General features: G+C 34.0%; 1 protein-coding gene across 1 annotated transcript; it reads right to left on the bottom strand.

The window, feature by feature from the left end:
• Positions 1–472: 472 nt before the first annotated feature.
• Positions 473–28,103, bottom strand: LOC124369518. Its single transcript, XM_046827538.1, has 7 exons — positions 27,683–28,103; positions 25,956–26,180; positions 23,829–23,950; positions 20,799–20,924; positions 10,407–10,594; positions 10,087–10,187; positions 473–2,410 (listed from the first exon to the last, which is right to left on the bottom strand). The coding sequence occupies exons 1-6, from the start codon at positions 28,101–28,103 to the stop codon at positions 10,106–10,108; spliced, it is 1,164 nt and encodes a 387-aa protein (XP_046683494.1). The 3' UTR covers positions 473–2,410; positions 10,087–10,105.
• Positions 28,104–61,160: the final 33,057 nt, after the last annotated feature.

The following is a 61,160-nucleotide window of genomic DNA, read 5'->3' as shown; positions in this document are numbered from 1 at the left end:
ACTTTTTAATTAAGTTAAAATAATTATAATATTAATATTCACACTAGAAATAATCTACAAGTACAAGGCTAGGTGACTCAAATTTTAATTAATTTCAAATTAAAATATAATGACTAAAACCAAAATTTCTGCAGATATAAGATTAGACAACTCAAAATCCAGACTTCATTCATGTGTAACAGATACTATACAGATGCAGATGTCTCGTTTATTCAGTAACAACACAGCTTTCAGGTCACTGATTTTTCAGAATAATTTATGGTAAATGCGGGTCCGGTCAATTTGTACCTTTCAACAAACATACGGGTGGTGTACCAGGCATTTGGCTGAATGTCCGCTTAGCCAACCTGACTCTGCTATATATACTTTTTTTAAAACTGCCAATGCATTGGAACTCTGAACAGGGCTTATTCAGTTTTTTAATTCAGCTGTAACCCACTCATCCTTTTAAGGGAGTATGAAAATAATTCTATCGGTTTGTACAATTATTTTTATTTTCAAATAACATGCATGTAATACAAGCTTATTAATGACTATACATTGTGACTATACTATGACTATAAATTACTATACAGTTGATAAAGATCTAACCACATGTTAAAAAGTACAATTTCATACAATTACACAACAAAAATGGCTGACTGACTACAGTCTTAGTGAAGGGGCTCCAGTGAAAAGTGTATAATATGTGGTAATTATCCAACAAACATTACTATATTTGTGCACACAACGTACCTGGAACAACTGTAAGTCCACTCACATAAATTTCCAAGAAGGTTGATTTTTTTAGGAAAATATAACAACACAAGTAACTGACTCAATTTCAAGAGCTATGCATTATTATTATGCATATTTTTAGAACACAACAATACCATAAATTTGACTATATTAAGCAAGAGTTTCTTCATTTGAAATTAAAAAACTAATTAATTGTTAAGCCAATTACTCCAATATAAAAATATGAAGTCACTCTTGCCAGATGTACAACACTTGAACAGGCCAACTCAACAACAGTGACCTACTTCCATCTCAGTAGCAATGTGTGTCACACTGGAGCACTGACCTGGAGCTGCTGACTGTGCATCTGACAACAGCACCAACACTCTGCTTTCCTTTATTTACATCTGACTCCCACCACCTATCTAGCTTAGGCTGCTTGGGTTTCACCTTATGACAAGGAATTAGATTACTCCTCAAAATCAAACAAAATTTACACTTCTGTTATTAACAACAGCCTGCTATTATCTTACAACAGGAAACAGCCAAACCTAGCACAAAAAACTGAATTTATTCTTTTACATCTAAACTTAGACACAACAATTTCTTCTTAAATAACTACTGGAACCAGCCAAACCAGGATATAAAAAACTTAACCTCTTTAATACTACCACAACAATCTCTGTCTTTTATTTTTTAAATAATGACCACGGAAATAGGTAAGAGTTTCTCACCTGGTGATATGGTCTTTGCCAAGATTAGGGGCTATCCTCACTGGCCAGCCATTATTAATAGTATTGACAGCAATGGTAAAACTACCAAGTACAATATTAAATTCTTTGGAACCAGTGAAAGTGGGCTTGTAAAGGACACAAATATATGCTCTTACCTGGAAAATCTTGAGACATATGGGCAGAAAAAAACAGACAACTTTAAGAATAAAGCATTTAATCAAGCAATGGACGAGGCAAAAAACAACATGGCACTAATCATTCAAAACAGGGATGATCAACAAGCCTTTGAACACAATGAAGTGCTATTTATGAATAACTCTAGGCATGAGCTAGAAAGAAGTCTATTGGAAAATACTCCCCAGACAGAGGAAGACACCCTAATTCTAGCAGCAAAGGTGGGATCAGCTCTACTAGAAGAAAATGAAGTCCTCAAAAGTAAAAATTGTACGCTTTCAGCTAAAATTATGAACCTACAATCAAAAATTGAAGACCTGGAAAGAGGAGAAGAGCAATATCTAGCAAAAATCAAACTTCTCCATCAAAGAATTTCTGACACTGAAAATCAAAGAAGCAAAGAAAAGAACTATTATTTTGATATAAAACATATCTTTGAGGAACACGATGAGAAACAAGCTCAAAAAATCAAGGAACAAGAAATGAAAATTGAGAAATAGGAGAAAGGAACTTCTTACTCTACATCATAAGCTATGTAATGAAACTAAAGTAGTCCATCAAGAAATAATAACAAAAAAGTATAAGACTTCTGAAACTCAAAGAATGTTAACATTTGAGAAGTCCAGTCTAATGAGATTATGCTGAAGCTTAAAGGAAAACAATATTAAGCTTTATTTATATTTTTAAATGTTATAATAAGTCTTCACAGCGATAGAGCACAGTACATCTACGAGCACCAGTCCAGCAGGTGTTGAGGGAGTACTTGAGAACACCATCTGTTGTACCTGAAATTGCAACAAGATTGCTTAAATCGCTTATTGCTCATACCAGGAAACGGATATTAACCTATGGTGCAACACCTTCCAACTATGATTGAAATAACAATAAGTTAAATTTACTAACTATAAATATTCAGTCATTAAGAATTAAACTTGGTTAGCTGGAAATAATTATAGATCACAATAATATTGACGTAGTTTTTACTGATGAACATTGGTTAAAAGAAAAGCAAATTTGTTTATATGTATCAGAAAGGTACACTGTAGCATCTAGCTTTTGTAGAAAGCCTCTCCTTGCTCATGGAGGCACATCTATAGTAATAAAAAGTACCTAAAATATGACCTGATAAATGCATCAAAGCATTACCCTAATTATTTTTGTGAAGTCTTGGCAATTTTACTTTTAGAATATAACTTAGTTATTTTAAATGTTTATAGAAATCCTACATCTTATTTTAGTATTTTTATAAATATTATAGAAAATGTAATATTAGAAATAATAACCAGACTACCTCAGACATATTTTGCATTGTGTGGCAATTTAAATGTTGACATATTGAAACCTAACAAGCTTGAGGTAATTTACTTCCGTAATATCCTTGGATCAATAAATTTATATTGGGTGAGTCATCAACCAACAAGAAATTCTTCCTGCCTTGATAATGTGTATAAACACATTAATAGGGAATTTTACATCTGCATACTTGATCAGGATTTAATATCAGACCGTGCTCGTGTTTGGTTACATTTAGTTTGGAAAAATATATTGAGTAAAGATTAAATAAAAGTTTTGTGTAATGAAAGGTTATCAATCCTTTAAAATAATGTGTAAGAAAATCTTTGAAATAATTTTGAATGGACTAAATTTTATGAGCTTGATGAAGCTGATGTAGTGTTTAGTCTATTTCAAGATATTCTGTTGCCATTTTTTAATCACCATTGTGTCAGGGAAAAATCAATAACAGCAAAAATAAATCTAAACATAAATGTTTAAAAAAAGTGTTTTAAACCTGAGCTAAAAAACAAAGAGAAGCCATTTACTGATTTTATATGATAAATGGAAGTTAAGCTCAAACAGATAAAGATAGATTTAAGGAATTTAAAAAATGTTACAGGAAAACCATTAGTGAAGCGAAAATAGCTGCTAACAATTTTCTCATAATTAATGCTTAAAACAAAAGTAAATTAGCAAGGAATGTAATAAAACAAGAGTCTGGTGTAAATAGTTTTCAAAACAATTTAAAAAATGTACCACTCTCTCCTGATAGGAATAATAGCTCAAATACCTCTGTACTTAATGTTGATTGCATGGATCTGTTGAAAAATTACAATTTTTCAGAAGAATTGCCTCTGGTATGTAAATGGTATATGATTGATGCTAGTGGGATCATGATTATAGTTGGTTAACTAAGTAATTCTCAGAGTGAAGATATATATGAATTTCTGGCATCATAGAACCTTTAACATCCTTAACAAACTTAATGCTAGAACAGGGATACTTTCCAGACTGTCTGAAGTCAGCAAAGGTCGCCCATAGTTTTGAAAATTGAAGCAGGAGCTCACCCAAAAACTACTATCCTATTGCAATTGTTCCAATTTTTAGTAAATTTGTAGAATCTTGTTTGCTAAATCAGTTATTTGATTACTGCATCTCTATAAAACTATAAGTGTATAAGTAGAAATCTTTTCATAGCATTATTCATTACTCTATCCATAGATTATATGATCTAAACCATCAAAGGCTGTATTCCTATCAAGGAAAATCCTTGACTATGAAAAATGTGTCAATGCAGTAATGCAGGAACATCCTGAGACCGCGTTTTCTCATAAGTAATGAGTCATTCTTTATATAATGAAGCAGTCAAGACAAGAAATGTTTTTTCTACAATTTCAAAGACAACTGAGACAAGTGGTCTGTATCATTGTGGTTGATAACAAATGGATAACTTCACTTTTTCTACCATATTTATGAAACAGGACCTTAGAGAATTTTAATTTTGATGGAAATATTCCTGTGAGAAAGACTTGTTGATCAGCAAAAAAGAAAGGCAGATTTGACTTTTGCCGAATTTGAGCACGTTTTTACTTTTAACATGTTTTTATAGACAGAATTTTATATGCAGGTTAGTTAAACTACAATTCAGAAAGACAGTTATTCAACCTAACCTAACTAAATTGTAATTTTTAGGGAATATTTCTAATTAAAGGAAACAAAAAGAATAAAAAATTTAGTGTAACCAAATTGTCTTTGTGCGACCTCTCAGTTGTTAACAATTTTGACACCTGTTCTAACAGAAAGGAGTTGAAACACACAGCATCCATTGAATTATCTGAATTCCTACAGATTTTGGAATTCTTGTGACATGCAAGGAATTCTTTTGATGCAAAAGAAGTACATATTTTACTCAGAGATGTTTCTTCCATTGTTAGATATAGATCATTGACACACAATTGTTATTAGTGGGAATCTCTTGGAATGTTTCATTCAGTGGTGAAAGTACATGACTGAAACATGCCTTTGAAAAAAATAAACACAAGGAATATATGCCTCTGTCTATTTTTACTGCAGATACTGTATTTCACACAAGAGCTCTTGGCAATTTTTTCTAAACTGAAACATTTCACTTTACTGTATTAGGAAACTTGTTAAGCTTATAAACAGTATTATCTCCCTAAAGTCAACAAATGTTAAACCGAATACTTAGATGTTAGTTATGACACTTTGGCATTCATACAATTTTGGTCTATTGTTTATGTGTTTGAAATAAAAATTACTTTTTATCAATTTGATATTTTATTTTTATACTATACAAATTATTACCTAAAAAAATAATTAAAGAGAATGTATAGGCTCTTTTGGAATTATTAACTTATCTTTGTAAAAACAAAAAATAAAAAGTATTACAGAAAAACGTATTTAAAACATTTGGTTTGTATAATGTAAAAAAGCTGTAACATAGCGCAAAATAAATACAACCTGGAGACAGTTGGTGCGATTTGTAATGATACCTCAAAGGGCTAAGTCTTCTCCATCTTTTACCAAACACATTCAGTTTGTTTTAAACTTTTAAATGCATGGTTAAGCAAATAAAAAGAGAAAAATTCTGTTTATGTACTCTAAGTTATGTGTCTTAAGTTGAGTGTTTACATTAGACATGATAACAAACACTTCATCCCATAGTCTCTATAAAATCTTTAACTTAAACAGAGATGGAACCATGGCTTTTTGCTCTAACTCTTTGATAAACATATTGGCTAAAAGAGACCTTAATCTCTGCATCTTGTCATCAAACTCAAAGTAATTGCATTGGGCGCAAAGCACCAGTACTTTTTTGACTACTTGGACATGAAGTTTGGTCTTCTTTGTAATTGTAATTTAATTGTTTTAAGTTTTTGGAATTGATACATTACTAATGAGACTGTAAACATCATAGCAGTTTACCCATTTGCATACCTTGACAACAGTTTAACCATTGCAACATGCATTAAAAGTGCCTTGGCTCTTTTGGCAAGTACTTATTGCAAATGTGCAGATATGGGAAGGTGTAGCTCTTGTAGCTTTACAGCCGAAAAGTGGTTTACCTTATCTTGTGTAATTTCTGTCTTTTATAACATTTAACTACAAGTCTGTGAAAATACTTTAACACATTCAATGTGGATGCTTCATAAGTGCATCATCTAGGTTCCTCGCCATATGCTGATGACTCGTAAGTGCGGCATTGCATGCACACCTATGTATGGCTAAATCATCGGTGCTATGTTTAGTTTGATAAGGTTAATGGTTTTAATGTCAGTGCTATAGACAATAAACAATAGATAATAATTCTTTATTTACATCATTCATTGAGAACAATAAATGTGTCACCAAAACCACTACAAATATTCAAAAGTCTTTCTCCAGTTTTCAAATTCGTCCACTGTGTAGGAAGGGCGCTGTTGTAGCCATGCTATGATGTTTCTTCTCAACTTCTTCTCGCAGTGGGTGTTTTTCACTTCTTCCGGCATGATGTTGAGGAATTTTGCTCCCAGATATGTCGGTTGTTTTTCATAGAGTGTAGATGATGGATCGGAAGCACTATGCCATTGGCTCTTCTAGTGTTATAATTGTGTATATCAGTTCCTCTCTGCAGGTTTTGCTTTTTAGCATGTAAGGTAGTTTCTAGGATGAAAAGGATCACTACAGTTAACACCCTTAGTTCTTTAAAGGCTGTGTGGCATGATTCTTTGTGTCCAAGACCAGCTACAATGCGAACTGCCTTTGTTTGCAGAACTAGAACCCTCTTTGTGTTTGTTCTAGAAGAATTACCCCACACCGCTATCCCATATCAGACATGTGCCTCAAACAGAGCAAAGTACGCCGCTTTTGTAGTGTCATCACTAGATATGTGTCTCAGCCGTCGTAGCACATACAGAGCTGAGCTGAGTTTACAGCACAACTTGTCTAGGTGGTCAGACCAGGTAAGATTATTATCTATCACTACTCCACAAGTATATTACTTGTGACACTTGCATCACATCTGGCAGTCCTGCAACTTCCTCTCTTTTCTTCCCAATGATAAGCTGTTGACTTTTTTTCTCATTCAGTACCAGGCTGTTAGCATGATAATAATGTTGTGCCATTCCCAAGGCAACAAAAGATTGTATTTCCAGATCAGTGGCCTTTTTGTTATTGAGCAACAGTGCGGTATCGTCAGCATACATGATTGTATTGCAGTAGTCTTTGAGGTAGCGAGGAAGGTCACTTGTAAAGATTATGTACAGGACAGGCCCCAGAACCGAGCTCTGCGGAACTCCTGATTTAATTATGGCTTGTTTGGATACAGTTTCCACAAAGACATCTGATTTGAGGCTTTTGACCTCTACCGCTTGGGATCTATTAGTCAAGTAGCTTTCAAACTATTTTCCTGGAGTACCCCATACTCCCATGTTCTTTAGTTTTTTTAAGAAGCAGGTCACGAATGATACAGTCAAAAGCCTTACTGTAATCGAGGAAGACTGTTATGGTTGTGTCTCCTTCTTCAATGGATTTTATGAGGCTTTCTATAATGGTTATGATGGCTGTATTTGTTGATTTGCTCGCCATAAAGCCAAGCTGTTTTTCTGTCAGTAGCTGATGTTGTGAAAGATGCTGCTGTAGTCTTGCCAAAACAATTTTTTCTATTACTTTTGAGAAGGTAGAGAGGAGTGATATTAGTCTATAGTTTTGTGTCTCAGTTGAGTCACCTTTTTTACATTTTGGATACACTTTGGCAGTTTTATGCTTGTTTGGAAATTTTCCCTGCGCAAATGACTTGTTAATAATATTTGTCAGAGGATGTATCACCTCAGTTTCACAGTGCTTGATGACCTTAGATGGAACATCATCGAAGCCACTTGAGTTTTTTTATTTGAGTGACGATAGTTTTGCTTACTTCACAAGGAGTTGTTGGCCAGAGTACTAGATCTTCTCGTATATTATATCTGACCTCTTCAATTGTTACCTTACAATTGGGTATCTGGGTTATAGCATAAAAATTGCCCTTCATTTCTTATTTAGTTTGTTTCGTAGTTTTAAACATGAGGGATTAGATTTGATTTTCGTAATCCCAATTTCCTAACTCTCAGTGAAATAGATAGGTATGCAAACTATTAATCAGATTCCGATGAGTACAGTAGTGGTGACAGTTACAAACCTAGTGATATTGAGTCCAGTGACAGTGATATCAGTAATGACCAGGGTGATAACCTTAATAAGTCAGTAAGTATAAGTAATGTTTCATTCTGTCTAGGTGAAAATGACTTTCCTGATCCTAGTGGACTTCAAACCTTGGCAAATGCCACACCTCCCTACCCCACCAACCCAACTGGAAACACAACGTGGGAGAAATAACCCGCGTTCAATTACAGTGGGATGAAGTACCTCAGATAAAAACATTTTTGTTTAACCAACCGACAGGATTGAAAGTTCAACTGCGTTGGCAACAATCCATTGGATTATTTTCAACTTATTATTGACTATTGCTTCTTACATGCCATTATTGGGGAGACTAATTTGTATGTAGTTGACGTCTTTTTGAACGGAAATCTAAAACCTAAATCAGGAATTAATCATTGGAAAGACATTATATTGCCTGAATTTAAGACTTTCCTTGGCTTTTTATTTCACATTGGTATCATGAAGCTGCCACAGCTCTAACAGTAGTGGATGAAATATGAATGGTTTCATACCTGTTTCGGCAAATATATGTCGAGGGACAGGTTTTTTGTTATATTGAGATGTTTTCACCTAGCATCTTAAGGCCTAGATGACCAATTGAAAAAAATTACACCAGCCACGGATTATTTCAACAACAAAATGTTGTATTTATGCCCCTTGCAAAGAGGTATCTTTAGATAAATCCATGGTTTTATGGAGGGGTCAGTTAGTGTTCAAACAGTACATCAAAAACAAGAGACATAAATATGGCATAGAGATGTATGTTCTCTGCAAACCGAATGGCCTGATGATGAAGTTTGCCGTATATGCTGGTGCTCTGGACATAGTTTCTTGTGAAGGGCACTCAAAGAAAGTAGTACTTTATTTTATGGATGAATGGCTTAACAAAGGGCACTCAATATATAGGGATAACTTTTACAATAGTATCGAATTGACAAAAGCTCTTATTGTAAAAACACAACAGGAGCTACATAACAGGAACTCTTCGAATGGACAGAGTTAATGTTTCGTAAAGAATTAATAAAAAAAAAACCTAAAGAGAGAGGTGAGACAGTAGTATAGTATCAGAATGGAATAATGGTAGGAAAATGGAGAGACAAAAGGAATGTTTTGTACATTAGTAGCCAATTTTAAAATGTTATGGAAGAAGTGACTACTAAGAGAGGAATTGAAATGGTTAAGCCTCTACCTGCAACTGAATACAACACTTATATGAGTGGTATTGATTCTTTGGTATAAGAAGCTCCTAGTACACATTTTGCAAATGGACATACTGAATGATTTTTTACTGTACAACAAGCATAATGGTGACAAGAAAATGACAATGTTAGACTTTAGAGTTGCTGTGATCAAGTCTTCTTGCATCTGAACCTAGCGATGAAAATAATGACGATGAAGTTGTGCAAAAAAAGCATGTACCTACAAAACTAGCTTTATAACCTAATGAAAAAAGTGGTAGAAAACAATGTCAAATTTGCTACAAAAATTGCAAGAGGAAAGACAAAACATTTTTCTGTGAGGATTGTCCAGAAAAACCAGCTCTGTGCCTCGAAAGATGTTTTGAGGAATATCATAACAACTGAAAACTTTTTCTGTAAATGGTGTATATACTTTTAGAAAGAACATTGAAAATTACTCTAATCATGCAGCCTGAAAAGCATTATTCTTTTTGCCAAAGTGGTAAACTAATTTTGAACTTATATTTTAGCTTTTTACAAGAATAAAACTGTTTTGCATAGTAAAGCTTCGATTTTTTTGTATTCAAAAAAAGGTAAAATTGATATAACTGTGTTGTTTTCCTTAAAAATAGCCTCAAGCACTTACTCAAATAAAAATTAAAAAACGTACTTCAGCACACAGCATGGTGCATTAAAGATAGGTCAGCATTGAACGTGTTAATACATTTAAATCCAATGTTGTTAAAACTTGACTTGTAAGAATGTAATAATCTATTATTAGTAAGACAATATAAAACTGTAAAGAATACCTTGGTCCACTTAGTGCATTTAATATGGAAAAGAATCCAAGTACTGTTGCACCTCAGTTTTGTTGGCGACTTTGGAGAAATTAGGAACAAGCTTGGCCTTACTGAAACAAAAACATCATGAACAAGTCTACTTTTATACTATCAATCATTGAGTTGTATAAATAAATATCCAATCAACAGTAAAACAAGTGAAAAATGGTACATGCTAATATGGACATTCATGGATGAATATAAATATAACTTAAATTTAGAGGCACTATATCAGAATTTATTATGTATTAATGATAATAAATATTTTATACTACACATATTTAACTTACACTTCAATTGCTTCATCTTTTGTAAGTAATTCGACAAAACAGGATAACAATTGTAGAAGACTAAACCATTTTTCTTGTAGAATATAGTACGAACTTGCATACAAAATGTTTTTCTTCAGAGTTTTTAAATTGTCTTCCTCCTTCTCAGGTTTGGAAAAGACAACATGGGCTATTCCTTCAGCCATCATCTGAAAAAGATTCCATTTTCTTATACAGTACATTATTATTGTAAGCTTAAAAAGTACTATATTGAATAAGCTCTATTTCAAGATTTAAAATTCACAATATAAATCCAAAGATTTCAACTTTTAGACAATTATATACAAATTATCCTTTGAAGAAGTATATACATTAGATATTGTATTGTTTACTCATTCTTTCACAAATTATTCTGAAGCCTAACACAATCATCAATAAAAAAAACTCTCTCTAATGCTTACAGAAACAACTATATGGAGGTTGAAGAAATTTGAATAAATACAGAACTGTTTTTGTTACATTTAAAAATTAACTTTTACTATCACAAATTTAATTTTAAACAGTTAGTAATTTTCAGTTTTAATCAAATAGATGTTAGATTTAAACAGCTGTTCAAAAATCAGTTAGAATTATGCAATGCAGTAACAGTAAATATTTTATAGTGACAGGAATTTTTTCTCTCCATCATTTGTCCACCATTTTGCTTCAACAAAAACTGAAGTTGCAATTTAACAGAACATCCTTAGTAGTTTCATTAAGAAGTGTGCAAAGTTTTAAAATAATCAGTGAAAGAATTAACATGCAGAGAACATCAGATACATTTCTTTTAGTTGGGCACTCTGAACATTTATCTAGCTCGTATTTCTTGAAGAAAAAATATTAAAATATTATAATTTAAACAAGAATATTTGAGGTTTCTGACAAAAGAGGAAGAATTCTTTAATTAAACATTATGTACAAATATACGAAATAGAATGTGAAATACGTTTAAACCATGAAAAAGATACTTTCCAAATTGTAAAAAGAGAGATATAAGAGAAAAAACCTAAAAGAACATAAATAATGTTCCTATAAAACCTTACCACTTGGCAACAGCCACATTACAACGTATCAGCAACTATGCCTATCTTAAAGACCTGAAGGACTCGGAACTGCATATGTGTGAAAAGTTGGCTACAAGGTATAATAGCTATAGCACATTTCAGGTTGGAGTGCCGTTTGACATTAGTGAAGAACTGCTACATCATAATCTATGACCTGTATGGTGCATTATTGGAAAACATAAGCTGCCTTGAAATAATTTTGGGTATAAAGTACTCAATAGTTATTTTTTAGGTAAAACCCTCTGAACAATAACTTTGTTCAAGAACCAAGTACGCCTTAGAAGTCAACGGGCTTCATCTGTAGTCCAAAGTATAACAAGCTATGAATTGTACATTGGAACGTACAGGGTTTTATTGGAAAGATAGATGAAGTAATTATTTTGTATAATGAAATTAAAAGCAGATGTGCTTTGTATATGTGAACGTTAAGCAGCAGTGAATTGGAAGAAGGATAGTTCCTTATTTACAGATGCTGATAACTTTATTCCTAAGCATGAAACACAGAATTTTTGAATGGTATCTCTGCAGCTTTCCCCTGGCTGAAGACCTGCCATGGATCGAAGAACGTGAGAACAACGTTACTCGTTTCAAGTTCTCCTGCTTTGCCCCTCCCCACAATAAGTATCTTTATCATATCTAAGGTAAGACTCAAAGAGAGCGTGGTAGTTTGTTCTTGTCGTTTCGGCCATGCTGATGGCTCGTATACGCTTCAAGGCAAAAACTGCAAAGCTCAGTTTCATGCAAAGTGAGTCAATATGACAGCTCCAAGACAGTTTGTCATCAAGGATCACACCCAAGTGCTTTGTTGAACAAAAGAGTTGAATGTTAGGAGGATCAGTGACTTCATCTTTAAGCCTTCCCATAATTAGCTGTGTAGTTTTGTCTTCATTAAAGACCAGATCATTGCTGATGCAGTAGTCTTGCGTCAAGCTCACTGCAATGAAGTTGCTCACCTCCAGTGCTTCTGATATTTTACTACTAGACAGGAGCATGGCATCATCCGCAAACATGATGGTCCTGCTATACTGGCTAATGTAGTTAGGAAGATCAGCTGTAAACAAAACAAATAGCACTGATTCCAACACTGAGCCCTGAGGGACTCCTCTCTTGACAATTAGTTGTCTCGATCTGGTCAAAGTTGTGATACCAATAATGTGCCCTTTAACTCCACATGCTGCATCGACTGCTTAGACGTTCGAGTTTGTTTAGAATCATATTGTGTTCGAGACAGTCGAATGTCTTGCTCAGGTCGAGGGATGTACTGATGATTGTTTTTCCAGCAACCAGATCATAAGTTATGCACTCAATGATCTCTCCAAGAGCTTGTCGAGCAGCCCGGAATTAAGCCATGCTATCCTTCAAGACTAATATAATTTTTCTGAAGATGTGCTCCTAAATCTACTTAAAACAACCCTCTTCAAGACTTTTGAGAATGTGGGAAACAATGAGATCGGTCTGTAATTCTTCATTTTATCTTTTTATGGAGGGGGTACACTTTTGAGATTTTCATTTTAGATGGAAACACCCCTTGTGCCAGAGACTTTTTAATCACATTGGTCAACGGAATCAGCAGTTCTTCCTCGCCAAGTTTCATGATCCTTGAAGAGATGTCAACCATACCAGCTGAAGAAGATGATTTAGTTGGTCTGATGATCGCCTGAACTGCATTTATTGAGGTTGGAGCAAATATCCTAAGATGATCTTCAATGGTAAAAGTATTATTAGTGGTTGTATACGTTTTTGGGGGATTTTTTCCTTCAAGGTTTCTTTGGCCACATTGATGAAGTAGTTGTTGCTTCTGCTTTGAAGAACAAACATTACAGCCAAAACAAAAAGCAGCTATGATAAGCTAAAGAATTCATCTTTATTCATTAAGACCATTCCATTGTTTAAAACAGGTATGAGAACAGATTAATAAGAATTATAGACCTGTCACGTTAATTTCAGTTATTGCAAAAGTGTATCAATTCATAATTAATAGACAAGTTATTAAATATTTTTAAAATAATGTACTGTTATCAGACAGTCAATTTGGTTTTAGACCTCAGGAAGGAACAATAAAGGCTGTTGTAAAATTTATGAAATATTGAGCTATATTTTTTTTTGTGTGAGCAAGAATGTGATTGATTTACAGAAAAATCTGTATAAATTGTAGTTTTTGTTAAGACACTGCTGATTGCTTGGCAACTGCCGCAGGAGCGACCTTGACGCTAGTATTACGTTCAGGCTTTACAATAATTTGTAATGTAAAAGAAATACGCAAAAAATCAAGTCTGAGAGCCCAGTTTGCTTATGGAGCCAGGAGTAGTTGTAAGTTGATTTAGTTAATAACTGATGGATGATTATTTAGTAACGTTAAAATAAATTAAACCAATAAAATTAAAATCTTGATTTTTAGCGTATTTTTTTACATTAAAAATTTGACGGACCACTATTTTGTACTGGATAGAGATAGAGATCTCTGATGAAACGAATTATTCTTATTTGAAATGCTCTCTCCTGGTTGAATTACCACAACGAGCCTCACGCGCTCCCAGTCTGATTGGATTGGGCCATTCTGTTGTGAAAGGACATGATTGTGTTTTTATTATTGTAACAACTCTATTCTACAAAAACTATTATATATTATACATAATTATTGTAAATGTTATTAAATTCTCTATACTGTAATCACAGTTTTTGGAATCCTAAGTGCCATTTGTTTAGTTTTTTTTTTTTTCACAAAACTTAGTCTAAGAGTATTGTGTGTTTTAAACACTGTTCTAATGTTGCATTTTCTACCTACTCTTCTAATTTTCTCCAATAATCCCAGCATATAAGATATTGAAGTGAACACAAATTTATCAATATTCTGGTTGACTGACTCAGGAATGGTTCATCTGGTTCATTTACAATTGCTTATTATACTGTAGATTGAGGGTATCCATTTGCATCTAAGATCTGATTCAACTTTCTTAAATTCCTCTTTTAGTCAAATAACGAGCAGGCCACTCATTTTTTGGCAGATTTTTGATGGTTTAACTGTTAATTTAAATATTTTCCTGTGCGTGTTTTCTTTAAAAAAACCATAGTCTTAAGAACATCCCTATCTCTTAATACACATACATCAGAAAAAGAAAGCTTGTTTTGAACTTCCACTGTGAAGCAGATGGAAGGATAAATACTATTAATATGATTCAAAAACTCATTGAATTTAGTTTCTCCATGAGGAAAAACAAAAAGGTATCATCCACATACCTCCACCAAAACTTCGGTTTAAACTGTGCTAAAGCCAATGCTTTTTACTCAAATTACTCCATAAATATATTGGCGAAAATAGGAGACAGTTAAGAACCCTTTGCCATGCCTTTATCTTTACCCTCTAGCTCAAAATAATTGCATAGAGTGCATAATTCTAACAGTTCCATAATTACTGGCACAGCAAGTTTAGTCCTTTCACTTAATGTTTTGTCTTCTTTGAGACGTGATTCAATGATTTCGAGTTTCTGGAACTGGTAATTTTGGGAATAGACTTTCAATGTCACAGCTTACTAGTTTTTCAGTTTCAGTCAACTTAAGGAATTTTGACTTCTCTACAAAATCCCTGGAATTTTTGATAAATGAGTCATTTTTTCCTACCAATGGTTTTAAAATATCCAAAAGGACTTAAGATAATTCCCTGCAAGGTGAATCACGAGAACTGATTATAGGCTGGATAGGGATGGTAGGTTTGGGGATTTTGTAATGGTGAGGAGTTCATTTAGATCTTAATTTATCTGAAAAATGTGCTTCGCGTTTTCTTATGGTGTTCGCTACTTCAAATTAATCAGTTCGGTCTGTGTTTAAAACTATAAAAGATTGTAAGGGTACAGAAAAATTAGAGTACTATCTTTTGTGCAGCTAGAATACACACGCAAAAAGCGTGCAAGAGTCAGGTACCAAAGTGTATGCTGTGTACAGATAGGGCAAACCACCTGACAGGAAGCTTTGATTGTCCGGTCTACTAGGTGAAGATTATGGATACAACCCGCTGAAAATGAGGATCCTCCAACTCAACCATAACCATTGCAAGGCAGCACAGGATCTGCTGGCACAAACAGTAGGAGAATTGAATAAAGACGTGTTGCAATTCTCTCAGAACAGTACTAGGACAAGCAGAATTCGTGAGCCTGGATACCCAATGCTACTGGTCGCTTAGCCATCTGGGTATGTGGACAAATTTTTATCCAGGAAATGCGCAAACATTGAAAGCTGGATTCTCATGGATCAAAGTGGAAGGTAGATATATCTATAATGTTTATGCTCCACCAAGTGCATCTCAGGAAGAATTCAGGTCCTTCTGAATAACCTGGCCGAGGATGCTAGAGGTAAGCATCCAATAATATTTGCTGTTGATTTCAATGCTTGGGCTGTGGAATGGGGTAACCAACAAAAGAGGTGATAGTCTTCTTGACCTTGTCGCCTCTCTGGAGGTTGTTCTTCTCAACAATGGCATAACCCCAATGTTCAATAGGAATGAACGATCCTCCATCATAGACGTAACCTTCGCTAGTGAGGAGCTATCCTCCAGGGTTACATAATGAAGTGTGAGTGATCACTATACCCACAGTGATCACCAGGCCATCGTCTTTGATGTGGTTGGGCAACAGAGATGGAGGATAGAAGTACAGCAAACATTAGCTGGGTGGAATGCCAGGTCCTTTGATCTGACCGATGAAGAAGCAGAAACTGGTCCTCCTTCCGAAAGGGAACAAGCAACAGATGACCAAGACTGCTACAGTAGCAAGTTTGCAAAGGCTCTGGGATGAATCCAGCAAAGGACGATTCTTATTGATTTAACATAATCCTAATCTACATTTCAGGAGAATAAAGCTATGTATAACAATTTAAAATAAGAGTAAATCTTGAACACGTGAAGATTTTATTAAAAATGAGCTTGCAAAATTCTGAAATGGTGACAATTTGACATTTAACATTCCACAGATCTAAGGTTAATATAAAAGTGCATAAGGTGGAGCCAAACATCAAAATATGGAAATTAGTTTATAATCTGTTTATATTAGACACCTACTTGAGACTAACTATTGTTTATTGCAAAGAAAAAAACTTTTAAGTTAGATCAAACTGTAATTTAAATTACTTAATATTTGGTAAGTTTACAAGAAAATGATAAATAATAATAGTACAAAACTTAAAACTGGTAAACATTATAAATGATCAAGAATTGCAATTAAATCCCAGCCATTTAAAGTGTCATTAAAATACTGCCATTTAAATACAGTTGAAGTGACATATGGTTACACAATCACCAAGTGGAGATGCAGAACCTAGCTGGCCACTAGCCGTGGCCCAGCGAGGTGACAAGACAACTACTTAGGATTTCATTTAAGCTGGTTGAGAGATCAGCAAGAGCCATATTTAGTGACCTTACGAGTACAATGGGTTAAATATGATATGTGATTATAATATGGTTCAATTTGTCAATTTGTTACATTTTTATAAGTTTGGTTGATTATTAAATATTCAAAAGGAACAAAGTTGCATACCTCGCAAACATTATTTATCTCTCATTGATGGTATCGACAACCCTCTCCGCCGCAATTGACTTCTTCATTTCATAATTCTTTGCTTATCTGTTTGAATCCGTTTTAGAATTTAAATATGATATATTTTATAAAATTTAATTAATAAAATCATATATTTATCTATTTATTACAGTGCCAAATTTTGATAACTATAAAAGCCTTATTCATAGTTAATTTGGACATTTCTCTTGGATCCTAATGATAAATCCATCACTAATGACGATCATAAAATCAATGTGTTGTTAAATTTTTACTGCAAGTGGGGAATACAAATGTTTACAAACAGATATTTCCTAGCTCGTGTTTTGTGCACAAGGTTTCTTTTTCTGAACAACAAAGAAAAAACAAATAACATGTCATAAGAAATTACAATTTTACTATTATAGTTTGGAGCAAACAAATTTTTAACGTTGCAATAACAACTAATGAAACTCTCATAATGAAGAGTGAGGGAATAAACCTTTCATGTTGAAACATGAAGTCAGCTGAGGTATGGGGAACAAACATACTGCTTCCACTCTTATTGGCAGAGACAAATCCTCTTCAAGGATTGAGCATAAGTACACACTATTGCACTACTAGCGCACACTATTTGCTGTGGGCGGTAACTTTAGTTACCATGCTACGCTGCGCAAGGAGCGGGTAGTAACTATGGTTACCACAGAGCCTTTGTTCTGAAATGAGGTCAGCGTGCGGCCAGCATTCGAGCTATCACAACGCTGTATTTCTCGCTCTTCGGGAGGTACTTTTCCTCATTTTTATGCACTTCGTTTTCACATTAGACGTTTTCATTATTTTTAATGATTTTTTCAAGTTTTTATAGTAGTAAGTGATTATGCAACACAATGGATCTTCCCTCGAGACCAAGTGGTTTACAACAACCAAGTTCTAAGCGTACAACAGAGTCAGTATTGAGTTCAGACGATGAGGATGACAACATGGACGATGTGACCCACCCCAATGGAGCGCTCACAACCGGATTGGAATGAAAGATATTCTTTTTACTAGACAGGAAGGATTTTTAGTTCCTTTGCAGATGACAAATCTCCAATTAGTTTTTTCACACTGCTTGTGGATATAGTTGTCTTAAAAGACATTTTTAAAGCAACCAACAAGTACGCACTTGAGTTTTTGTGGGCCCCATACTGTACCCAGCTCTCGAGTTGGTATGTGGAAAGACCTATCTATCAAAGAGTTGTTGGTTCCTTGATCTTATTTTACACATGGGTATAATACAAATGCCCAGACTCCAAGTATATTGGAAAACGAATAAGTTGTTTTCTTCTTGTTTCCCAAATTTCATGTCACGAGACAGATTTTTGATTATCTTACATTGCTTGAATTTTGAAAACCATCCTGATCCATCTAATCGCTCATCTGAAGTCCAGTTCCTTATTGATTAGGAAGTCTGTGTACTACCCACAACAAAACCTGTGTATTGATGATGGCTTGGTACTTTGGTCTGCTGTATTTCCGTCAATACATAAAAGGAAAACAGCACAAACATGGGATCAAACTATACAGTCTGTGCGATCCCCATGGTTTGATTTTAATGTTCTTTATGTATGATTTTGGTGTCAAGGGACATGTGGCTAACGTTGTACTAAAACTAATGCAAGAAAAAACAAATAGCAGACATAGCCTTTACATGGACAATTATTATAATAATTTTTCTCTCGCCTCCACTCTCTTGAGAAGAAATACATACAGCACAGGTACGCTCAGATTCAATAGAAAGTACATTTCAACGGATGTTAAGTCAGTTAAGTTGAAAAAAGGAGAAACCATTGCACGCTACGCCGAAAGTGTATTGGTAGCTAAATGGAGGGATAAAAGAGTAGTGTCTTACATATCCACAGACCACACTAATGAAATAGTCACTTCAATCAACCGCAACCAACTTGAAACAAAAAAAGCCTCTGCCAATTATGAAATATAATCACTTATGAAGGGAGTTGACCGAAGTGATCAGATGATGGCCTATTGTCCTTGCGAGAGAAAAAACATACTCTGGTACAAGAAGATTTTTATTCACATGTTGCTGATGCTCATGATGAACGCCCACTACCTCTTCAATGAAATGCAAATTTCTTGTAATGAACGAAAAATGCCTTTGTATGATTTACATCTAACAGTAGTTGACCGTCTACTATCGAACTCTCCTGCACCTCCAAGACCATTGAAGCGGAAGAGTGTTTACCACGTTCCTTCCAAGATCGAAGAGAAACAAAAAAGTGGCAAAAAGTTAAAAAATAAAAAATGCAGAGTTTGTAGTGCAAAGGGAATTGTGAAATGAGTGGTATGGCATTGTTTGCAGTGTGATGAACAACCTGATTTGTGTGTGCCTTATTGTTTTGACCAATACCATGAATAATGACAGACAAAAAGGGATTGTGGGGATGATTATGTTTTTTTTTTCGAGTATTGAAAATATAACTTTTTATATTTTTGACCATATATTTGTAAATAATAAACGACTTTTGGGTGGGTTGGTTACGATGTATATACAAATTTGTATCAATATTTTATTTTAGTAAACTTATTTCTTCTTACATTTTTATAAACTTATGTACTACAATATTTTTGTACCATTTCAAGTAAACATTTAAATATATTTTATTATATTATTCACCACATATTTGTAAATAATAACTGAATTTGAAATGAAATGAAAAATGTCTTTATTAGAGGTGAAGTTAGGACTATAAAGTCCTCTCTACCACAACTTTGTAAAAAATGTAACTAACATACATATACATGTATAACTAAAAATAAATCTATTTATTTACCTTATACGTTAAAAGAATCTTAGCTTTAAATACAAAAAACATTTATAATTAATTTAATTTATAGTAATTTGAGTGAGTTAGCGTAGATGTATATGAACTTTTTCACATTTTTATAAACTTTTACATTTATTTTGGTTTACACATTTACGAATAAATATTGTTTATGTTTGTCTAAAACAAATAAAATACAGTTCACTTAGCTACGATGTATTCATTTGGAATATTCCCACTGCCATAATAGGGCATTCCCTAGTGTGAGCGGTAACTAGTTACCAGCTGGCAAGGAAGACTGTCCCCAGGAGCTAGCGGTAACCACAGTTACCACATCCCCAAATACGGTAGAGAGTGATAATTTTTGTGACTGATAAGTAATTTTTATATATTTATATCATATTTCATCCAAAAGTGTATTACAAGATTTTCAGCATATACAGAACTCTATATAAGAATATTTAGCAGTGAACGTATTAAAATGAATAAATTAAAATGAAACATATTATATAGCATACTTTTCATCTGCATGAAATAAGCTGTAACAGTATTAACATAATTGTATAAAACCCAACAACATAACTCTAAGACGACTTCTTAAATTTATAGTAGTACATGGTTGGCTTTACAATGTTATACTTAACTTTTGTTGTTTCTTAGTTAAAAACAAGCATTTAATGGGTTTCATTTCATTAATTTTTAATAATAAGTTTCATTGCAAACCAATTCATAACATAATTACAAAAAATATGTTTATGTAGAACGACATTCATGGTTTTCAAAGTCACGTGGAGACCTTGTATGAACTAAGTTTCAATAATAACAGTTGTAGAAGTTAAATGAATGTACAAAACCTTTGATAATTTGTTTATATCCACCTAAACTACATCCAGATAATCATAATATTACTGCCTAAATTTATAGTCTTTTTATGATACCCTATGTCTTAATCTTGTTCCAACTCACCTTACAAGTATCTTGTCCTTGATGTTTCTTTATATTTGCCATTGTATAAATAATGATAGTAGGTAAATTAATATTCAATGAAAATTTCTCAATTAACTTTCTCAAAATGGCATTGTAGTTCCCATCCTGTAATGAACACAAAAATGTTACCATAGTTTAATATTTCAAGATATTCAATAAAATGTTTCTCTTTGCTTGAATAACAAAAAACAGCGGAGAATATTGAAGGACAATTTACAAACTAAGAGAAAAAGTAAGCTTACTTGAAGAGCACCTTCTCTGCTCCACATTTATTAGCGCTCAAGTTACAATGGAAACAAATAAGCTACTTGACCTCTTACGGCCTGACCTGGATCTATTGCTTCCTGGAAAAGAAGCTCACCTAGGCTATAATTCAGTATCAGAGAAACAAAAATATTTGTCATTCTTTGTCCTCAACAAATATTTTCCTATTGCTGCTTATATATCACAAAAATTTGGTTGTAACAATTCATAGTAAAAGCTAGCGTTTGATTAAAGGTATTGTTTGATTCAATATCAATGTTTACATAAAAATAAATAATAAACTATGACTAAAATCAATCAAGTGAAAGTCAACATTACACAGTTAAAGTGATAACAATGACAATAGTAAACAGACTTACAAATAAGCAAGCTTCTAGTCTAAATTTAAATTGTCCTGTTAACCATACAAGTGGCAATCGCCTTATAGTCAGTTAATTTTATTGTTCCTATAGTGGTATAGCCAGTTTACAATCAATTACTTCATGCCCGGTATGAAGTTTATTTTGGTATACATGTAATCAGAAACAACACGATTCACATACCACTGCATTCACAAAGAGCTGCTGATTTCAGTGATGTTTTTGTTTTTCTACAGCTTGGTAATGGTTTGTCAATGGCAATGGCATTTTGCTGTATGTCAGTGTTCTATTGCATGTAATAATGTTTGCTGGAGTTGTTTGGGGCCAAAATAAGTGGTTTAGTTCTATAATTGTTAGCATACAATATTTTAACTTGTATTTATAAGTTATAGCAATAATTAATTTTCATATCTGTTAAGCTTAAAGACCACGATTAATGATTGTGGGATTTCTCAAAAAATATTCTTTAAGCCAGAAACATTAAAATAAATGTAGTGTTCTTCACATTTTATTACAAATGTACAGAAAATGTTACTGTTTCTTTTTAATTTATTCTGCTTGAAAAAAGTCATATGTACTATAACAAAATCACGCTATAAAGCTGCTAAACGATGACGATTTGATGAGTAATGAAATGGTGAGAAAGTGGGTTAGAATGTTTAATGAAAATCAAACAAATGCCACGAAGAAGCTCGAAGTGGTCGACCTTCTGTTGTCAAAGATGACCTGATGAGAAATATTGTTGAGAAAATCTATGAACACAGACATTTCACAATGACGATGCTTTCAGATGAATTTCCACAAATTTCACGTACTTTTTTCCATGAAATTGTTACAGACTGCTTAGTTTACCACATGATGTGTTCACGATGGGTTCCAAAAATGCTCACTGATATCCTCAAAACCAAACGACTTTGGTATTTCTCACACAGTACAACAACAGGGAGAGAAATTTTAAACCGAATGGTGCTTGTGTTTTATACATGGGTTCTTCATGTCATACCTGGATCTAAACATCAGTTAGTGGAGTGGAGACATACTCAATCTCCGAAAAAACAAGTTAAAACAACAATGTAAGCACAAAAAATTATGTGCACTGTGTTCTTTGATAAGAAAGGGGGTTTTCTTAATAAATTACTTCCCAGAGATGAAACCATTAATACAGCAAGATATTGTGAGACATATAAAACTACGATGTGCAATTCAAAACAACAAGAAATGAATGCTTAGTAAAGGAATTGAGTAAATCCATGACAATACTCGACCCATATAGCTGGCGACACTCATAACAGTGATTTGACAATTTCGTTGGGAGCAGTTCAATTATCTGCTATACAGCACGGACTGGCCACATTCGATTACTACTTGTTCCTGAACATGAAGTGCAAGTTAGGTGCCACTTTCAATCCAACCATAAGGTGAAAAATAAAGGATAATAAAGGAGTCATGGCTACCATCATTAACAGGATGTCCCTATGAAGAAGGTATAGAAAAGCTGCTCACCCTCTATGACAAGTGTTCGGACATTGTCAGAATTTAGGTACAAAAAATAGTTTAAGATATAATCTTTCATGTAAATGTCAATTTGGCTTTAAAAAAATACTTTTTGTGATTTGTTTTTTATTGAAATTAAATAAGACTATTGCCATTCATAAGAATTTATTGAATAAATATGATATAATACATTCTTTTGATAGGTACAACTGATGACTACTCAAAACCCTTTCACTTTACTCATAAACCTTAAGTATCATGTTTGGCATAATATACAAAATCAGAACCGAACAAGAACCAGATGTTGGTAACTTGAAAGCACTCTTTAAGAGGATTTTGTCTTAAGTTATGTTATATGTATTTTTAAACATTCATGTCTAGTGAAGTCTAGTAATTCATGTCTAGTAATTGACACATCTTCATATTTGTTTTAATTATAATAGTAGCTTTATATTATGGATTTCACAGTTAAAAGAGATGATTGAATTATTTTCACAAGTAAAGTATCATCATTATAACCTATAAAAGTACTTATATTTATATTTGGCAAACCTCTTTATACTTTGAGAACTAATAAACATTAGTTGACACTTTAGAAGCAGTGCTTCCTCTGCTTCATTACAACACTTACTATTGATTTAAACCAATACTATTACTTATTGTATTAGTTTTAATACCCATTAATTAGCTTATTATAAATAAAACTTTTATCAAAGGTTCTGATCATGGATACACGTACAACTGTTTAGATAAAAAGACCTGACTATTTATATCCTACATTTCATGATCTGATCCTACTCAACTCCGAATGTTATAAAACTGTTATAGTATGACCTATGTATTTTACCTCTACTTTGTGGATGCCTAAATCATGAACACACATTTTACTTACCTTTAAATACAATGCAAAATAAGGCAGAACAGATGCCACATAGGAAATATTAAAAATCCCTGAAGATATGAGATTACAGTATCTTTTAAGATGATTAGCAGCTACTTGAAATTTCTGTGAATCTAGAACATAAAAATTCTGTGGAGATCAAGTTAGCACTTTCACACCTTACCATACAAAAATTACTTACATAAATTTATTAACTACAGATATAAAACAAAATGCTAAATAATTAGTAAAAATAATTGTTATGCACTTCCATAGCTTCTTACCATAACATAATAAAATTACATACATAATCCTATTTAATATTTCTTTTCATTAAATTGTCAGCTCTTCAGATCGCTTATTACATTGTTACGCTTAGTCCAATAACAAGAAATAATGTGACAATACATGTTATCCTTCAAACATCTTGTATTTGACAATTTTAAAATGTTTGAACCACATGTTGCTTGGGTGGAATAACATTAATTGTAGTCCAAGAAGAGACTTGATGATAAAATCTGCTTACATGAATATAAAAGTCACAGTTTTGGTGATACATAATCCGATTTTCTCTTTGAATAAGCTGTGCCCCACAATGTTTTACTATATTATAATGTTATGTCTAGATTATCACAAATAAAACCTTTGGTAATATGTAATATCTCTTATGTATTACCAGCATTTGCTATTGGCCTCTGGTCAGTCATAGGTGATTGGTAGACGAATGCAGACGTATTGTGACCTGTATTCTGTAGTCAGTTTTAATGATTAGTGTTGGGTATAGTTTTTGTTTGTTTGTTTATTAAGAGCATGTTTTAGAGTTAGTGAAGTTGACATACAACATGGTGGTTGTGATTCCTGACTTAGGCGTGTCACAACGCTTTGATATGATTTGTTTATTTTAACCTAGTTTGTAATTATGTATTAGGTTAGTTATTTACCTGAACAAGATATAATATTAGTTTTTGACAGAGAATCAGTAAAGCGCAGCATGACATGTATTAGCAAAAAAATCTTAACAGAAAGCTGTTGCAGTCAAAGTTAATTTCAGTAAAGAGATCTGAGAACTGTACAGTTTCAAAGAATGTTTCAAATGTGTATTTTATTCTTTTAATAAGATACAAGCTATATAAAGTGGGTATTTGAAGCATAACTTAGAAATATGCTACAAAACATAAATTCAGATGAGATTTTGTTCAATTCAGTGTCAACCTTATTATTGGAACATTCATCACCATCTCATATATTTTTATGTAAAATGGAACAAAAAGTGTTGTATACATTTCTTGTGTTATGAGAATGTTGCCAATTATATGATGGTTAAATTTTGTGTTTATTTTGTTTTGTAGTATATGCCATGAATGGATTTACCTGAATTTAATAGCAAATTTCAATAAAAGAATGACATAAAAAATTTTAGTACAACCATATTATTAATATAGTTTTAAAATGTTGTACAATATTCATAAGAATTAATATGAAAAGCTAAACATAATTTTACTACTTAATAAATATTGTTAAAAAGTGCTGAAGGATTTGATTACTAAATAAATCTTTCATTTTCTAATAATAATCTCTTTAGTTAGTCTCCTCATTTTCAAAACACATTTCAATATATTTTCTCTATGTTAGTTTTAGACATGCCAAAAGTATTAACTTTGTTCTTATATTTACAATAAATGGCTAGCAAATGACTTGTGTTTTTCCACTATGATATAATCTCCAAAATTCAGATCTTTCCAAACCTTTAAAAGATAAGTGAAGTTGCTGAAAAAAGAACATCATATTCTATTTCATCTGAAATACACTAGGGACATGATTATCCTGAGTGCAGTTATCCAAGTTGCGGGTTATCTGAAGTACATTCTAAGGACTAGACTTAGTGCTGTACATGTTATTAGCTTGCCTTCATTTAAGAAATCATTACATTCTAAGACCATAAATAGCGATAGCTGACCTTCGCTGCAGGCGCATACATGTGTGCATGATACTGCTGTTTGTTTTTTACATATCAATACCAAGTGTTTAATGATAATCTGTCTTATCCAAAATTTCAATTATGTGTTATAGACTTGTCCAAACACTTTCGAATAATTGTGTCTCTGGACATGAAACATTAAACTGCCTATTCATATTTACCTGTGTATGTAAAATTATGGGGTACTAAGCAATACAATGTAGAGTTCAACCATCGTTCCGTACGCCCTGATGGTTGAATCTGAAGGCTTAGTACATCTCGAGTTAACCAGTGGGTTGGAAGCTCTAGAAGTTTACACGTTATTGTGAAAATCTGTGAACATACATTTAATATTAGTGTAAAACATAAATAAAACTTGGTTACTACTCCATTGAGGAATTCCTGGACTGGAGGAGAAATGATGAATCAACACCTCTTCAACCGACCTGAATTAATACAAATTTATACTTGTATACCTATGTAATGATACCATTCTAATCTCAAAGATTATGAATATAGCATATTGTCTATTGTCTATTACTATTAGCTGTCTCGGATTTCCGCTATGTTCTCATATATTATTATTTTTACTGTTAATATTTGGGACATAAGTGAGAATTAGGTTATGACATGTCAACACCTAATGTAGCTACGGTGTTAAGGGATGATTCAATTTGAATGTTGAGTTTTGCTCCAGTTCAACTTCCTCTCAGTGTATCGTCTGGAATCTGACTGTTGCGGGGACGGTTAGCAGGCTACCCGAGTGGCAAGATAACCCGTAACAATGTTCACCTTGAAGAGTAGGAACTCAAGAGACGACTCGGTACATCGGGTTAAATAAGTTTATTGAAAATAGTCACTTGGCACAACTCTGTTCACACAACATGTAAAATGAAAACACCTGTATAAAATTACTACTGAGAATAAACTATTAACACTATACTTTGTGGTACTTATGTTTCACAATTCCAACATCCAACTATTCTGCCTACTACCGCGACCGGTTCCTTGCTGTGCAGTCTGCGGAGACTGATCCCAACACCGTGACCGTTCCTCACTGTGCAGTCTGCGGAGACTGATGTCTACTGCTGCGTCTCGCAGGGCTTAAATAACACAACCCATTAAGAGCGATTATCGCTCTGTACATATCATTGTCCAAAGTGCTAATTATCTGTAGATTGCTGTGTGACCAGTGACAATTTGTTAATAATAATGTTGTATATCTATTACTTATCTAACGTCTACTCTTCTCACGCTAACACTATTCAAGTTATTGATACACATTAAATAATACATACAATCATGGCCACATGTTCTTACATACTAATATGATTACAAAATAATGTTACTATACAACACCTCCCCCCTTAAAAAAGAATGAGGTGTCATTCCTATGATACATCGTTCTTTAGTTTGTGGTTTTATTTCTTTTTGATATCTTTATAATATCTTCTAATGGTAGATAATCTAATTCAACCTCGACATCAACTGTTTTGTTTTCTTCAGGTTTTCTAAAACTTATAGGCAAATACTGTTTCTTACTTTTTAGACAAAATGTACAAAGTTTACAACGCCATATCACTAAAATTGCAATTATGAATAAGGCAGAGAGGAATAGAATGTTTTACATAATCCACATCATTGTTCAGCTCATATTTGTGTAAGAGTGAATCCAATTAGTCTAATCAAATGCTCACTGTTTTTATATCATTTAGGGTAGTGGATACAAATCTGACGTGTGCTGTAACGTTCTTTAGTTTTTTGGATATATTTTCATAAGAGCTATCATCTAAAACTACTAAACAATCATTTTTATTAGGAATCCTAATTACGTTACTAACATTACTATCTATTTTACTTTTATATACAATTTTGCTATATATTCTAAATGATGATCCAAACATTTCACTTTTAGTGGGTAGAGTCAGAAGTCCGGTCCCTTGGACATATTCCGTTCCTTCATGCTCCAGGAGACCGTTGGTCCCTGGACACGTAAATGTCATCACCTCTTCTCTTGGTAAGACAAATATCCATCGGTCAGTTCCTGGTATCTCCGTCCATATTGAGGTTGCTACGTAAGATAGACGAGTGTCGCACAACTCTTTGGGCGGTGTAATCTGCCTGAAGTACGCAGATTCACAGGTGTCTTGATCACTGGCAAGGTTGTTTACTACGTTTGGTCCTACACACATCTTAACAGTTTTACCTTTACAATCATTAACTTGGCATCGAGTCATGGAGATATACCTCTGTTCATCCGTTGAGACAGCTATGTAGTCCGTATGTGGCTGGATATACGTGTACAGATGGTTCTTCTCTGCTCCAGGCATTCCAGTTGGCACAGGTAATACTTTATACAGGTTGTAAAGTCTGTCATTGTTTTTCAAGGGGATATTCAAAAAGAATCTTAACACGTGGTTATCGACTAGTCATGCACTCACTCTAATTAAACTATAATACTCATGAATGGTGTGCTAAGTGACAACAAGTGGAAGTGTGGAACCAGTTTTCAATTGCGAGTTAATATCTTTCAAGTACTTAATCAATTCATCAGGTGCAACTAAAAATGAACTCAATTGATTGTTTCTCATTCCATCTATACCTAAGTATAAATCAGTAACTACACTGTCAACATCTTTACATATCAAATCTATTATTTGTAAAGCTCCGATAACTCTGAAATGCAATTTCATCCGTTCGCCTATACTAAATACTTTACGCTTGGTAAGCTCCTGCAACTGTTCTAGATAGTTTTGAGTCTTAATTATTGTATCTTGATTTGTTCTAAAGTCCTTAAAAGTATGTGTTATGTCTGAAATAACATGTCTAACTACTGTAAGCTGGTCTCTTTCTAGCTGGTAAACGCTGTGCTGTTTAAATCCATTGTGGCAATTTTTTCATTGTAGTACTCTGCATCGTCGTTGTCCATGGTTACAAACAAAGTCTTCATTCCAATTCCTATTGTGTTGAACAGTCCTCGTTTTCGTCTGTTTGTCGTCACAGGTTCAGTGCCTATGACTTCGTACAGTCTCTTGATCTTCAGTCCGGTATTCTTCATATTGTCTCTAGTCTGCTGAAAATGTGCTTCCGTCCATCTAGATCCCAAGGAAGCATTCTTTAACGCCATAGTTTCATTCCATATCGCTTCCAGTTGTGTCAGTTTTTCTTCTAAGTGCTCTAAATTTGTGTCAATTGCAATGGTCCAAAATTCTGTGGCTAACAAAAAGGAAAATTCCTTCGAGAAATACAATCCTGGTCGGTCATCTAGTTCTTCAATTCGGTAGCGTTTGGTGCTCCCTCCAGGTAAGGTCAAGAGGAACACTCCCACCACCTGCAATAATAAAACTTGTTTTAGTTCCTGTCTCTGAAGTGTTTTATTCTGTTTATGTGAACTTTATATTCCTGCCTCCCTTTCTTGATAGTTACATTCACATCGCTATTTATCTCTATAATTTTGTAAGGTCCTATCCATGGCATACTTAATTTTTTGCTTCTTCCTCTCTTTACTTGTGGTGAGTGTAACAACACCAAATCATTGACTTCAAAATTCTTTTCTTTCGCCTTCTTATCATACTGAGGGTTACTATTTTCTTTAGACTTCTCTATGTGCTGGTTAGCATTGTGATAAGCTATTTGTAGTCTTCTCTTTATTTCGTTTACGAAGTCATCTTCAGATAGATCAGGTTGAAGTTCCTCTCTCATCCAATCAGTGGGTAATCTCATTTCCCTACCGTGTTGTAAGTAATACGGAGAGTACCTAGTAGTACTATGAGGTGTGCTCCTGTATACCATCATGACATAGCCAAGTATCCCAATCCTTTTGATCCTTTTCTACAAAACATTTTAGATGTGACATAATTGATTGGTGACTTCTCTCTAATATTCCATTAGACTGTGGATGGTAAGCAGTTGTTTGGATTTTTTCTATTTTTAATAGTTTACACGTTTCTTTTAAAACTTCTCTTGTGAAATTTAATCCTAAATCTGTTAAGAGTTTTTCTGGTGTACCGTGCCTGCAAATTACTTCTTCTACGAATAATCTAGCAATGGTTTCGGCTTTCTGATCTGGAATAGCAAATGCTTCTGGATATTTAGTAAAATGATCCTGAAATGTAAGTATGTACTGATTCCCTGCGTGTGTTTTAGTGAGTGGACCGACTCCATCTAGAGCTACTTTCTGAAAAGGTCGTGTAACTGGTGTAGTTAATTGCATTGGAACAGGTGCCTTCTCATCTCTCGTGGCTGTCTTCAGATTACATTTTACACACATCTTTACATAATTCTCGATATCAACATCCATATTCTTCCAATAGTACCTTTCTTTGATTAGCTCTGATTTTCTTTCTATACCTTGGTGACCTCCAAACGGTTTGTCGTGATGCGCCTGCATGATTGCTGTTCGGTTATCCTGGGGGACTATTAGTCTACATCGCCCTCTGTTGTCAACATAATACACATAACATGCTTCGTCTTTCTCGTATGTGTCAAGAGTTCTTTTTATACTCTTTATTTCTTCTTCTTCATCTTCTTTTCAAGAATTTCTTCTGGTGAAGCTCCTATTTTAATTATCTGTACTCTGCTCAGTGCATCAGCATTTCCGTTCGCCTTTCCTGGTCTATGGATTACTTCAAAGTCGTACTCACTCAGTTTAATCGTCCATCTAGTCAATCGACTTCCTGGATCTTTTAAGCTCAATAACCATCTCAGTGGTCGGGGTCGGTAATTACCTTGAAATGTCTTCCCCAGACATATGGTCTAAACTGTTTAATTGCCCAAACAATGGCTAACAATTCTTTCTCTGTGGTGCTATAGTTTTGTTCGGCTTTGTTCAGAGTCCGACTAGCGTAAGATACTGGTCTATCGTCTTTACCTAACGTTCCTTGTGATAGTACGGCTCCGATAGCTTCCTGTGATGCATCTGTTATCAGTAAGAATTCCTTTTCAAAATTTGGATATTGTAATACAGGCTCACTAATTAATTTCTCTTTAATCTTCTGAAAAGCATCATCTTCTTCATTAGTCCATTTAAAGTCGACATTTTCCTTAAATAGGTTATTTAAGGGTTTGGCGGTTTTAGCAAAATTTGGAATAAATCGTCTGTAATATTCTGCAAGCCTTAGAAAGCTTTTTAGTTCTTTAGTGTTTGTTGGGATGGGAAATTTTTTGACTGCCTCTACTTTTGAAGGATCCGGTAGGACACCGTCTCTTGTAATTACATGACCCAAAAATACCGTGCTTTGTTTTAAAAATGCACATTTTTCAGGTTGCAACAACAGCTTGTGTTCCCTTAGTCTTTGGAATACTCGTTTCAAATTGTCTATTTGATTATTCAAATCTTTCCCATAACATACTATATCATCCATATATACAAAGCATGCCTTCCCTATTAGTCCTCTCAGCACTTCATTCATTAATCTCGTGAAACAGGCTGGTGCTCCTTTTAGCCCAAATGGCATTCGGTTATACTCAAAATGTCTCTGAGGTACGCTAAATGCTGTTTTTTCTTTATCACTCTCTTTGGTGATATCCGGATGCTAAATCAAGCGTTGAGAAATAGGTCATTCCCCCTAACTGGTCTAAAATCTCAGTAATGTTGGGTAGTGGATGGGCGTCACCTTTGGTAATTTCATTGAGTCTTCTTAAGTCACAACACATACTAAACTTAGGTGTGCCATCTGTACTTTTCTTGGGTACTAATACTATAGGCGAATTCCAGGGGCTAACACTCTCCCGAATTACTTCATTACTAAACATGTCATCAATATGTTCTTGTATTATTTGTTTTTGAGCTTCTGGTAGTCTATATGGTTTTTGATTACTTGGAGGTTGACTTGGATCTGTAGGAATTTCGTGTTTGATTGTGTCTGTGCATGTCAAATACTGATCAGGATAGCGGAATACATCTTTGAATTCATCGTATAATGCTTTGATAGAATTTCGTTCCTCCTCATTCAATTGTGCAGTGTCTATTAAACATTCGTACTGGCTTACCATTACATTGCTCATATTAATCATCTGATTGTCTACCTCCATTTGCATTGTATTATAATCTATTTTTACTCCTAGTCTTTTTAAAATATCATATCCTAATAAGCCATCTTCGTCTAGTTGGAAACTTTTGGGTACAATATGTATAGGGTGTATTATCTCCTGGTTTCCTATTTTAATGTGACAATCAGCCTGTCCATTTGTTGTTATTGTGGTTCCTATACCGTTTAAAATGAGCTTATCTTCTCTACTGTCTCTAATCCAAACATCATCGTGTAAGCTGGCTAACTTTAGGATTGTTACATCTGATCCACTATCTATTAGCATTTTACATGTTCCGGTCTCACTTTCCTGTATCTCTAACTCAAGGACGCCTTTTCGTTCCCCTTGTACTCTCCCGACTTGTGCGCAAAGGAGTTCCTTCCGGGGCGGGAATTCATCGGAAGGGATGTTCCGTTTCCCTGTTGCTCATTCCGCCTATTTGGTACACTTGTTTGCTGCTCTCGTCTCTGATATGTGTTTTGGTGTGTGTTGGCAAATCGTGGTGTATACTGTTGTTTTGGTGCACGACAATCACGGGCAAAATGTCCTGGTTTACCACAATTGAAACATGTGTTTTGACTGGTCATAGCCTTAACTTGACTTATAGGTCTACTCCTACAATTTGCTGCTTTATGCCCAACTTTGTTGCAATTGAAACATTCAGTGTCACCTGTCATGCTATTCTGTGGTCTTCGTCTCCGATCTAGATCCCTATCCTCTTCTAATTCAAGTTCTAGACTTAAAGCATCCTTTACTGCATAATTGAAAGATGTAGTTTTTCTATTCATCAATATACCCCTTATTGGCTCGTTTACGCCCTTAGTGAAACTCTTGTGCATACGGTGTTCTGTTGAGACTTCCGCAGCTTTAGTTTCAACTCCGCTTCTAGCTAGTGCTATGATTAATTTGTGTCCTAGCTTCTCTATCCTATCTGCATAATCTCTCATCTTTTCCTTATATCCTTGTTTAATGTATATAAGCTGATCCTCAATGTAAGAGTCACTCTGTTGTTTATCTACACGTTCACGCAAGAACTTCTTTAATTCAGTCCAAGTGTCTAACTCATTGCGCCTAACTGCTGCTGCTACGTCTCCCCTAAGTCTAATCTTGGCTATCTCTAGGTATTGCTTTTGCTCACTAGCCTCACAATTGTTTAATACAAATGTTACTGTGTCTACGTATGAATTCAAGTCATCATTCTTACTGTCACCATACAAAGGGGCTAGGCTTCAGTAAGTCCAGTTTTCATTAAGTCCAGGACCTTATATTTTGCCATTTTAATACTGGCTGTTTCGTTAAGTCCAGATTTCATAAAGTCCAGGTCCTCTAAACAAATTTAATATCAAATACGATTTCATTAAGTCCAGTTTTCAATAAGTCCAGGAGTTTAATGTTATTAAAATACAGCAGTGTCAGTAAGTCCAGTGTCACAAAGTTCAGAAGTACAGTCTGTGCCAGAGCAAGTCGCCGGCGACCGTCATGTTGCTATGTTGCAGAGGCAATTCTGAAGGCGTTCCAGCCTCAGCGCAAATTTAATAATTCATGTGGATTGTTATGTAAAGCAGCCTAAAAAGAATTAGTTTGAATTCAAGCTTTAAATATTTATCTTTATTTTATGTATATTTGCAATTGTGTATCTAACTTATAGTTTCAAAATATGATTTTCCATACAAATCATAGAATAAATAGAAAACAATATTTTAATAATTAAACTTTATTCAACCTAACATTAATTGATAAATATAAGTATACATTTGGAATGTTTATTGATCTGTACTATGTATGTCCAATTAAATCACCGTAAATAATAACATTAATAACAAAATGTTGTATTATTTTACTATATGAAAAATCAAATTCTCAATAATGCCAGACATTCAACAAATGTTTTAAAAGTATTAAGTTTAGCAAACACAAATAAAATATATATTTTTGACGTATCATATGTTCCAATGCTAAAATAAAATTATATAACATTTTCCTGTATTCACTATGTTGTGTTTTATTAAGTACAACAGGAAATTAAAATTTAACATTTTGCAAACAACAACTGTCATTTCATTATGAAATTATATTCAGGAGCTATTTAATTAGTTCTCATAACCAATTAAGATAACTGGTCTGTTATGTACTATGCATAAACCAGTGTTGATTATTTACTATTAAACGCTATTACAACAATGTTATTTATCAAAGTTAAAAATTATAAATCTTATATATTTTATATAAATATTAGCTATGATAATGGCAGTAAAGAAAGAACCTGCTATATATTTATTATATATAATCAGCCAAACAATAAACAACAGCTGAGATGTTAACCAGTCGGGCCCCTTTAGCTCAGTAAACTACCTTGCCCCGATCATGAGGTTAAATGACAATTGACTTTTTAGTGGGAAGCCTATCAGTCGTGGGGCTGGACAACTTTCATTTAAAACACTGTCTTTCCGCACGATATATCAGAAACTAACTAACTAACATATATACATTTGTTTATGCATGAAGCTTCAGTAATATATGAGGAACACTGCGTTCGATTGTGGTAAACGTCACTCCATGAGATTTGGGTGACATTTAGCATATATTACATTAGTCTTATGGGTAACCATTGTGATATTGATAACATAGCACAATAAATATATTTGTAAACAAACTTAATTTACCCATTATAGATTTTAACATCCTAATAATATTATATATGCGACAGTGCCTTTGTTTCTTTGTTTTCACGTGTAAACTACTCAACCGATTGTACTGAAACTTTACATAGACATTCCTACGGTTCCTGGAACGAATATGGGCCTATTCTTATTTCGTTAAACCTTCCGGGCTCCACTAAATGGACTTAAAAATAGTGAAAGTTCCAATTCTTGGTCTTTAAAGTTTCGTAATTTTTATTGAATGAGCCTGTCAAATGTAATCAACCTTTTTTGTGTAAACATTATACTAAGGCAGCACACCAATATGTTTATTTAATTTAAGCACTATTTTACCTGTATTTATGTTTCATAATCAAATTTAGCTGACAGTAAACTCCTGTTCTCAGTCCCTTAGGACTGTATATATATTTTTTCATTAACATTTTGTTAATCGGGTAAATAAGGCAAATTCAACTATGGAACCGTAACTACAATAGACTCGAAGTCAGTTGAAATGCTCGGAACCAGAGAGAGTTTTGATCGAAGTAGGCTTCTCAGTCTAAGTAGGTAAATATATTTCCCTCGTCAGGACAACGATGAAAACTCATCTATGGCACTAAAAATACATTAGACCGGAAGTAGATCACAATAGCTGGAAATAAGCGGTTTTTTAAGCAAAGCTGTTTTCGGAGACCAGTGTAAATAATTTCTTGATGAGAGCAACAAGGTAAATTCAGTTGTGGTATCGGAAATATGATGAATTTGAACGAGAAATGAATGCTCCTATACCAACCACACATGATATAAGATTTTGTACCTCTGATCGTCTATCCATAAACACTGAAATTATATGAACCTGATCATATGACTACTTACGTTTGAAACACATTATAGAGGACCATTATATTACATCATGAGTGTTTTGATAAAGTTGGCTTCGGACTTTGATTTTTTTACCCGCGGGTAACAACTTGTATGACGTATTAACACATGTAGACTAATTATTCCAACACATCCCACACCATTTTAAGGTGAGTGGTGACTATACGTGTAGACTTTTATTATTTAAACACTAATATGAAACGCAATAAAATGAAAAGAGCGTGAATGTATCATGTGACAAGTCATGTATATCATTTCGAAAAATATTTCATAATTAGACTTAATTGAAACTTCATTTCTACATAAACAAGAATGAAGTCAACCATTGAATTTGGCTGATAACACTGAGTTCGATAATGGCGAATGTCATTCCATGGGATATGGCCTAGCATTAGCTATTATATTTTTATTGGTATTATAGGCAACCATTGTGGCAATGAAAATATGGCAGAATAAATAAATTTGAGAGTTTTAATCACAAGTCTTTGTTATTTAGTATTTGAGGCCATTAAATGACTTGAGTTGTTCTGCAAAACAGTGTATGTACTGAGAAACGCTTGTAAATAAAGGCATTTTGATTTGATATTGCATTTGTTAAAAATTTAATAAAACATACTAAATAAGTCCAATGTTTCATAAAATATTAACCATAGTTAAATACGTAGGAGGAAAGATCGATATCATAGGCGATCTAAAAGTGCTTTCTTTTTAAATACAACGTGCTCGGGCGTTCACTTCTAAAACCCCTCATGGACCGGAAATTCCATTAGATAGTGAACTTCCGGCGAGTCGCGTAATTGCAGATTCTCGTGGGAACGAAACGATACAGACTCATTTATAGGAAATAAATATTTAGTAATTTTTAAAATATTAAATTAATAAAATTGTATTTATTTTTTGCTATACCAGTGATTATGAAGTAAAATATTATATTGGAGGGCTGTACATTCTTCACAGGACTATTATTTATATCAAAACATAATTCCTGTTATATTTTTTTATATTTTTCTTCAATAGGAAATCTTCTAAAAAATCTGAGTGATTTGTTTGACCCACTGTGTCTCAGAATAAACTACTTTAATTATCTGCAAATAACAATGTGTCAATTAAAACATTGAAAGTAGGTACTGCTGAATTTACTGGAAAATTGACACTACGCGGGATGTCGATGTCGCGTGTGAGCTAACTTCTTCTGTACGGACTTTTTAAGCGCATAAATAAAGAAGATTGTAAAAAAAACAAAATTAAAAGAACAATATGGAAAATGTGTGAATGTATTGTAAGTGAGTGATTTTATCTCTAATTTTAAATGTTTGCATCAGGAAATTTTGCCGAATTGGGTGCAGGGGACAATAAAGTTTTAATTAGGGATCACGAAGAAATATATGAGAAGATAGAATGAGTTCCCAAGTTGCTTATCTGTTTAATCATAATAATACTTTTAGATTTCGACAAATGGGGCAATTTGCCCTTGGGTGCCACCTCTTGCATGTTGTTAACATTAATTTGATTATTTAGATTAGTGTGTGAACTGGCGAGAATATTGTGGTCGAAATTTATATAAATTCTTTGCCCAGGATCTTGCCGGGATGCTGCCTTCTGTTCCTTACTTACTTCCTGAAACTGCTCATCTGTTGTCCCTCCATGTGAAGGAGATCTTCAATCAGTGACCTGGAAGCTAGCAGCTATTCTTCTTGCTGTATCAGCTATTCTTCCTTCATTATTTCCTGAGTATTTCTTAATGTTACTCTTATTTTATGCTTACTTTGTGAAAAGATTTAATGAAAAATCTATAAATAATTATAAAATAATCGAATAAAACAGTATAATTGATAAATGAAAACTTGTCATATTGGTATTGAAATTATTCATATTTTCTATTAAATAACGAAAGGAAAAAGCTATTTAAACTAAGCTTTGTATGTACTAAGAGGTTGTCAGTTACAGCTAACAACCTCATAAGCAATAGAGTAATGTTTCAAAGGGTTATGTTATATTTGTTTTCTGCATCTGCAAGGGGTTTCTGCCCAGTATGTGTACATCAGTCTAGACATCTAACTTATTTTAAAACTATCTGATAACAAACTGGTTTGTATTAGGAATGTTAACCTTTTTAGCTGTTTCACAAAGATTTATTGTCATTCCTGTTTTTGTGGAATACTCTTTCACGCCAACATAATTGTGCAATAAATTTGCTGTAGTGCTTTTATTTTTATATATTAGCGTATGTATATACCTATTTGTAGGATTTTTTTATTTACATTCAGGAAAAAAATTTATTAAATGGTAAACAGCCATAGAGTTAAAGTTTACTGCCGTTTTTTTTTTCATTTAGGCTGTTTAGAGAACATTTTAGAAACCAGTTAATTTAAGATGGGCCGATATCAAGAGCTGATCATATTTTTAAAAAATACACAAAGGCAATTGAATAAAATTATTATGTACCAACTTTGATAGCATCAGCTAGAGTTTTAATTAAAATATAAAAAGCCACCAGTAGCTAATTTTCTGAATGAGTACTGTATTACCAACAGGATTGATATTTGTTACAGGTGAACTGGGTATGGGTGGATGGGCCAGCAGGAACGCATGCTGCATAGAGCTGTGCACAATCAACATGGCAAAAAAAACGGCTGTTAACACGTAAGCAAACAAACATGTTTAACTTTTTCTTTTAGGTTAAATTTGTACTGTTTTATTACTTGTTGATTTTTTAATTGTTTTTGTACAGTTCCTATTTAATTTGATAATACGAAAACCATCTTGCACCAATTGTTTCAGATAATCAACGCACTGCTGTAAACAGTCCTTTTACCTCTAATCATAAAGATCAATAGAATGTAGATTTAAGCAGTATTACATATTAAATATTTAGTATAGAGAAGTAAGAAAATAACATTTATTTCTTACACAATTTATCACAATCAATACGAAAGAGAGGGTTTTAGTTTTGAAATATACTACATCTGTTAACAATGTATTATTTTATTTAGACAATAATAAGGCCAATTAAATTAATAAAACTAAAAATGTGACCAAATAACATGTCTTGTTTTTGGTCTTGTCAAATGAGTGACAGTTTTAAAAGGCTTCAACTTTAGAACTCAATTTATAATATTTGTAAACACTACCTAAAACTGACCAGTGGTATCAAATGAATTTCTGAAGTGAGCAGTATCACTCATGGCATAACTTTTGTTGATATAGATAAAAAGTCTTAACATTATTTACCTTGTAAAGGTATTTCTAATGTTGTATGTTAAGATTAGTACTGTATAATGAACGTGGGAATGGCCAAAGGGAGGAATGGAATTGTAAACGTGAGCTAAATCACATATTGTACTTTAGATCCTGACAATAAGGATAATTAAATTGTATAAGCTTTCTACTTTTGAAATGCAGTTAATCTTTATTTGTAAAGAATACCAGAAACTGACCAGTGGTATCAAATGAATTTCTGAAGTGAGCAGTATCACTTGATGGCATGACTTTAGTTTATGAAGGTAAAAAGTCTTAACATAGTTTACCTTATAAAGGTCCTGCTAATGTTGTATATTCAGATTACTGCTGTATAATGTATAAGGAAATGTCCAAAGAGAGGAGTGGAATTGTAAATATGAGCAAAATCACATATTTTACTTTGGGTCCTAACAATTGATATAATTGATATTATATAATGCTTCAACATTTGAAGGGGATTTAATATTTATTTGTGATTGTAACCCCTACCTAAAACTGACCAAGGGTATCAGATGAATTTCTCAAGTGAGCAGTATAACTTCATGGCATAATTTTAGTTTATAAAGGTAAAAGGTTGAACATAGTTTACCTTATAAAGATCCTGATAAAGTTGTAAATTCAGATTACTTCTGAATGGTGTACATGGAAATGGTCAAAGAGAGGAATGGAATTGTAAATGTGAGCAAAATCACATATTTTACTTTGGGTCCTAACAATTGATATAATTGATATTATATAATGCTTCAACGTTTGAAGGGGATTTAATATTTATTTGTGATTGTAACCCCTACCTAAAACTGACCAAGGGTATCAGATGAATTTCTTAAGTGAGCAGTATAACTTCATGGCATAATTTTAGTTTATAAAGGTAAAAGGTTGAACATAGTTTACCTTATAAAGATCCTGATAAAGTTGTAAATTCAGATTACTTCTGAATGGTGTACATGGAAATGGTCAAAGAGAGGAATGGAATTGTAAATGTGAGCAAAATCACATATTTTACTTTGGGTCCTAACAATTGATATAATTGATATTATATAATGCTTCAACGTTTGAAGGGGATTTAATATTTATTTGTAACTGTACCCCCTACCAGAAACGAACCAGCGGCATCAAACGAATTTCTGAAGTGAGCAGTATCACTTCGTGACATGACTTTAGTTTGTGAAGGTAAAAAGTCTTAACATTGTTTACCTTATAAAGGTCCTGCTAATGTTATAACTTCAGATTACTACTGTATATTGTAATTGGAGATGGCCAAAGAGAGGAATGGAATTGTAAATGTGAGCAAAATCACATATTGTACTTACAATTAAGATTAATAATATTATATAATGGTTCACCAATTGAAGTGCATTTAAAATTTATTCCTAAATTCTAACTGAAACTCGTCAGTGACACTAAATATAATGCTTAAATGAGCAGTATGCTCTTTAACTTTAGTTAAGGGTTAGTGTTTATCTTTTAAAAAGTATATGGATGTTGGTTATTCATGGAAGTAGTGAAAGAGCTATGAATATTTGCAATATCGTATATTGTATTATTGGCTCAGATAAAGATGAACAGTAATATAGTATATGTCTTCAGTTGTTTAACTGCAATCAATAATTATTTGTAAGTACTACCTGAAACTAGGTATTGGCATTAAGTGACATAATGAAGTAAAGCAGTATCATTTTATGTTATAACTTTATTTTAAAAGTAATATTCTTAATCCAGTGTATAACTGTGTACTAACATCCATGAAAATGGTTTATACTAAGAATTGTACTGTAATTATGAGCAATACCACATATTGCACCATTAGTTTAGACAAGGAAGAAAACTGTTATTCATAAATGCTTTAACAGGTGTTGTACATTTATTATTTATTTCTGAACACTATCGGAAACTGGTCAGAGACAACAGTATCAATTCATGGTTTAATTTAAGTTTATAATAGTAAGAATTCTAACAGTATTTACCTTTTAAAGACACTGTGAATGTTGCTTATTCTATGTAAAACTGTATGTGTATATTGAAATGGTCCAAAAGAGATATTCTACAGTAAATGTGAGCAATATGGTATCTTTTGTTAGGCTAGTATTAAAACTATAATTCATCAATGTTTCCAAATATGCGGTGAGTTCATTGTTTATTTGTAAAAACTATCTGAAACTGTTCTGTGACTAAATTAAATACTGAAGTGAGCAGTATAAATGCATGGTATAACTTAAGTTTATGAAATTAAGATGTTTATTTGTGTTAAATTGTTTTAAAGTTTACGAATGTATTAAATTCAGTGTACAACAGTCCTAATAAGATAATTGGACTTTAAATGTGAGCAATTTTACATATTACGGTATATCGTTAGTATAGGCAGCTAAGAAAATTATCATTAATAAATGCTTCATTAGTTATGCATTCATGGTTTATTTTTAAACACTACCTGAAAAAGAAACAGTTCAGTAGCAACATGAAATGTTAAAGTGAGCAATATCACTAATAGCAAATTTATTTTATGAAAGTAATAAGCCTAATAGTGCTTACTGCTTAAAATTCTATGGATTTTTAAAATTCATATTACAATTGTATAATTTACATGAAAGTGTCAAAGGGAAGTATTGGACTGTAGCACTACCTTATATTGTATCTATTGTCCAGACAAGGAAGAAAATTAACATTGTAAAATGCTTCAATGTGCATATAATGTTCATTTGTTAACACAACTGGAAAAACTACCTAGTGACACTATATAAAGTTCTAAAGTGAACAGAACCACTTATATACACCAAGTACAGTTTAATTTAACAAAACAGTTCTTGTATTAAATTCATACCAGCCTTTGTTCTTATGTACCTCCTTTTTGAGTACAGTAGCTGTAGAAATTCCTGTCTTTTTACAGCAAATTTTAATAGAAAACTAGAATATTTACAATTATTTTAAAGATGTTACAACACATGTCTTAAACATCCAACAGAATACATGGAAAATACCATTGATATTTGAATATAAAATAATTCTTAAACAAAATATATCATCCATTCATTCTTATATTATGATTACTATATGGTAAACATAATTTTAAAATTTTATTTTTGTATTTTATTATTTTAATTCCATAATAGAGTCAATGATTTCATATAATTTTTTCAAACTAATTTGTCTTTTTCAACTTATTAATCTTTTGTTGTAATTATTGAAATTATGATATTCTGATTAATCTAAAATGGTCAAGTTAAAAAAAATTTAAACAGGGGTAATAAAATATTTAATAACTGATGATTTTATTAAGTAAATTTTTATTGTTGTATGGTTAAACGAATTTATTAAACTAGACTTACATATTTATTGCAATCCCTTACTCCTGGAGATAGAATTTACTATTAATTAGTGAGTAGTAAAGTGAGTTTCATCACTTAATATGATTATCCAATAAAACTAAATTTTACTGTGTGTCAGGGATACTACTAGATTCAGTTTTTCCAGTGACATTCCTTTGATATATTCCTAGTTGTGAGTGGAGTGCTGCTATCATTTTGAGCTACAGGTAAGAAGTGATACTGGACATGGGTTGTAGCCAATGAAGTTCCTGACCTAGTGTGGTGAGGTGAGATTCGGGACGTTGGGTATACTATTGACTTTTATCGCTATGCATTGTCTTCAGAGATATTCTTACATGAGTGTTATCTGAATGGTAAGATCAAATTATTGGATCCCTGTAGAAGGGCAGATTCTGCACCTGATTAGATGGGTGTTAAAAGAGAAGAAGTTTTGCTTGCAAAACAGCTAAATATGATGCCAGTACCTACTTAAATAGTAATATTAAATCACAATTTATTAACCTTGGAATAAAAGCTATGCATACAAGTTATATGTTACACACATATTTTGTGTTTTAATTCAATTTTAAAATATATAAAAATGTTAAAATTATATTTATTTTTATGATATTTAAGGCGAAATCTAAACATTTATGAATGGAATAAAAAGAAGACAAGATGAAGCTTTCCTAAACTGTAATCAGGATCGAATTTTGAATTAACATTAATTTAGAATATGAATAAAAAAATAAATTCAAATGCATAGCTACATATACTGAGTTAAAACTAAAATACACACTGTACTTCACTGTTTCTAATCACCAAATACTTGTTGCGTAAAATTTCTTAAATGCCTAAGATTCAAATAATATTTTATAATGTCAACATTAAATCGGGTTTAACTACTTAAAAGCCTATAAAATCTACACATTTAGTCTAAACTTGTGGAATATTTTTGTAAAACGTTAAAAGTAAAACTGGGACTAAATTGATTTTAATACCATAAAAATCTCAAGTTCCTTTCAATATAACATAATCTTTAATGCCAAATTTTATCAAGATCAGATAATAGGGGCGTCATATTTTAATTTAATGGAATGTATTGTAAATTTTAACACGAATTGGTTTAGAGAAAAAGTTTGTGTTTGTAATCATTTGAAGGATTAAAAGATATTTAGTAATTTAATCAAGGAGTGATTTTGAAGAAAAGCTTTAATGGTTTTAAGTAAAACAGAGGAAACTATATGACTATTTACTATTTTACACCCCCTATATGCTATATGTAAACAATGGCGGGTCTAACAATTAAAAAAAGTTCCACTCCTTTGAAGGCAGGGTTGGGTAAAATGGGTGATGGCAGTAAATTTATAGGATTATATAGTGAAATTCTTTCATCAAAATACAGCAATGGAAATAGGAATAGCTTAAAATATTTGAATACAACTCTTGTTTAATGTCCAAAGTTGAAAAATTACTCATTTCGTGAATGTAACAGTTTAGTTAGAAAAGTTTTAGTCACTCCACTAGAAACTGCAGGCAGTATTTTAAAATATAGGCAATTTCGTAATAATACCAAAATAAAAAAGCTTAAAAATAAACTGTAATAACTTTACAGTATGTATATGAATGAAGCTCCAGAGAGTAATTATTTATTAATTTATGATGTAAGGAGATAGCATTTAGTAACTTGTATCTTTCATGTAGGCCCTATAGTCTACTAAAACCGTCCATATTTTTATTTTTAATTTTTTCTTTTGGCCTTGGAATATCCATTTTTTCTGTCTCTAAAAATTTTACCAAAACTGTGATCACACATTTCTTTAAACTTCTAAAATATTATTCCAACCAGCAGTCCTATTTGCCACGTTATTAGGACTAAGTATGTATTTTGTTACATTTTCCGTTTACAGAATTTCGAAATCTAAAGATATAAACGCTGTAAACAATTCCTACTGCTCTTGAATTTTAAAAACTTAAAAGTTTATATTTAAAGTGGTACATATGCTTTAAGTATATAAATATACAAGAAATTTAATATTTATGTCATCAGATGCAATAAATCACTGGTAAAAGTAAGTCAACAAATGGATATCGATATATAATAAAACCACTGATTTATAAATTGATTTGACTAGATTATTTCCAAAATTAAAGAGTAGGAACTCAAGAGACGACTCGGTACATCGGGTTAAATAAGTTTATTGAAAATAGTCACTTGGCACAACTCTGTTCACAACATGTAAAATGAAAACACCTGTATAAAATTACTATTTAGAATAAACTATTAACACTATACTTTGTGGTACTTATGTTTCACAATTCCAACATCTAACTATTCTGCCTACTACCGCGACCGGTTCCTTGCTGTGCAGTCTGCGGAGACTGATCCCAACACCGTGACCGTTCCTCACTGTGCAGTCTGCGGAGACTGATCCCAACACCGTGACCGTTCCTCACTGTGCAGTCTGCGGAGACTGATCCCAACACCGTGACCGTTCCTCACTGTGCAGTCTGCGGAGACTGATCCCAACACCGTGACCATTCCTCACTGTGCAGTCTGCGGAGACTGATCCCAACACCGTGACCGTTCCTCACTGTGCAGTCTGTGGAGACTGATGTCTACTGCTGCGTCTCGCAGGGCTTAAATAACACAACCCATTAAGAGCGATTATCGCTCTGTACATATCATTGTCCAAAGTGCTAATGATCTGTAGATTGCTGTGTGAGCAGTGGCAATTTGTTAATGATAATGTTGTATATCTATTACTTATCTAACGTCTACTCTTCTCACGCTAACACTATTCCAGTTATTGATACACAATAAATAATACATACAATCATGGCAACATGTTTTACATACTAATATGATTCCAAAATAATGTTACTAAACAACATGACGCTGTCACAGACTTGACTCCTGGAATCTAGTCATTTTTGTCTAAAAATATCCAAAATGTGTGTGACAGCATCAGATTTCAGAAAATGAAAAATGAAATGAAAAATTGTTTATTTAAACAGGCAAAGTTAGGGCCTCATGGCCCTTTCTTACACTTAACCTGTCTGAACAATAATTATTAACTAATATTAACCAAATTAATATTAACACTAATCTACTTTACTAAAGGCATTAAATTAAATATTAATCTAAACACTAAAAAATTATAAATATGATACTTCTAAAAAAAAAAATATAGTTATACAATTATAACACAAAATAATATTACAACTTCCATTTTTAATAAGAACCAAAAACTATTAATAATACCTAATAACAATCATTTATAAATAAATAATAAGAATATTTTATAAATAAATAATATATATAGTGTTTTATCTCACTCACACTCCTCACACACAATGCCAGCACCACACCCACAGACCCCTAGGATGGACCCGCCCCGACCAACCGTTCATGGTACAAACGTCTCAGTGCCACCACAAACCGCCGATCTCCCTTAATGGAAGTGATTTCTGGGGGGAGGGAGTTCCACAGACGACAACCCATCACTTGAAAATATCTATCAAATACTACAGTCTTGTGTTGGGGCATTCTTAAGGTACGAGAACCAGAGCGAGTGCTTCTTACACTATCATGAGATATAAATTGGAAATAGTTTGAAAAATATTTTGGAAATCCAGATTGTAAAATTGAATGAACTAAATTTAGTATTTTGATTGATCGTTGTTCTTTTAATTTTAAAATATTTCCCTGAATATAGTACGGTGTAATGTGTTGGTCTCATCTCACATCATAAACGTAACGTAAACAGTAGTTTTCAGTCCTTTGCAGCTTCTCACTAAGTGCTACCGTCATGTCATTCATCACAGAGTTGCAGTAATTGAAGTGTGGAAGTACTAGTGATTTTGTCAAAAGTAGTTTGATCCGTTCAGGTAGAAATCTTTGTAAGCGTTTCAGTGAGTGGACAGATGCGAAGACTCTTTTACATATATCCCTCACCGCTTCCGTCCAAGTCAAATTCGAGTTAAATGTCAAACCAAGATTTTTCACTGTTTCGTAGTATGGTAGAGTAGTTCCGTCAATAATTAAGGATTCAATAGTGTTCGGATCCAGAAAGTTCCGTAAACGTGTGTGGCATACAAGTATTGGTTTGGTTTTTGTATGGTTTAGTGTAAGCCCATGGTTTCCACACCATAAAACAATATTTTTAATGTCATCATTGATCCTGTTGATGCAGTCATTATTGGAGTTAACGTCAAAGTGCAAATAGATTTGTAGGTCATCAGCGTACATGTGATACCTGCAGTATTTGAGAACTCTGTGAATGTCATTTACATACAGTACAAAGAGTAGGGGACCCAGGATAGAACCCTGAGGCACCCCACAAGTAACACACCCCCAGTCCGAAGTCATGTCAGCAACCTTGACACACTGCCTTCTTTCTGACAGATATGATCTCAGCCAATTAAGAACATGATCAGAAAACCCTACTACCCTTAATTTAGCTAACAGTAACTTGTGGTTTACAATGTCGAAAGCTTTAGAAAAATCAGAGAGTAAGAATTGTGCCCTGTCTATGGTCCATGGCGAGTCGTATGTCATCAGTTACCTTTAGCAGTGCAGTTTCAGTACTGCGGTTTGTGCCAAAACCAAATTGGTAGTTACTTAATATGTTATAGTTAGTCAGATATTCAGTAATTTGACAGTGCACAATTCTCTCAAGGCCTTTAGATAGTGCAGGTAGAATACTTATCGGCCTGTAATCTGAGCATGACACTGGAGCTGAGATCTTCTTGAGGGGGAGGACAAGGGCAGACTTCCATTGAAAAGTCTCTCCTGTACATACTGTCGCGATGTGCCATCAGACTGAGAATTTCGTTTGTCATCCAGGGCACTGGAGGCCTTTAACTAATACGCTTTGTCACTATAGGTGCATGTTTGTCATAAACACCCATGATGGCTTTAAAACCATCCACCATTGTACAATGTACTAAGATGAAGGCGAATTGTAGCTAAACTCAACATTCACATATCAACACTATTAGTACAAATTAAACTGGACAAGACTTGCCTTAACATCATGGGAATTTACAGACCACCAGATCCAATCCAACATGGCCGACTAGTGCATAACAAGTGTTAATCAGCTCCAGGAAAAGTGTTATTTTTGTTGAGAATTAGGGCAAACCAACAAAAGTTCCTATTCTCATCAACACCACCAAGTACTGTGAGTCATATTATACTAAGATACTTAAAAAATCACTTACCATTCTGAAGAAATATTAACATAACTCAGACACTCAAGAGCTCTGGCCTACTTTTAATAGGTTGTAACATCAAGATTTTATTATAAACAGATAATTATACCTCTTAAGTTCAGAGGACTAATCTTGCTAAGGAAAACTAAAACATTTCTAAGCTACTAACTCAATTACTTATCACAGCTAAAAGAAAACAAATCATATACAGTGACGTTACAGGAATTGCCAACACTCAATTGGTTTGGAACACGTCACCTGATCCAAACACACATCCAACTTCCACATCGCAAAGTGTTGACACACAGTTGCCTGGCCACCTGTAACTAGAGCACTGACCCAGACACTGTGTCAGCACTGTCAGCGCTGACCTACAGCAATTCAGCCAGCTGCTGTACTGCACAATCCATAAGCAGTGCTGATCCACCACAACACCTCTCAACTGACTGCAGAATAATACTCTAAGAATTATTGTATTGTACTGCTGATTTCATAGTTTTGACATTGTTATATAGGATCATTAATATATAAGCCTCTTATACAGTATTATTTGCATAGAGGTGTAGCTTTATTACTATCTGTCATAATCAACATTTCATTAACTGCTAATTACAATACCGTTCTATATTGCATATTTACAGTATAGCATGACAAGTTGTAGAACTGATAAACAGCAAATTTTAAAACCATAACCCTTACTACTATTGTTTTTTTGAATCTGTGTCTGTTGTAACTATGTCCAAATACCTCTGTGGAATTTGTTCTATAGGAGTCAAACATCTTGGTATATACTGTAATGGGCAGTGTAAATCCTGGTATCACTCCAGATGTCTAAACTGGCCAGACAGCAGGCTCAAGAAAATGGAAAAATCTGAGGTTGACTTGTGGAGGTGTAACAGTTGTTTAAACAAAACTGATGTCAGCAATGATATCATTGACCTAGAGAAAAAAATTCATGACTTAAAAGTAGTAGATAGCCTGGATCATGAAATGTCACTCACTCTGGCTGCTGAGGTAGGTAATGCTTTAATGAATGAAAATATGCTTTTAAACAAGAATTACATGAACTTAAGGCAAAAGCAGGTGAAGGCATATTGGAGATTGAAGACAGACTAAAAGCAGCTGAGGATATTATATATTTCATGAATTAACTGAGAAAAATCATTACCTGCAACAAGACATAATTTATTTGAACAAAAAACTTGACAAAGAACTCTCTATCATCAGGACTTGCTAGAACAAGCTGAAAGTGAAAAAATCATTACTCCATTACTATTACTGACTTAAATTCCAAAAAGTCCGAACTTGAAGACAAAATTAAGCTACCTGTGACGAGGTTGAAAGAAATGGTCTCAGGACAAGGATTGTTAACTTGGTTGCTAGAGAGGAAAGCTTAAGCTTGCAGGTCAATGAGAAAGGCAAAATGATTGGCTTGATGAAGACTGAATCTGAAGAACTTGTAATGAAGATTTCTGATCTGGAATGTGCAGCAAGGGCTGACCTAATATCTTTTCTTGGTAACATTAGGTCAAAAATTAAGCTAAACATTTGTCAAAACATCGAACATGACATGCCACAGGAGCAGTACAGTCCAAAAACATTTGTAACACCTTCAATTCTTTGTCCCTCTTCAAATAACCTGCTTTCATCTCCAATTTCTTCTACCTTCGAGACACTGACTGTACCTGGATTAGACAGTCAAACCTCATCAAAGAAACTGACCCAAGCTGAAACATCGTCAGCAAGACTGACCCAGGTCGAAACAGGAGGAGACAGACAAACCTCACCTAAAAAACTGAACTGGGACAAAAACTTTTCACAAGAACAAGGGACCAATCTTGGACAAAAGATGCCTTTACCTCCTTACACAGCAAAGAAGTTAGCATCTGGAGAGACGTTAGAGGAGTTCTTTCTGAAAAATATTGAGGATGCTTTATCGTTCAGAAATGATTCCTCTCTTATACGTACAAAGAGATTTTCCTGGGCTATCAATTCATGGAAAATGTGTCAACTACAAGAAATCCCAGCCTCAAGGATCAAGAAAACAAAATCTCTGTTTGCCAACGGTCCAATGACTCTGAACTCAGGCAAGATATTCCACGATCTGAAGAAACTTCCACCCAAACCCTAGTCACATCACCCCTTATAAAACCAATCGAGTCCCACAACATTCAGCATTTTTTAGACCCCATTCAGAGAAAAAAAATTCGAGACAAAACGTTTGTAAACTCAACTTGGGCCACAACAGTCTTTCATCACGGCATAATACAGTAGTCTTTCATCAAAATGTTGACAGACTTGGTAATAAAATTGACAGATTGAACCATCTCTTAAGGGCCCCATACACCTGCGAGTCTGGCTCGCGAGCCTGGCTCGACTCGCCTAGAAATGGACCAGATCCGTCAGTGTATGGACAATAAAGAGCCGAGCCGAGTCAAATTCAGGCGAGCCGAGCCGGATCCGCCACTACTTGCTGTGCGGCTCGGCTCGGGTATCAGTTTGCCAGTGTATGGAGCATTGCGGATCGGACTCGTGCCCCCACCACCAAAAAATCTGTTCATTCCGTTTTCACTACTGCAGGCCAAACGTTACGCACCACTCGTTCCACCAAGGGTAAAGTGTTTTGTTTGTTTTGAGTTAACATGGCTGACTCCAAGTCTCGTATTTATGAGCCCTGATTTTTTAACATTTATTGAAGAGTATCGAAATTTGCTGTGTTTGTGGAAGGTACGAAGTGCGGAGTATTCCAACAAGTTTAAACGGGATACTGCCTGGGAACATCTCCTCCAAATTACGAAAGAAAAAATTCCGAATGTAGACACTAACTTTGTAAAAAAGAAAGTTGATAACCTTAGGGCAGCATTCAGGAAGAAAATGAGGAAGGTTCGTGACAGCACGAGAAGCGGAGCTTCCGCAGATGATCCGTACACCCCAACTCTGTGGTACTTCGAGCTAATGAAGTTCACCGCAGAGCAGGAGCAGCCTCGAAAGACCAAGAGCAATTTGAACGAGGACGAAGACGGAAAACGGTAGTCAGAAAATGGAGAGTAGCAGTGAGGCGTTCCTCTGGTGATATAGCGTTTCGCAGTGTAGTGTCTTTTTTTGTTATAAGCGGTTTAACCTTGTCCAATAATATGTTAAAACTTTCAGCTGACATCCTTAAATAGTTCTGACAGTCTTGGCGACTATCATTCCTAATAAAATTCAATAAATTCATGTGACTAAATCTCTTTCTATTTAGTAACCAATTCTTTGACCACATTACCCTTTTCTTCCGTTTCTTCTTAAATACACCTAGCTCATCTAACACTATGACCGCAGCTGCAACCTTCTTCGAAAAACTCATGTTTGCAACTGGGCGAACAAGAATGTAGGTGTATGGTGAATAATCAGACTCGCAGGTGTATGGGGCCCTTTAGAGTTGGATAAACCTGACTTTGTTGTACTCACAGAACATGGACTGAATCTGACTACTCTGGAAAACGCTTGCCTGCTAAATTACATATTGGTCCAGTCCCGAATCGTGGAGCGCTGTCGCTGCGTTCTACAAGAGGGTGCTAAGGCAAAAAAGAAGAGAGCAGCTATAAAGCACCAGAATAGCTCATGCCGGTGGATTTTAGAATGAAGTAATGCCCATTGGGCGAACGATGGCACCCTCTTGAAGTAGTTGCAGAGATGCGTTCCCGAGAGAGTTTCCAATGCCTGGACCGGTAGGTTTTTGATGGGTGAGAGTCCCACACACCAGGGCAAACATCTGTCCCTGATGGTGCATAATGCATTTTCCTATCGTAAAAAAAAATTACATATTGGTTGCTGCATACTGCAGAGAAAATTACCTGAAAGGGGGTGTGGCCATATACAAAAGCAAAAATATGGCTGATGAGACAGAATGTTTCGACTTAAGCAGCCATTGTGAAGAGCTCCGTTGCGAAATGTGTGCGGTAAAGGTAACTTTGGATAGGAGAAGACATCTTTACATACTTGGAATTTAACGTCCCTCGAATGCTTCTCTTGACATCTCATTGTTGCACTTAGCTGATGCACTAGAGAAAATACCCAAAAACAACAGTAGGATCTGCATTTTCGGAGACTTCAACATAAACAACTTAACAACATCAAGAGAGAATACGGCTCTATGTGAAATGCTTGCTTCTCTGAATATCTCAAGATTACCACTGCCCCCTACCAGAATAACTAGTACCTCTGCCACCTCCATCGATCTTGTATGCACCAACCTAAAGCCTCATGAAGTAAGAGTTCAAGTAACAAATACAGGCATTTCTGATCATAATGGACAGCTGTGTTTCTTGGAAGTTCCATCTCGCCTTAAAAAGTCTTCAACCTCAATTAGAAGGCACTTAAATGAAGACAATCTTTCACATCTGAAAAGCCTGCTTGCACTGCAATCATGGGAAAGAGTCTACCAAGAAAACAGTGCAGAACGTGCCTACTCTAACTTTATAGCCACTTGCTCAGGAAAAGCTTCATTGAGGCTCAAGAAAGCTTTATGTCAAGCGGAAGAGAAGAGGACAAAGTAATTGCCTTTCAAAGGAAGAAGGATTACGACCAGAAACTGAGGACTTTAAGACAAGAGGCAAATGAGACCTTCATCACTAGATCTGACAACAAATCAAAAGCCATCTGGAGCATCATCAACCACGAGAGATCATCCTCTACGGAAACCCCAGTGACCACTTGGCGGCTGGAAATTTCAGGAGAGGTGGACAGTGATCTTGACAAAGTAACTGAACACTTCAATACATTTTTTGCCACTGCAGCTGAGAATTTGTTACACAATACTAACACTCAAAGATCACATGTTGCTCAGTTGAATAACTCTTTTCAAGGAGAAACACTTGCCAACTGGCCGCTTGCGTCACATGAGGAGGTCTTAAATATTGTTTCTTCGCTGAAATCAACATCGTCTGCGGGGGTTGATGGTATCAACTCTAAGATGTTAAAGTTTTGTTTAATGAGATTAGCAAGCCTCTTACCAATATCATTAATAAGTCTCTGTCTCAGGGTGAATTTCCTACAAAATTAAAACATCTAAAGTGTATCCTCTCCACAAAAATGGAAGCAAACAGGAGGTTCAAAATTACAGACCCATATCTCTTGTTCCAACTATTTCTAAAATTATTGAAAGAAATAGTATTGGTAAGGCTCTTGGATCACTTAAATATCAACAACCTTCTACCTGAAAGACAACACGGTTTCATATCCGGAAAATCAACCACAAGTGCACTAATTGACCTAGTAGAACAAATTATAGACAACCTTGAGAAAGGAATCACTGTTACAAGTGTTTTTCTTGACCTCAGCAAAGCATTGACTCCCTAGACCACAGATTAATAATTCAAAAGATCGAATCTCTGGGCTTTGAGGGAAGCACAGTGAGGTGGTTTCAAAGTTATCTCAGCGAGAGATGCCAGATAGTCGAGATAAAACAAGTGCAGTGTGGATTTCAAAGAACTGTAAGGTCCAAACCACAAATGGTCAAACGAGGTGTCCCTCAAGGTTCGGTTTTGGGCCCGGTCTTGTTTGTACTTTTCACTTCAGATTTGCCAAAGTACCTCGTAAATCAATGTTATCCAATCATTTTTGCTGACGACACTGTCCTGTTGACTGGTAGTAACTCTTCTGAGCTCTTAGATATTAACACCTATATTTCAGTGAGCATGGCACAACAGTATTGTGATAGCAATGATCTTGTTTTTAACTCCTCTAAGACAAAACTCCTAGCACTGGGAAGGCTGAAAGATGAGTTGACTGAGCCTCCAGACTTACAAAGGGTTGGGACAACCAAACATTTGGGTTTTATACTGGACGAATGTCTTTCCTAGAAAGATCATGTAGATCAGTTATGCTCTAGACTCAATTCTGCAGTTTTTGCATTGAAGAGAATCAAGGCAGTAGCCACATCAACTGCAACAAAAACTGCATATCATGCCATCTTTGAATCCCACCTTCATTATGGGATAATCCTCTGGGGAGGCTCTACAATGGACAACCTTAAACGAGTCTTTATTGCGCAGAAGCGTGCTGTTCGGGTCATGGCTGGTCTTCAACCTCGGGATAGCTGTAGAGAAGCCTTCAAGTCTCTTGGAATTCTCACAGTGGTGTCCATCTACATCATTGAGGTCATCAATCACGCAGCCTCACGTGGGAACTTGCCCAGAATGAGTGCTGTCCATGATCATCACACGCGACATGGTAATGACTTCTCCCTACCGATACACAACACAGCACTTTTCTCCAAGAAACCTTGCTACGCTGGGGCAGAGCTGTTCAACTTACTTCCTCAAGACTTCAAAAATTGTGACTCCAAAACCTTAAAAAGAAGACTGCTAAATTGGCTCAAAGACAGATCCATCTACACCCTTGATGAGTTCAAGACTTCAATAAACAATTTTCATTAAAACATAATGACATTTAATGTAAATTATTTCATATTGTAATACTTTGACACCTATTCTTTTCTTGATGAAATTGAATAAAGTTTTCTGATTTCTGCAAATCTGGATGAGGCATTAAATAGACTTTCAACTGCTATTGATAACTTGATAAGTAAAGCTTTTGATTGCTTAAGTCATAAACTTTTCCTTGATAAATTGTTACGTATGGGAGTACATAAAACTGAAAAGAAACTGTTTGAAAACTATATGAACGGCCGAAAACAACTAGTGGAACTGAAACACATCCACAATGGTATACAAATCAAGACCACTCCCAGTCCAAAGAGGAGTGCCCCAAAGATCGGTGCTAGGACCAGCACTCTTCATTTTATTTGTTAACGACATACCTCAGTATCTGGGAGAATTCTACACCCCATAATGTATGCCGACGATACAACTCTGCTACTGAACGGACAATCATCAGACAACTTAGTAGTATCATCCTATGTTGCCCTAAATATGGCATACCAATACTGACAGCCCCAACACACACTGCTGGAGAACAATTGTTTTCTGCTAGTTTTGTTTTAGTCAGTTTCCCAGCATATTTTCAGATGCATTCATGTTGTAGCTCAATATACCGTTACCAAGTACGTCTTTTCTTTCTGATTTCAAAGTTTTTGCTTAGTAGAGAATGACAAAAATATACAGAGCTATGGTGATGATGTTCTTTCAACACTGGAAAATGCAACATACAGTGACAGTGATGATAACTTAGGCCCATCAGTAAATAGCAATGGTATTCGTGATGATGGATTGGATAACAGTTGATTTCAGATAGATTAATCTGTTTAAGAAGATTTTTACCTGATTTTTCTCAATTTTCTCGTACAATTTTATGTGAAAAATTACCAAACATATGTGAATGTGTATTAGTTCCTGGGTTTTATGTGCAATCACAACACCAATCAGAAACCAGAATGTGTAATAGTGTTGAAACTTATTTTTCATGTTTTAGTTTATAAAATTATTTAAATTAAAAAAATCCTGTTTAGTGTCAAGAATTACACCGTATTGTTGCACCGGAATAGTGTCATATCAGATTGTGTAGAAAAGTACAGTCCACATTTGGACAGCCACTTGTTACAAAAATCACAGACCCTCAGTCGTACAGTGGTTCAATATTACAATTAATCAGTAAGTTAAGACATATGTGATGTACTTTTTTATTTATTTTTTTATAATATACGTGAAATATATTTTTATATAGTCTACATTAAAAGTACAATTTTTTTTGGTGAGGAGTTTCTGGTTACAGCAATATTTCTTAACTTCATAGACCATTTGGCCTGTGAAATGGATCTAATTGTTTCCAAAGTAATGAAGATTAGTGTTATTAGTATTAAATAATATATTTTAAGAAAGGAATGACTACTAATTACATGTTGACATTTATTTAACAGTTAAAATAAATTTAGGATACAAGGATTGAGAATTTGAAAATGACACAACATTTAAATTATTTGGTATTTGTGAGAAACTTATAACAATTCCTGGTTGCTGAAAGCTGTATCATGAATAAGCTACTAAATATAGTTAGTGTATAGTTGGTATGAAAACTCTCCGTGCTTTTGCATTTAACTAAAAGGTCAGCCATTCTGAATTTGTTTTCAGTTACTGTAGGAGTTTTAACAATACTGCTTTTTTATATTTGTGAGAAATTTTTAGGATGTGATTGACTTAAATAAGATTTTTTGAAACCACATAGAGTACCTAACCTTATTTTACATAATTTTTATTCACCTATAATAATGCTAAATGGCTATGAATAAAGTAATACATTTTTCTACAATATATTCAGTTGTATTCATAAATATTAGGTATTTCTGACCACCTCTCACAAATCGACAGAGCTTCTTGAAATTGACACCTTCATTTCCGTTAGCATGGCCCATCAATATTGCTTAGAAAACGACCTAGTTTTCAATGAATCAAAAACTCAACACATCATATTTGGAAAAAACAAGGACAAAATTACAATCCCACATGACTTTGAAATTTCTTGCTACACAAAACATCTTGGACTGACGTTAGATAACTCTCTCTCCTGGAGCTTTCATATTGATTCTTTGTGTCATCAGCTGAGCACAACAGTGTTTGCCCTAAGAAGAATAAAATCTGTAAGTACCCCTGAAGCCACCCGAACAGCTTATCATGCAATATTTGAGAGCAGGGCCCGATATGGAATTGTACTATGGGGAGCATCCTCAAACAACAACCTTCAACGAGTCATGGTTCTTCAGAAACGGGCAGTAAGAATAATGGCTGACATTGCACCACGGGACAGCTGCAGAGATGCATACAAAAACCTAGATTTACTGACCATCACATCTCTTTACATACTTGAAGTCATCATGCTTGCTGCTAAGTTAAACTTGCCAAAAAACAATCGTCATGGTCGAACCACAAGACATGGACTTGACTACAACTTACCTGCTCACAGGACCGCTCTGTTCGCAAAGAAACCCTCATATGCTGGAGCTAGACTATATAATGCTCTACCTATCGAGCTCAAGACAATTGAAAAAAAAAAATCTAAAAAAAGGACTGTATTCCTGGCTTGTGAAGAAATCAATTTACACAATCAGTGAATTCCTTGAACATGCAAATTGTCGCAACAACTGTTAAAAACTTACAAGGAACTAAAGGCAATTGATTTCCATTACATTGTATTGATTTTCATTTTATATTATTTTGTATTTGACACCTGTTCTAAACTTGACGTTTATGAATAAAGCTTTCTGTATTCTGTATTCTGTAAATACCTAAATTAGTCAGTACTATTCCTGGTATAACCGGACTTGAAAAAAAACACAGCTGAGTAAACATTTTACCCAGAAATGTTACAAACCTTACTCTTAATATGAACGTTCTTAAGTTTTTTCCAGTGTATATCACTAATTCTTAGAGGGATCAAAAAGCCTCCATGTAACGTTTTTCCTGTTTGGTTTACCAACCCATTGACTCTGTAGGTGGTTCTGAACCCACGTAGTTGTTTTGGAAAAACTTATTATATAGTAATGACCAGTAATTTATATAATACCAGAGGCCATAGTCCCTCAAATTAGTCTAAAGGCTATTGGATCTTCACCTCACAGCGTTGCTTCCATGACTTTTTCAATGTTTCCAGGTGTTGTCTAATTATTAATTACATGAGGTGGATGTTTCCAAAACCTTATTCCATTCTACCCCCATGGGTCTACATGGAGACCATGCTTCCACTGTAGAATTAAACCAAAGCTACACTTGTATTATCATGTAGTTTAAATAGTTACAAATGGAGATTGTAGTGCTATAAAAGCTGTCTAATGTGTTGTGCCCCAGCTACTAGTGCTTGGAACAATTCCAATTCTTATATTCATAAATGACCTATATTCAGGTCTTTTTAAGGGACTGATAGGAGGATAACACAGGGCTATTGTATGGTTGTGCCTCTATCAAATTTACAATGCGTAGTCAACGCATCTCAACAATTTGACAGAACACGGTCAAGGTCGAGGGTGTATTCATCCCGGTTCATCACAACCTCATACCGTACTGCCACTGCCAACCTCTCTAGACACTGCTTTGCCTACCTCACAAGGCAATAGCGAGACGTCAGTCATCATTCTATCACAAACCTTTGCTGAGCACATTAACTGTGAAATTAAACTACCATTACGAGACTCAATTGAATTGATACGAAAATACAAAAGTGCAACTGGTTACACAGCCTGACAGTTGAGGTCCAAGGTCAGTCACGTGACTCGAGTTAAATCGATAACACCTGAAGTCGGCCGAATATGACGCAGAGTCTCTTTTCCACACTCGCCTAAACTATTCACTAAGCTGGTGTGCTACATTATATTTGAAAAATGTTTGTATGTGTTCAAGGTTCTTTCTATATATTTTAAAATTAAGTTGTAATATAGGAACAATTATTTATAACCTTTTACAAACAACAAGAACAAGACAATCCCATTTTTAAAGAAACTTTTGTTTTTCTGGGACCTAAGTACTTTAACAAATTGCTGTTCCTTATTCAAACAAAAATGCATTAATGTGCTTTAAAACCAGAGTTAAACAGTGGGTATGTATGTTCAGTAGACAAGCAAATGAAGACATATATCTTATTATTCATTAAAACATTTTAGATTGTTAATTCTGACCATGAGAGATAAATTCATAATTATACTAGAACAGAATTATTCTTTTAGAAATATACTTTAACAAACTTGAGTTGTGTGTTTGGTAAATGTAGTAAACAGAGTTTGCATATGTGTATGTGTGAGAGTGTACAAATTAAGAGATCGAACATTACACCATTTGTGGGCTCTAAACGTATAATTGTGTATAATTTGAGTATGTATGTATGCACAGGTATGTGCAAATCTGTTTGAACTTACATAACAGAATAATTGAAAATATGGATGTTTGATGTAGTTTGAGAGTATATGTAAATGTTTGAGTAAAAGTATATTTTGGATGACCTATGCAGTTGTTTTATTTTTTCCCTCAAATAATATCTATATTACTTTTAAAGTTATATTTTTGAACTCCACTTTGAAGTTACTGGTATAGAACTTGTTAATGAAAATTTAATAATAATTGTGCTTTATAGATCACCAGAGAGAAGGACTGACATTTTTTTGCAAACCCTAGAAGTGCTTTTAAGATACTTAATGGGCCTAAAATGTAAAATTGTTATAGGAGAAAATATAAATGCAGAATTTTACATAAAAAAAGTGTTAGTAGTTTTTAAATATACTCAAACAATACAATATGTATTGCACAAATAACAAACCCACACAAGGTGAATCTTGTTTAAACAATATAATTACCAATATAAATTTACAACATTATAAGTGTAAGATTCTGAGACAAGATTTATCTGATCATGATGCATTTTGCTCTGTATTTTGAAATATATTTACGTAGTTCATATATGTCCACTAATGGTTTGATGAAAAATAAAATGCAAGTTGTGTTTAGGCCAACAACAAAAATTAAAATAGTGAAGTTTAAAAAAATGTTGGCGGATGGAGATTTTATGGCACCTTTGGGACAGAATGAGTCAGCCTGTATTTTTTTTTTTTTAAATCTTCATAAATTTTTGGTTTTACTTGAAAAGTCCTTTCCAAAAAAGGTGTGTAAGTCTAATCTGGAGCTTAAACAAAGGGTAAGCCAACTTTGAATTGGTATACACCACATCTTACTCTTATGAAGAAATTTTATTGTGTAAAGACATGTACAGTAAACAAGGGAATGATCAGCTTTTAACTCTGTTGAAGAATTTGAAGAAAACCCATCTGCTTTGAAGGAAGCCAAGAGGGTGAAAAATGAGGAAATAATTGAAAGTTTTTCAAACAAATGTAAAGCTGCATGGACCATCATCAACAGAGCAGCAGGGAAGACTTCTTCAACCAGCACAAAACCAAAAGTCCAACCAGATGAGTTCAACAGTTTTTGTAAAACCTCAAGGGAAGAAATAAGTTCTAAAATGAATGCTTCTCCCAGTTCGGCAGTGAGGTATCTTAGAACATGTACTACATTACAGTCCATTTAAATTTTACTTTTTGTACAGTGTCTTTAAATGATGTGTATAATATAATTATGTCTCTTAAAAGATCAGCAACGAGAGATGTTTATGGTATGTCCAGTGATCTTTTAAAAGAAGTTGTTTTGGAGCCTCTAAAATATTGTATAAATCGTAGCATTATAGAGGGGACATTTCCTGAAATTTTAAAGTTATGTAGAGCGGTACCCATTTTCAAAAAAGGGAATCCTATCAAGCCAAGTAGTTATCGTCCGATCAAATGTATACCAGTGTTGGCTAAAATTTATAAGAAAGTGCTCAAGATTCAGATCTGTCACTATTTTGATCCCACAATCTATTTAGTAACAGTCAATTTGACTACCGCACTGGAAGATCATCTGTACAGGCCATAGATACTCTGTTCCCTCAAGGTACATAGAAATATGGAACAGCTTAATTTTTTTGTCTCAGGACACTTTGTTGGAGGCAACCTCTTGGTTGGAAATCAATGGCATAAGTATTAATGCTTAAAAATGTATGATAATCTACCTGCTTCATGGCAAAATCTAACAGAGAAAAAGTGTTCAGTAGTATTATATGACTGGCTATTTAGAAACCCATTCTATAAATTAGACGAATATTACAAAGCTATCAAAGATGTGAATGAAGTTGTAGCCTATGAAGCAGTATGAAGTTGTACAACATTTAATCTGAGTAGTTAGTATGTATTATATCTACTTTATAATACTCGAATATATCCAAGTGTAAAAACTTGGAGAATGACTTTTTAAATAAAATGAAAATATCCATTGCAATGTATGTTACATGCTAAAAGATAAACAAAATATTTTATTGTCTTAAAATCATGGAGTCAATAATTATTAATGAACATACTGTTTAAGCAGTAAATAATAAATCAATGATTAAATTAAGAAAATGAAATATCTTTTTTATTGGATAAGACATTTTATAGTAATGTATTGCAAAACATCATTCCTTATTATCTATTACGCTATAACACACTACTAGTTCTAGCATATTGACTCACACATTCGTACTTCCTATAGTTGTACAAAAATCAATCATCCTTTCGTCATTCTCACCAGAACAAGTTAACAGTACGCACCTCAGGTGTTGATCCAACCATTACCAATGGTCCATGAACTCGTCCACTGAGACCACTAGGTAGCACCTCAAATGAGCTTTAAATTTTGAGGGGTTTGTTTCTGAATGTTGAGGTACACTTGAATTGACAGAAAAGGAGTCTCAAGCAAGCATAGGAATGGAAGGGTCTGCAGCCCAAGATCACAGAAGGCCTTTTACACGACTCTCTGTATTTTAATTTTATTTTAACTATATATATTTTTTGAGTTCACAGAACACCTAGTGAAAATCTTATATCTAGTATATTTTGTCAACCTTGCCATATATCTTAGACTTCATCCAAGCAGATAAAAATTATGTAGTACTGGTTGGGGACATAAACATAGACAGGCTGATGACAATGAACATAAAAAAACTAAGTTCTCATAACATTAGAAGACTGCAAATGCTAGCAACTTGTATAACTTTCAACACGGAATCATCCATCAAATGCATCTGTACTAATGTCCCAGAGCATGATAAAACTGCCAGCATTGTCAAGTAAGGGCTGTCTGGTCACACAGCACAACTCTGTCAAATGTCTGATGACAGATGTAACCTGTAAAATAGTATAAAAAGACAGATGGGCATTGAAAATCTTAATCAGTTAACAATTGAAGCCTGTTTACTCTGCACATGACTCTAAAACAGCTTATAACAGTTTACAAGCTATAGTTCACACAGCTCTGCACATAGCAAAACCTAATAGAAAACTTCAAATAAATAAAACAAACATACCTAATTTCAGCTATGACCCTGAAGTGTGCATTCTAAAGGATGTCTATATATGTAGGTACTCAATAGATATGAAGCGACCAAACTAATGAAAAAATTGCACTTCAGAAACTGCTAACTTTTCTTAAATAGAATTATCTTATCACCCCCAACCAATGTGGATTTAAAAAAAGAATATTAACCAACACAGCAATCATCAGCCTGCTAGAACACATAATGGGAGAAACTG

The sequence above is a fragment of the Homalodisca vitripennis genome, chromosome X, assembly GCF_021130785.1.
Source record: "Homalodisca vitripennis isolate AUS2020 chromosome X, UT_GWSS_2.1, whole genome shotgun sequence".
Taxonomy (NCBI): domain Eukaryota; kingdom Metazoa; phylum Arthropoda; class Insecta; order Hemiptera; family Cicadellidae; genus Homalodisca; species Homalodisca vitripennis.
This window is presented reverse-complemented; position numbering and strand designations above follow the sequence as displayed.

Coding starts and splice junctions, on each gene's coding strand:
- LOC124369518 (XM_046827538.1), bottom strand. CDS start 28,103: ATGCCTGGAGCAGAGAAGAACCATCTGTACACGTATATCCAGCCACAT. Junction 26,181..27,682: donor TCTGACTCTACCCACTAAAA/GTGAAATGTTTG, acceptor TTTCTCCTCCAG/TCCAGGAATTCCTCAATGGA. Junction 10,188..10,406: donor AAAGATGAAGCAATTGAAGT/GTAAGTTAAATA, acceptor TTTTTGTTTCAG/TAAGGCCAAGCTTGTTCCTA.